This window comes from Gymnodraco acuticeps, unplaced genomic scaffold (assembly GCF_902827175.1).
Source record: "Gymnodraco acuticeps unplaced genomic scaffold, fGymAcu1.1, whole genome shotgun sequence".
Lineage (NCBI taxonomy): Eukaryota > Metazoa > Chordata > Actinopteri > Perciformes > Bathydraconidae > Gymnodraco > Gymnodraco acuticeps.
Window position 1 is genome coordinate 1,392,123 of NW_022991818.1, and position 72,089 is coordinate 1,464,211.

The 72,089-nt window shown below is 40.6% G+C and overlaps 1 protein-coding gene across 1 annotated transcript; it reads left to right on the top strand.

Annotated features, from left to right (window-relative positions):
* Positions 1-2,185: 2,185 nt before the first annotated feature.
* cacng7a (calcium channel, voltage-dependent, gamma subunit 7a) lies at positions 2,186-52,570 on the top strand. The gene is made up of 6 exons (XM_034199677.1): positions 2,186-2,382; positions 15,248-15,443; positions 30,621-30,707; positions 34,888-35,028; positions 46,465-46,610; positions 48,547-52,570. The coding sequence occupies exons 2-6, from the start codon at positions 15,248-15,250 to the stop codon at positions 49,060-49,062; spliced, it is 1,086 nt and encodes a 361-aa protein (XP_034055568.1). The 5' UTR covers positions 2,186-2,382; the 3' UTR covers positions 49,063-52,570.
* The last annotated feature ends 19,519 nt before the right edge of the window (positions 52,571-72,089 follow it).

The following is a 72,089-nucleotide window of genomic DNA, read 5'->3' on the forward strand; positions in this document are numbered from 1 at the left end:
AATGAGAAGGGATTTGAGAAGGGACTTGGAAAGGTACTTGAGAAGGGACTTGAGAAGGGACTTGAGAAGAGACTTGAGAAGGGACTAGAGTAGGGACTAGAGTAGGGACTTGAGAGGGGACTCGAGAAGAGACTCGAGAGGGAACTTGAGAGGGAACTCGAGAAGAAACTCGAGAGGGGACTTGAGAAGGTAACTCGAGAAGAGACTCGAGAGGGGACTTGAGAAGGGACTCAAGAGGGGACTCGAGAGGGGACTTGAGAGGAGACTTGAAAGGGGACTCGAGAGGGAACTTGAGAAGAGACTCGAGAGGGGACTTGAGAGGGAACTCGAGAGGTGACTTGAAAGGGGACTCGAGAGGGAACTTGAGAAGAGACTCTAGAGGGAACTTGAGAAGAGACTCGAGAGGGGACTTGAGAATGGACTCGAGAGGGGACTCGAGAGAGGACTTGAGTCAGTCGGTATGCCGACAGGACACGGGGAGCTGGAGTCGGCCGGAACGCCGACAGGACACAGGGAGCTGGCGTCGGCCGGAGAGCCAACAGGTGACGAGGAGCTGGAGTCGACCGGCACGCCGACAGGACACGGGGTGCTGGCGTCGGCCGAAGAGCCAGTACTGGAACTGAAACTGGAGTCGGGACCATGGCTGCTGTGGCCGGTACTGGAGCTAGAACCATGGCTGCTTGGACCGGAACAGAAGCCGGGACCATGGCTGTGTGGGCCGGTACTGGAGCCGGAAACATGGCTGCTGGGGCCGGAACTGGAGCTGGGACCATGGCTGTGTGAGTTGGAATCTTGGTCTTGCGTCTCTTAGAGATTTTTTGGCGGATCTGTGGACCTCCCAAGGCCTGATCATACCACAGGAAATGGTTAGAGGCTTGAGACAAGTCTTCAGGACTACTTGTGAGAAGTTGTAGCCACTCAGGCAACAAGTTCCTGAGCCAGGGCTTGCGAGCAACCTCCTGGCGTGCCTCCTTCAAGGCAGCCTCTCTACCCCGTCTATATGAGGCGTTATTCCAAGAGTAAAAAATGTACTCCAGAGAGTACCCAAGACATTCTGCCTGTAGAGCGGAATAATCTGAGTCTGCTGAGTCCAAAGTTGGTCGGTTCATTCTGTTAAGGGTCGGCAAAAGTTAGGACCCAAATGCAGATTAATAGGGAAGCGAGTTTCAAAACAAAAGCGAGCTTTATTAAAAAATCTGATGAACATAAATAACATGGCATGAAACACATAGGTAACACGAGGAAGATACAATACCAAAAACGATCGTGATCAATATGGAGGGAGACAGGAAAAACAATGAACCGACAAGGCACACAGAGGAAGACAAGACTGAATACAGAGAGGGATAATCACGGGACGAGACACAGCTGGGTAAGGGAGGCAGAAACACAAGGGCAACAGGTGAACACAGTGAGACAATCAGACACAAGAGGAAAAACACAGGAAGGAAAACAAGAGACAGGGAGAAGAGGACAGCAAAACAAAACCCATTACCAGACAGACAAAACTAAAACAGTGACATAACACCAAGATTGTGACATTGTTAGTGTGCTGCAAAACTAATTTCCTCTCAGAACACAGCAGCCTGCAAAGTCAATGCCGAATAACTGATGAGTAGAATGTTAGATTTAAACTTATTGATTGTCATGTTTACTTTTATAATTTCATCATGGCTTGTTAAGTAACTGTTTCATGACCCATACATGTTTCATAAGCAAACAGTTTAAATTAAATGTTTTTGATTCAGGCAGAGAGACCTGTTCCAATACCAGCAGTTTGGATGAAACTTGAGTTAATGTCACTGCTCTGGCTGCACTGGAAATGTATTCTCTGCTGTTAATCATTTCCCTCAGTAATTATGTAGAAAACAATGCTTGCACACTCACACCGCATATCCATGTTTGTGTGTTTTGCTCATTATTGAGTTACACAATGCTAATTGTTGCTTTATGTTCAAATCAGTCATGCTGTCAGCTTGCATGTGCCCTCAATTTAAGCCTCTTATGCCATGCTGTCTTTGCGCGTCTTCTTCTTCCTTCAGCCTACATCACTGTAACCCCCCCTCCTCTCCCCTCACACATACACACACACCAGTCCCACCTCCCTATACCCAAACTACAGTGAAGCCCATTCAACCGATTCTCCGCAGTGCTGAAAGAGCAGAGTGAAGTAAAGAAGGAGGAGGAGGAGGAGTGAGAAGAGAGGAGAGGGGAGATACAGGGAATCACGAAAGAGAAACAGAGAGAGAGAGTGTGCGGCGAGAGCAGCAAAGAGGGAGGGTGAGAGATAAGGGGGAAAACTGCAAATTTGGTGGTCAGGTCTCCCAGTGCGCACACATCTCTCGTCGGCTGCACCATCCGACCAGCTCTCCGGTCTGCAGGGTGAGTAAAGCCTTCCTTTATTTACTGCGTCTTACCAAAACCTTAATTTCTCCCTTGTCCAACCTCCACCCTTCTTTCGCATCTGTTTTAAAGCCCCTCGCACTCTTCAGGCTTGTTGAGGCGCTCTTTCGGTTGCGCATGTCAGGACTTCTGTTTCGGCTGCATTAAGAAGATGCTCATGCACGTGACTGTGTTTACAGTAAATGTTAGCCTCTCTTTAAAAAACAAGAACCCAAGGCTGTTGTACAAGAGAAGAGCCTCAAATCTTTCGGTTTGAGGAGGGAAGGGGTTTGCACGCTGTTTAGTTGACAGCCGCAGATGAGTGTGTCTGCGCGGCTGTTTGCTGGCTTGCTTAAGGAGGAATGCACTGTATGGTGAGATTAGAGTGGCGCATTTGGAGGAAGCGCGCCGGTGTTACACTGTACAGTCAGTAGAGTCTGGAGAAGAGCACAGTAAAGCCGCGCCGGAGGAGTGGAGAGGGAGGGGAGGGGAGTGTGTGTTGATGATGTGATCGTGTCACTACAGTACGTGTGCGTGTCAAGAAGGGGAAAATATGGGGAGGAGAATCTAGGAGTGAGGGTGGCAAGTGTGTGTGTGTGGGGGGGGGGGCGTGTGTGTGTCCTAAAAAGTGTTCTTGGGGAACAGATCATACAGTTCCAGTGGACTGCAGCACTTGTTATTGGGTCTATGTCTCTCGATCTCTCTCTCTGTGTATAGGCTACTGTATGCATAGTGTGTGTGTGTGCGTGTGCGTGTGTGTGTGTGTGTGTGTGTGTGTGTGTGTGTAGTGGGATGAAGAGCAGCAAGGAGCGAGAGACGATGGGAAGGTCCTTATTTCTCTTTTTAATTTCCATCTTTTTCCAGTTTGCATTCTGCTTTTCAGCCCAACTGTATAAAGTGGGACCTTATTTCTGAAAAATTATGTAGGCAAAGTCAAAGTTGAATTGTGCCATGAATTACACATATGATGTTTGTCAGTCTTAAAAAATAATTTCCATGTCAAAAAAGTCACAGTTTGTCTAACAACTGTTGAAATATAAGACTGTGAAAAATACGCAACTAGAAAGACTACAAATCCCAGAATCCCGGTCCCGCATGCTGGCTCTTACGGAACGACTAACTCCCCTTGTGTGTATACAGTTCTCAACATGGCCATGTACTGATTTTCACCTCTTTTAATACTTCATTCTGAAAGAAAGAGGTGAAATGTGCTAACGTGACGGCCGTCTTGGTGTGTCCTGCGAGACGGGAGATGTAGGTCATTGAGCGCTTCACACAAAAAAATGTGTTACTTCACAGTTTTATGACACATTTTTATTTTTTGACTTGCAAAATTATCTTTTAAATTGACAAACATCATATGTGTAATTCGTTGCACAATTCAAACGGGATCAAAAGATAATCTTTCTCTCTCCATTGACTTCAATACATGATTTTTCCGAAATAAGGTCCCCCGGAAGGGGAGGGACTTCGCCACTCTACAGTTAAATCGACCGGACTTCTTTCTGCAGATGTGAGCGTCCTTTAACAACGGTCAATAAGTCCTTGCTGCACATTATCCCTTACATGCTTCCATCTTAAGCTTTGCTAGTTAGTTAGTTTCGTAATGGACGTAATGTAACAGTTGTAACGGTTGTAGCTTTTTTCAGACGCAGAGGGATACTGACTTGTTGTGAAAAGTAACTACAATTCTACCCGTGGTATACGCTCATTATATCACGGCTAAGAACCAATCAGATTGCTTGATTTGACTTTTCCGTTTTATAATGTATAATACCCTCTTAAAAATAAGTTTAGGACTCTGGCATAGGAGGCTCGAAGGCCCAGTAGTGGGTCAGAACAGAAGGTCAGGTATCCTTTTGGCCTTTTAGTTCTCTAGAGATGTTTACAGATGTACACTCTGGTTGTATAAGATGTGAAGCATTACATCTCTCTGAGGTAATGGAAAATAAATCACACACTTCGCTTTTTCAAACGCCTGATTGACAGTATGAGTCACCAACATGGTAGGGTCAGAGCTGCAGTTTGCACCAGGGCTACTGTACAGTAAAGTCCTTGAGGTATATTTGTCCACCGGAGAGATAACAGCCCATCTCTAAGATTTTAAAGAGATTAACCTAGGCCTATAACCACATTTTAACAAGCATTGGAAAACATCGCTATCAATGTTTAGATAATAGTATTTAGTAGAAGTCAAAGATAGTGGACTTAGAGTTGTACAGCAGTTCTGAAGTGAACAATTGATTTTAACCAAGGAGATTATGAATCTGCCCTGTTTGCTATTTATTTGCATTGGAGTCATTACAATTTAGAGGTATCTTTGTTTCACAAGCGACCTCTTGTGGCTGTATTTTTAATGACTGTTGGTTCTGAGAAGCAATGGTGGAAGTAGCTTGATATAGTTGTAATGCGTCTGAATTCTACACATTGGGATAAGAGAACTCCAAATATTGGTTTTGTCTTGTTTTGTCTCTTTTGATAATACAGTACAGATCCATCAGCAGCGAAGGGCTGCGGTTTGTATTATTTCTCTTTGGTAAGAACTCAGCTTTAGTACATGGGGCATGCACTATTATGTGAAATACAGGGGCGTTGCAGTGGCAAAAACACTTTCATACAGTGTCTCTTATAATGTTGCACCCCTTAGTTCATACATCCATACAAAGCAAAGTTAGTAGTAGGGTGAGGAATGGCGAAAGATAGCTTGAGAAAAATAATAAGAAAACCTGCCTATAATCTCTCCTGTGCAGATCTGGTCAATAACTGCTTAAAGTCGGCGTGCTAATGGGATTTTTGGTTTCGGAGAATATTCAGATGTGGCCCCCTCAACTCTAATGTCATAAAGGATGGAGGTAGGGAGGTATGTGTTAGGAGTACCGTAGTAACAATCTGGCTTTATGCAACTTCGGGCCAGATTCATGTATTTGTTCGGGTCCTTTTAGGTTTAAAAGCAAAACATAGACTTAGAACTTAGGACAAATCGGTGCAATGAAACTGAAAACACAGCTGTTTATTTTCTGACGAGCAAACATTCTGTGCAAGCTGGTCTCCAAAAAATGTGCACAGTTTCCTTTTTGGCCAAAAGCGTAATATAAACTCAAACTCAAATCATACATTCAGACAGAGTGAAGGTAAATGGATGTGTGTGACCTAGAATTGCAGGTTTGGTTTTAGGAATTGGTGCATGCTGCTCTGCCCAGGCTTACAGGATGTGTCACACTTCACACTGCCTGCCTGCCAGCCCTGTGCGCATATGTGTGACGTAAAATATGTGTGTGTAGTACAAGGACTTTCCTTCGTTTATGGGCCAAGGTCTTTCCCTGTAATCTCCCTTTTCCTTTTCTTCTCCCGTCCTCTGTTATTCTCCCACTGCATCTCTGCTTATCTCTCCTTCTATCCTCTCCTCCTCCCCTCAGTACATTAACAGACAGTCTCTTGCAGGCCTTTTCTCAATGTGTGTGTGTGTGTGTGTGTGTGTGTGTGTGTGTGTGTGTGTGTGTGTGTGTGTGTGTGTGTGTGTGTGTGTGTGTGTGTGTGTGTGTGTGTGTGTGTTTTCTTACCCGCCGCATAAGCTAATTATCTTTATCAGTCCAGCAGTCGTTCTGCAGACTGCGGGAAGAGGGTTTGTTTCCCAAAGCTTTCATCGCCTTAAGCATCGCTTTGAGATGTGGACGTGGTTCATCGATGATCCGAGGAATGTCTCATCTGGAGAATTTTGATGATATTTTAAAATCTAATTGGTCTTGGGCCTTTTAGAAGCAGATATTTGTTCTATAACACCACATACCTTCTTCACTGGCCCTTTTCTCCTGTGTTTTTTCTTTTCGTTTCTCTTTCCTTCCTAACTCCATCTCTATTTTACACAATCCTTTTGACTAGTTCCTCCATCTTATCGCATTCACCTTTCCCTTTTCTTTTCTCCTGTGATTATTCCCTTAATAAATTCATTAAGTCCTTTCATTCAATAGATCTGACCTTCTAACCCTCCCTATTCCTTTTTTATCTCCCTCTTTATTTATTCCTTCTGTCCCTCCTTTCATCACCGACCTCTTACATGACTCCTCTTTTTATCTTGTCCTCCGTTCTTCCCATCTTTAAATATCCCTCTCTTTTCTTGCCAGTTGGCACAAGCCCCTCACTGCCGTCAGAGGGACATATTGCCTTCTCAACAGAAAACAAGCCCCCACTCCCCCCTAATGCTAGCAAGCTAACCTGTGAACGCCATCTGTGGAGCCACGCCCGGCACCATGGTACGTGATATGTGGTGCTCAGCAGTTGCTTTGCTTTATAATGACCTAATCTTTGCCTCATCTGATTTCCTACCTTTTTTTCTTGCAACTTCTTCTTTTTTTATATCGTAATCCTCTCAGGGCTATAAGTTCTGGATCTGGTATAGAAATACTGAGGTTATTACTCCAAATTCATAGAAAACAACCCAATATCACCAGCCAACAACCACCTTTTTAATATGTTCAATATATAATGATATGTATTAATATCATGCTAAATTATAATCTTGTAGAAATCTCAAATGTATGGACCACACTTTCCCTGCATTGCCAGCTATGAATCTTTGATGGTGTATACTTAAAGAGGCCCTATTCTACTCGCTTTTAGGTTCATATTTTATTCTTTGCCTCTACTGTGACATGTTTCGATGCTCGAACGTTCAAAAAGGTCTTTATTTTTCTCATACTGCCTGTGCTGCAGCACCTCTTTTCACCCTCTGTCTGAAACCAGAGCCCAGTCTGCTCTGATTGGTTAGCTGGCCCTTATTATTGCTAGATTTTCATCTGATTACTAGGGAGGCACGATATTGGTTTTTTGAAACCGATACCGATAACTTCCTGCTTCTCAAGACCGATACCGATAACCGATAATAAAAAAAAATGTACGCCACTAATTATTTTAACGAGATTAACGCATGTGTATTTTTTTTCCTCGGCCACCCCGTAGTTTCAGAGCGCATCGAGTTTAAAATACCATCTACAAGCTGATGCTGACAGCCCCGCTCCTGCCGCCCGCTTGTGGCAGACCACACTTCCACGCTCACCGGCAGGCACCGACTGGCCATCTGGAGGACCGGGAGGGTGTGTGTATGTGTGGCTCGAGCGAGAGAGAGACCTTACGTGCATTGTTGTTGTTAGCATCTGGTGCTAGCTAGCTGCGCTAACGGATATAAGGAGCTGTTTAAATGAAAACAGAGGAGCGACATTTCGCCACAACTGCGCCGAGCACTTGACTTTATGCAGGAAGCCAGACAGTGGGACATTGTACGAAAAGTCAGCACACTCAGCACGGATAGTGCGCAACATGATTGCAGCATCCAGGCAGCTCCGGTTCGAGCATATGCCTTGAGTTGCACATAGCTCCAACGCCCATACCACCGACGATATGTTTGTTTACTGTCCTGGCTTCACGGCCGCACACCATTTACGTCACAGCCAGGCATGAGTTAGGGAGCGCTGGATTTGTGAAGAACTCCCCTCTTCCTAAACCACTAATACCACAGTACTGGCAAAACGGGAGGAGCCGAGTGAAAAACAAGCGCCCCTCATCCCAATCCACCCACACCGCAGTATTTTTTTCTTTTTTTTTACCCAAAAAATATATTGTATATTATCGGGTTTATCGGGATGACGTCATAATTCCTAATATCGGACCGATAATTATCGGGCCGATAATTATCGTGCATCCCTACTGATTACCAATTTAGTTCACACTGTTTGTGTGTCTGAGAAAGGGCTTTCATTGTGTCTTTATTCATTAAGGGATAAGCATGACTACCAACGCAATGATTTATAATAAAGAGACATGTTGATAGTAGATAAAACCCGTCTCTCGCACTGTACTGAACAATGAGCTCTTTATTAAGTAAATGGCCTATTTCTGGAAATTAATTTATACGTACAAAGCTCCTAATTATGGGAACTTATTAGCACTCCTACACTGACAAGCCCACGTTAATGCCTTAATTAGCAACGCACAATCATTCATTAAGTTGGTCTTCATTGAGGATGCTTCTAAGCCTCCAATAAAATTAAACAGAATTAATAAATCATATAAAAATGTAAATTGTCTGGAGCAGCCCTATTGCTTTGTAATGAAGCCGCTAGATTATATTTAACTTCTGGTATTTTTCATATTTTTTCTTTTGTAATATATACTGAAGTTTATGGACTTCCATTTGTTGATAATAGTGTTATAGTTGATTATCAAAGAAAACAACATTCAGATGTGGTAATTCAACAAGATGACAGGCAGCAGCAAGAAATACATCGTAACAAAGACAATCATCCCTCCTGTTGTGGCCTTCAAAAAGGAAAAAAAGCAATTTCTTCTATAGTGAATACAGCACTGCAGCATACCCTGACCTCTGACCTCTGAAAAACAAAATTGAACATCTAGATATCCTTTTTGGATCCTGTATTGGAGGCCTATGATGTTCTGTGGTGCTGTATCAACACCATGCTACTTCCTGCGCTTTGCACAACAGTCAGGACTACAAAAGCTCCTTGTCAGGTCTTCTAACTGTTTGAACAAACAAGGACAGTCTCAACTGAGTTTAGAAACTGGGTCAAGTAAACATTGAGACCCTTTGGAAAGCTCATCTATTCCATTTCCACTTGATATCAATCAACACTTGGCCTTTCCAGTTTTTCCAAAAAGGCCTAAAGGAAAAAGCGCACATCTGGCCCTGGTAGAGAAAGAGAGAGAACATGAATGAGCATGGTGGACAGCTCCTCAGCCTGATGCTCACTGCTGCCTCTCCGGAAAATGTTTTTCCACTCATGTTTCTGCAGTGGTTTTTAAATGTGTTCATATAAAATCCGAGACAGATAAAGGGAAAATCTCACATATGCAAAAACATGTCAAGGTGGGAGACACAAAAATACAAAATATTAATAAAGAGGAAACCAGATGTATCTGGAATATTGTATACAAAAAGCAGACCTTAGTGGATCACAACATATCAATTGCAAACATACCATTTTTGTTTTTTTATAAAACATTAATGTATATAAACTCCCCAGTAAAACCAAATGTCCTTTTATCAGTTATTATGTGCTTCATGTGTCCTTTATAACCTTATGCCCTCCTTCTATCTCCCTACCGGCCTTTCCTTTATTCCTTTCCTCAATGTTCCCCATCTAATACCTTTTCATCCCACCTCACCCTTCTCCTGTTGGCCTTCGCTTCCTCCTTTCTTCCCCTGCCTAACCACTTACTCCTCCTCTATCTCCTCCACCCTTCTTCCTCCGTCCATCATCCTTTCCCCCTTTACCCTATTTTCCTTTTTTCCTTTCTCCTTTATTTCCTCCCTTCTCCTCCTATATCCTTCCTCACAAACATCCACCTTTGTTCCTCTTCTACTTTCCCTCCCCACCTTCCCTCACTCCTCCTCGGCACATCATTACTTCTGACTGTTTGTTCCAAGCTCCATTCATCTGTAATTCATTACATCGCCTCTGCTCCTGGAATCTCCCGGCACGCACACAGTTAGTTAGCGTGTGGTGCAACCTGGGAATTGTGGTTATATTCCCAGGGCTTAAACTACAAAGACAAGCTCATCCCGGCCCATTTGTCGTCAGCTATCTCAGCAAGCACACACAGGGCTGCTTCAGTGTGTGTGCGTGTGTGTGTGTGTGTGTGTACGTGTGCAAGAGCTTGCTTAAAAAATCTTGGTGCACTGACCCATCACAGCAGTTGCTGCCCTCCAAACCCACATTTTGTTCCAGCTTCCGTTTTTAAAGCCACAGAAAAAAAGAATGCACAGTATATTGACTCGAATAAAACTGAACAACTCATTTTGTTTTGTATTGTGTAGATGCAGCCGTGTGTGACTACAACCCTTCTTTTAACTCTACATTATTCTTTTTCTACCAAGTGGTCTTTCTTTTTGAGCGAATACACTACATTCAACATTTCAACAAAATTGCACTTCTTCCAAAAGAAATACAAAATAAACATACAAAGAAAATGGATATGAAACAATAATAATTAATTAATTAAAGAAACAAAGAAAGAGACTGAACAGCAAAGTTGAAATAATAATGATGAAACCCTATTGCATGCATTCTTAGTGAATTCAATGTAGTTTTCCGTTTGTAGTAATATCATATGTGACTTGTTTTTCTCCTAGTTTTAATTGGTTTGTTAGTCTTGCTTTCTAATTTCCAATTGTTCTTGTTATAATCGTAATTACTATCAGAAAAAAGTATTGCAAGGATTAATACACTATTTAGCACAATTTCATTTTTATGTTAAAAACAAACAAACCCTTCCTTTCTTAAATGTCTCTGCCTCTGTATGTTTCTTCGTTTTGCTTTTGTAGGGCAGCACAGTTTCAACTGCATCTCAAAAGATTCATTTCATTCAAACAAAACAACCCTATCAGCGAGTGTTAAACTCTTTATGATGTTTATGTTTTAGTGAGGAGATGCAATATGAAAGCCGGTGGGGTGACACAGTTATCTGAGTCCTGCAGGTACTCCTCTCCTCCGCTCTGAGTGGAGGATGGATTTGTGTGTTTTGACTCAGCAGCTCTGAGCGTCTGACTGCCTCTCATGTTGAGCCGGACATTTCCAGCACTAAGACTCGGTGCTTATTTACACGAGACAAGCGCAAATCACCTTTGTCTTCTTCAGAGGATGTGACTTTCAGAGGCGCTGACGTTTCCAAATGTCGGGCGTCTCTCAGTGACGTAGCTCGTGTTTGACTCTGCAGACAGGAGAAAGTCACAGCACCCTGTGTCACTCCTTCTATTTGCACTTTTACAGCAGGTGAGCTTTTTAAACTGTGTGCTCTTACGCAGTTTTGATATATTATGTTGAGTTGAAGGTCATGCTTTAAAATGCATGTGTTGCCTAAAAAAGCTGTCTGCCTCCCAAAATTATCCTTCTTACGACTTTTAAATATTTATAACTTCCGCAAGCACGTGTCGAGATTTTTACAAGGTCCTTTTTCAAGGTCACACCAGAAAGCTTAACTATTTCTCAGTTTGCTCAACATTAATATTCAATACGATATGCAACAGAAAGAGTGTTCATGCTACCTAAAAAGGAAGCAAGTACGAAAAATAAATCATGTATAGAGCCATTGTCAGGTAATTCTTTTTGCCCGTGCCTATTTTCCAAAAGAATATAAAAATGTCTTCAAAAGCTAGTAAAAACAATATCTTTAAAGATCTTAGGGACTATAATTGAACTGTGTGTGTGAAAATGTATGGTGTCATGAATGTAAGCACATGTGATTTTAGATATTGCCCTTTAGGAACAGAATTCTTTATAAAATCCTTATTTTCTAGGAATGATATGCTCAAACATGCAAGCCTGATAAAGACACAATTGAAGGTCATACTGACAAGTATGTATGTTAATAATGAACTACTGTACTATTTATTTGTATGAGGAATTGTTTGATTTACTCAAAGAAGGTGAATTCAAAGAGATGACACATTTTATTTACTTTTATGGCTATAGTGCATACTGTACTGTATATGCATTTGAATGATTGTGTATTGACCCCTAGAGGTATAGCATATTCTATAGTGTTAATGGGGATGCTAATAAACTAAGATAGTAGTAAAAGTCAGGGACCAGACTTCATTTGGGTCTTTAAAGTTACTTGCACATGTATGTTTTTCTTCATGTGATTTCTTTCCCTATATGGATACATTTTCACACATGAAAGATCAACTCCATACACGACTGCCTCTTTTCCTTTTTTTTAAATGTCTGGATTCACCTGGGGCGACGGGATTTTACTATAATGAATCTGCTCCGCAGCGCTGAGTGACAAGGTCACTCCTCACTCTCTTCCGCCTGACAGCCACTTTCTCTTGCTTCTTATCTGTTTCTCTTCAGATCTTGTCTTCTAAGCTCATTTTGTTCTCGGCTTTTCAGCTCTTTCTCAGCCTCATAAACAACATTCTAAAAAGTGACTCAACCTCCTTCAACATCCTGTTTTAATCACAGTTAAACTTGCGCTTTATACAAACCATGAAATACTTTAAGAGTTGAAACCATCTTCCTGTTTGTAGGCTGTATATATCTGCTTTACATATTTATATTGATGAATTTAACGGTATCCGCTCAAGTGTTACACCCTAAAACGAAACTGTCCAAATTTGCAACTGAAGTAACTTGATGTTAGACAATAATACAATCTGATAACATTAGCCACAATGTTGTTCTTTATCTTTTTTGTTCAATGTCATATTTAAGAATAAAGAAACTCTATCTGTACATAAACTCAAAATGAATAACCCAAAACAATGCATGAGGCAAAGAAAGATAACAACTTAAATATTTTTGAAAACATTTTGACACTCTGTCCTCTTTCTGGGTCCTGTGTTGCCAAATGTATAACTTATAAATTATCCGCTGAAACCCTATGTGTCAGACTCACATAACACCTGGTTACCCACAGCACTGAAGACAATAAACATGTTGTCAATTTAAATAAACCCAAGGGCATGTTTTATTGAACTTTATTAAGATTTAACTTCAGGTAACAGCTTACAGTTTAGACTGTGATAGGAGTTTCATGTGAAATAATCTTTTACAGGCTCTGCGGGTTATTTGACTTGCACTGTAAAGCATTTTACATGCACATGAAAACAGTTCGATTGGACACATATGTCCTTGTATTATGTACAAAAGGGAAGTCTGAGTCAAGGGTGTTGTGCTTAAGGGGACTGATCAGTCCACGGTTGTGTTTGGCGGCAACAGAGAGTGTGTGTGTAACTGCAGTTTTTGGTGTGACACACACACACACACACACACACACACACACACACACACACACACACACACACACACACACACACACACACACACACACACACACACACACACACACACACACACACACACACACACACACACACACACACACACACACACACACACACACACACAGGGGATGTTTTTCAGTGTGAAAAGCTTAAATGATGCATGCCAGAGGAAACATTTGTGCCACCTAGTGAGTGTTAAACTGCACTGCATGTTACCTGGAAGGGGAGGGGCTCATTACATCACCAGAGACACCAGGGCTGATCACAGCTAGGGGCAGCGTCCTTGTACTTCAAAATGAGCAAAACCTGAAGCACTCACAACATATTACGGCCTTGCCAGACTCCATTCATATTTATGCATTACTCTTCTAAACATTTATTCTTATTTATACATTTCCCATCTATTTACCTTTATTTTTGTATCATTTATTTTGTACATACTTCTGATAGTTGTTTATATAACTGACTGTTTTGCACTCTGGTTAGACACTCCTTAATTGCGTTACACTGTGCTTGCATTTTGTAATGACAATAAAGTAATCTAATCTAATTTACATTACAATTTTGCATGCATCAATTGTTTTTATTTTTACTTTTAATGTTTTTTGTTATTGTCAATTTTCCAATTTCTGTCTCTGGATAAACAATGAATCTGTATAAAGAGGCTTTTGGCAGAAGAAGTTTGGTTGTTTTCTAGTTACTATATCCAGAACTAACTGAGTGCAAGAATTAATAAACTCAAATACTTCATAAACATATACCTCTGTGTCCTAAAAGGAAATAATTGTATCCATATTTCCCATTCTTGAGCCAGCATTATTACCATCATTTAAAAGTAAATGATCTTTCCTCTTTGCCCTCTGTATAATTTGAGTTTTCTGTTTGGGTCACTGAATTAAATTGCATTCCATTCGGTTAGATTTGTATCTTGAAGGATGAACTTGTTATTGGTATTCAAAACATCACTCACCTCCTTACTTTCTGTTCTGTTCTATCGAAAGAAACTTTTCCATCCTGAAGATGGTATGAATATTTCGTGGTGTTTCTCTCCTCGCTGATGATGATATTTAGATGTTGATGAAGGTCTCTCTTTGTGTCAGGCTGATGCTTTTGTTTGCTAATAGCAACCTTCATTCCATTATATTGTAAGACTTAAGTGGTCTTCAAATGACCATGCAGACCATAGAAACACCTCAATTAGACATCTTTGTTTTCTTGCTTAACATAATGTCATCACTATGTAACACTTGTGCTTCTATTGGCTAGCTTTCCAACACATTTGACGTGATAGGCTAAGGGGCGGGATATCTCTAGGCTTTTGACCAATCAGAGCAGACAGGGCTCTGGTTTCAGGCAGAGGGTGCTGCAGTACATGTAAAGCACTTTTTGAACCTCAAACAATGTAAACATGTCACAGTATGCAAAAAATAAATAATATGAACTTCAAAATGTGCGTAATAGGGCCCCTTTAAAGGCATCACTTCTCTTGTCAGAGATATTTCTCTGCCTATGATGTTTCTTTGTATTCCACTTTTTCAATATCCATCAAAATCCATTATCCGTCTCCTAGTCCTTTAGTGTTCTTGGCACCGCATGTATTTTGAAAGAGCTTTCAATTATAGTCCCCTCTTTGGCACGTTAAGAAAAACATCTTGAAACCCCAGGATTTGTATAAGAAGCTTTTCAAATGCTTTGATATTTTCAACATGAAAATAGCTAATTTCTTCCAAGGTTGTTCTCTTCTTCTCCTCCCGGTGGATCTCCTCTCCTCTCGTCTTTCATCTCGTCTCCTGTCCAATATTGCATACATATTTAACAGCGTGAGTCAATGAAAGTCAAGACGGATTTCAATCAGAGGTTCCACGCTCTTCCTTTTCGTAGCTCTCTGATGTGCTTCTGCATATTTTAGGATTTAAAAATCAATGAGGTAAATCAATCTTTGTCTGTCCTCTCCTCACCTGTTGTTTCTCTCATCTTGGCATCTTTTTCTCCACTTTTCTTATCCTCAAAATAAAAATGCAGGCTGACATCAGTATGAATGATTGTTTCTTTCCTTTGTCTCCGCAGATGAGTTCGTTCAGTACGAGGGCTCTGACGCTGCTCTCGTCAGTTTTTGGGGCCTGTGGTCTGCTGCTGGTGGGCGTCGCCGTGTCAACAGACTACTGGCTGCTGATGGAGGAGGGGATCATCCTGCAGCAGAACCAGACCACCGAGGTGAAGATGGCGCTGCACTCTGGCCTCTGGAGGGTCTGCTTTGTGGCAGGTTGGTAACAATATTCACTATCTGCTAAAAAAGTTTAGCTGTTTGGCCTAGTCTTTTTCTATGTTGGTTGTATCTTCATTCTGTCATGCTAATGCAATGCTAGTGTTGTTGTTGCAGAAACATTTATATGTATATTTTATATGAATCTTTCACCCTCTTTGCAGGGTAAACATTTGAAAGAATCCATATTCCCAATTATCACAATATTTGACCTCACATATCATATGTCATACTTAAATATTCAATATGCTCCTCTAGTCAAAGTGTGACAGATTACCACCAAGATTGAGATCTATCTTGACACAAAAGCGCAATTAAGTTTCACAATCTGTCTGTGCGTTTCCTGTTTTATTCACCCCCTGTGTTATGTCTGTTTGTACTTCCTGTCTCTGTGTATTCCCTCCTGTTTGATTACCTGATTCTCTTCACATGGTGCCCTTGTGTTTTTCCTGCCCAGCCCAGCTGTGTCTTGTCTTGTGATTAGTTCTGCATGTAATTAAGTTCTGTTTTTTTGTTGGTGTCAGATCCTTGATTTTCATCCATGGGATGGTTGTGTTGATCGGGCGTTGGAGAGTTGTGTTACTTTATTTTGCCATGCCTGGTTCTACAAGATAACCTGCAATTACAGATTTGTTTTTGTTAAATCCTTTTACATCCTGCATTTGGGTCCCCCATGCTCTGCCTATTTAGGACACTTATAGAACAATGACTGGGCAGCGCGCATTAATTACATTAACTTATAACCTCGGACCCAACTAAACATCATTTGTATTAACCTGATTCAAAGCCAAAAAACCTAACTTTTTTAATTTTAATAGAGAGTGAATGAACAAATTATGTCGTAATTCTGGATCGTTTGTCTGGCTTTGATGTGTTCATGAGCTGAAGGTCATAATGTGAAAACATGTACTATTTTATTGCATAGTGTTTAAACAATGCTATGATTACTGTTTCCGTTGTTGATCTAACTTCAAGAGGCGTTCATACCATGGTTCATACACATTTTCCAGTTTAGAAAAAAAAAATCACATAATTTTGACACATAAATGCACCACAAATGCTTGCAATATTAGCGAAAGTGAAACATAATTAGTGATTTTTTCTTTTCCGCTGTTATTTGGATCCATTCCAAATGTTTGCGTGTTCTACCTCAATGCTACACCCTTCAACTTAGTTAGACTTAGACATACTTTATTGTCATTTCAACAAGACACAGAGTGTACTATTACAACGAAATTTCGTGTTTCATGTTCGAAGTTTGGTGTTAATTGGGCTTTTTTCACAATCCTGCTGACAGAAAAACAGATAAATAGACTAACTGAACCCAAAAATATAACCTCCTTGGTGGAGGTCATGAGACAATTAGTGAAGCAGTGTTTACCCTCTGGTTGAATTATGCCTTTCAAGATCATGGTGCCCCAAAAAAGAAAACAAAGCTTCATTCATGCATTCAAACCAGCCTGTCCTCCTACGAAAAACGACCATATAGGTCGATTGTTCAGCAGCTTATTACGACCCATAGTCACCTTTTAAAGTGTAGCACCTCTAGTGGTCGTGTAAGAAACAACATGCTCCCGTTGATTGCAAATGCTCCGGAGGGTCGTTTATTCACAAATAACCCTCTCTAGAAAATCCTAAATTGTGGAATAGTTTGGCCATTAAAATGCTTTTTGATTAGATTTCTAGCGAGAAGTGTATATTGTACTTTTAGAATCTACGTCCAGTGGATGTGTAGGATCTACAGTTTGATAGATATTACGAAAATGATTTGAGGTCTCGCCAGGAGAACGTGTATACTAGGTCTTTACGCAGCGTCCATGTAAAGTTGGCGTCAACCCTCATGGGGTGAAAACAGTATTTCCGGTCCAAAGTTTTCATAATAAAACCGGAAGTATTCCCCTCACTGTCAAATTATTACACAGTGATATCTGCATTACTCATCCACTAGAAAACATCAGTTTATCCTTGTTAATTACCAGTGACGTGCGGTGAGGTTCATGGCTGGTGAGGCACTGACTCTTTCAGAGTCAGATTTACAAATATTATATTTTGACCGTAATCGAAATATTCGGTTATTTTCAAAAGCTTTTTTAGTCTGATGCTTCAATTCATTTTAAACAGACCGTTCAACAAAAGGATACCCAAAATCTAAATATTGGATTGTTCTTTCTTAGTATGATCCCATTTTCATTACAATTGGGGTCTTACCTTGACTTGAAGATGAAGTCCATGCTATCCTTCTGGACAACAATCTCTATTACTTTTTTGTAAAAGTCCTCCTTATCTTCCTGTAGTTTCAAAAGTCTAGCTTGTTGTTTGCGTCTACCGTCCCTGCGTAGAATAACAGTAGCAACAAGAACCTGTGGGCTCACGTGCGCCCCCTTCAGTGCGGCAGAGGTTATGGCTGCCTCCCCTGGTGCTTTTTTCATTGCCGTTGTATGATGAGACCAGCGAGCCTAAATATCATATATACGTGAAATAAGTTATTTAGAGACTATGGATGGCGAGGATAAATGTAATAAAGGGATCTACAAACATTACATTGGTGACATACAGTGAGATGGTGCAGGCATGCGCTTAGGGCCCGCTTTCCAGCCAGTTTCTGTGGGGTGACGCATTCTGAGGTGAGGCAGAGCTCATCTGTGCCTCACCTTACCACACAGTAACTGGCTTGAGCGCGCTCACAAAATAAGTGCCCGCGCTAAATTAGTGCCCGCGCTCCAGCCAGTTACTGTGGGCTTATGAGAGGCAGAGCTCGTCCCTGCCTCACTTCTCATCGCTACCCGTAGTTGTAGCGGAGCTCGGCAAATTTGCTGATTTTGACTATAAAAAGCGATTGGAATCATACATAAATCACATTTACAACACAGATCAGTGGAGACATTTTATTATTATTACTATTTAGTTTTTCTTTAGTTGTTTTTCCATTACATTGGAGTATGACAGGTGAGGCTCTGCCTCCCCTGCCTCCCCTGACTGCACGTCGCTGTTAATTACACAATATTGATTGGTTTAAATTGTTTAAAATGCTTTTGTGTTTTTAACCTTCGATTCGGAGAAGCAAATCGTTTTTTCTGAGTTTAGACACTACAGAGTTTCCGAAGACACTACACTACCCAGAATCCTCAGCTATCATTTGGGACTACAACATCCGCTTTCCTTTGCAAACCCCGTGATTAGTCTTCAAGCTCTGTGATTGGATGTTGGAGTGGCAGTGCGACAAGGTTACGCCGAGCGTCAAACAGCTCTTTGAAATGGAATGAAACCACGGCAGACTATCCAAAACTGGACTCGAGCGGGTCCAGCCCAGCCCCCCAGAACTACACATGCTGGCTATTGTGTTTCGCAATATGTTCTATAGCACGTCTCTACTGGGAATTGTAGTTTTAAAAGACTTTTTCGTATTTCCCATAACTAGAAGTTGCCAGTATTAAACCTGTGCACATCCCTGGAGGTTTAGGGGATACGAAACCCATTGGTGTTATCACATTTAAAACATATAATTAAGAAATGGGTTAAAATTGCTTGGGTCCATAATGGGCAGCATTCATATATACCCACATGGCAGCTAAGGTCAGAAGAGATTTATTTAACAGCTGGTCTTATGTCTGTTGTTAATTGATAAGCCTGAAACATGCACTTGTCAAGGTTCAGAGGCACATTTTGCAAATATGGCAGTAGCCATCAATCATCTTAAAGTGGACCTATCATGCTATATTTGAAAATTATAAAACGGACAAGTCAAATCAAGCAATCTGATTGGTTCTTAGCCGTGATATACTGAGCGTATACCACGGGTAGAATTGTAAGTTACTTTTCACAACAAGTCAGTATCCCTCCGCGTCTGAGAAAAACAGTATACCGTTGTAGTTGGGCTGAAAAGCAAACTGCTTTTCATACTGGAACAAGAAAGCAGCGGAGAAGTAACGGGGCAGAAACCCTCCTTTTTACGCAGCGGTCCAGACATAGACATCAAACGGCAAAACATATTCAGTGTGCAGTTCCTTTGGCATTAGGGCAGGGATATCTAGATACTTTCCAAGGTTTGACATAATGAATTGTGCTACTTTTAAAGCAAGCAACGATGTTTTCAAATCTGTAATCAAAGAGGTCCGCAAAAACAATATCGACCAATCAGATTGCTTGATTTGACTTGTCAGTTTTATAAATATATTTACATTTCTTCCATTACGAAACAAACTTACAAAGCATAAGATGGAAACATTTAAGATTAACTTCGACCTCCGGGGGGGTCTTACTATGGAGGAGTGGATTGAGCAGTGCCTATCTCCAGAAAAAAAAGCACCTAAACGCATAGCCGCGGGAAGTCATTTTGCTCAGGGGGTGCTGCCAAAAGTGGGGAGGGGGCCGGCTGTTGATTGATTGATTGAAAAGTTTATTAACAGCTTGTATATTGGGTACAGTACAGTACAGCTCAGCTCAGCGATACGAGCCGCATAAATTGTTTGTTTAAGGCGAGACACGGCAGGCAAAAACATCGTTTTTCATGCACTGGTCAATTTTGAGATGTTGTGTTATTTTGATTCCATAACATGTTTTCTTTCAGGCTTTTGGAAGGAAAACGTACAAAATACACATTTAAGTGTTTATTTGACTATAGTTTGTCTATTTGCGTCTGTATATTTCTCCTAAATTCACCAAAAGTTAGCTTTCTAACGTAACATAAAGTACCGCGACCGCTGTGTGCACCATGTCATCAGAGATATCGTTGGAAAGCTCCGTCTCTCCTGCACAATCTCATCAGATCCAAATATGGTCATTTACTTTATATCAGCAACCAATCGTGAAAGTACAAAGGGGTCTTAACCAAGAAACTAAATCTCATTGGCTGGTGTCAACTTCTGACAACGTGATTCGTTCAGATGCGTCATGTGGTGTGCTAAAACACTTCCTGGTTAGCTTTCCGCTAGAAATTGAAATCTCAAAATGGCAAAAAAAAACGTTCACAGAGAAGACAACAACAATTGTCACTTGCACGAAGCAAGGTTATACAAAAAACAAATGACCCCAAACATGAAATACCTTCACGGAGTGCGTCGATGCGCAAGCTGTCATCCAAAGAACAGGAGGGTTTAGCTAGCGCCTCACTGCTATCTTTAAAGGTCGTTTTCTCAAAATGAGTTTTTTCTCCTACTCTGAGTCCGACATCTCCACTTCAGTTGCACTTACATACACCAAACCTTCCAGTTATGTTCCTATCAATATTATGAAGGCTTTTACAGAAGGGTTTGTTCATATGTCAGTCATAGCCTGAATTATACAAGTTGTTATACCTAGAAACATGGCGAAAATTGATATTTTAGGGCTGTTGACAGTATTTTCTGATTAATGGAGTGAGTGATACAAAGAGATATCCAATATCCCTTCTGTAAAAGCCTTAGATGCTAATATGAGTACAAAATTAAACGAGAATTTTGAACCTGGCTTTATCCAAAGTTCAGATTTCGGTTCCTGAAATGTGTTAAGATATGCGCAAATTTAATGAGATAATGGATAATTTGCATATTCAGAAAACTTGTAATACAAGAAACAATTGCCTCATTGTAGGTAATTAACTGGAGAGATTTCCAGCTGATATCTTTAAGTTTAAAAAAAATGACCCTATTCACCTGGTGTCTCGCCTCTGTTAGGCTTAATACACCATTATAGACCTCACTTAGCAACAGCTGCACATGCCCACATGCTAACTATGGGTCTTACGAACCTACATAACATTACAAATAGTCAGGAAATATTATTTACAATATTAATAAAACTATGAATTCAATTTTAACTGATTGACAAGGCAAAACACTGCACAGCGGCAGCAGCATTAAAGGACAAATATCGTCTTACCTTGTGTTGAGGCTTCACAAAACTCCAAATGTAGCCTGGGGTGGCACTAATGAAGACCCTCATTAGAGCAGATACATCCACATTGTCCAACATGTTACTATGGACATGCATCAAAGTCAGATGTGTCAGTCTCTTCTGTGTCATATTACTCTAGTTAGAGGTGGTGGGCTGAGGAGTAGCTGGTGGTCCACTCTTTTTATTGGGTTGTTTGTTGGAGAAAAAAAATCCAAAATCATTTTTTGCGCCATTCTAGAAAGTTGTCACTCTGCAGTGTGTGTGTCGCGTCAATTACGTCACTCTCCCACGACCTACGACCTAGATGACTCGGATTTTATTTATTTGGAAAATAAATTCAAGCCACCTGACTGATACAAATATATACTATGACTATTATATGCTACTGTATACAGCTAATTTTATTTTAAGTGAAATCATAACTATTTGATGTAGTTTAATCATTTTTATTTAGGGGGTCACTCAGTTTTTCAAATGTACACCACTCGCCAACAGGGGGTGCTGAAGCACCCCCAGCACCCCTACTTCCCGCGGCTATGCCTAAACGACGACATGCAGAGCTACGTGAAGAACAGGTAGACCAACTGGAAAAGTACCACCATTCAAAAGCTTTCTGATGCGGGTCTTGAAACAAAGCAAATAAATTATGACCGTTAGTGGCCACAGGTGCGAAAGCTCTCTCCAGAGCTACTGGAAGCCAAATCTCGGGGACCGGAGAAAGTGGAGCAATATTCTCACCACGCCAAGCAACAGCCTAGAACAACCTCAACCTATACAAGTAACCACGTAAGCCATGCTACTGATGCTGGACAGTTTTTCAGTGGGTGCACAATAAACGGCAACATACAAATGAATGTAAATAAATAGCCAAATAATGGATCAACGCTCTCTGTCTAATATGTTCGCTAGCTGTTAGTGTTGTTGCATAGCAACCACCTCCCACTATGTTTCGTGCAGAAGGCAACGGAGGGACTATTTTATTTTGAACATCATTATTTACTAATAAAAACTATTTAAATTAGAGTGTGTATTTTTCTTTCATATTGCCACACTTGGTAACCGTTTTATAAAAGCAATAGCTCACTTCAGGCCGTGATATATGCTTCACGTCGGGCCGAACCACGCCCCTTAGCTGTGATATAATGAGCATATACCACGGCCTGTCGTGAGCTATTACTTAAATATATTGCAGGGCCATACCTATATAAAACATGTCTGTGAAGTTTTTTTTTCAAAATACCAAACTGATCATGCATTTTAGCCATGCCTCATTTCTCTCCATTTACTCTTTCCAGCCCTGTTTTTGCAAGGGCTGATTCTGTGACGTAGCTTTAATGCAAATGAGCTGCAGCTGACCACGCCCCCCTGCAGAAGAGGGCACGGCCCCGGCACGAGCGTATGCATATTTGTAAAACGTATGCTAATATTGTTCATGAAAATCAATACTGGTGTATATGGTTTTATGCAATCTTTCATTTCATTCTGTCATTGTACATGGCATTACTATTACATTATATACTACACAGCAATGGCATAACACACCCATTTGTTGATGACAAAAAACGTCCACACACAACCTTTTGTTTTAAAATCTGCATATACTTTTCCCATCAAACATGAATAATCATGACACATTTTATATAAACTGTCGGAACTTTATTATCAAAATCAACGGTTAATTGAACCCATAAAAAATACAGTACGCAGCTTCGGTGGGTCAGTCTGACATGCAGAATCTATCATCTGTCATCACAGGTTTTCCGCTGGTAGTATTTGAGGTGCTGGCCTGTATAGAAGAAACATAGTTAGAACAAAATCATCTCAATTTACTATTCAGGATGAGAAAATACTATTTGGATAATTATAATCTAAAATCCCAAAAGATGGGGGCTAACGCTGTCTATTTAGCAAAGCTGATGTGTTGGAGAGGGGCTGAGCTCAGTAGACAGACCATGGGCGTAGGAAGCATCCTCAATGTGGGTGGGACCATTTGACAGGGGGTGTGGGCAGGTGGTGGATCTCACTTCCTCTAGGGGGGACCGGGGCATGCTCCCCCGGGAAGATTTATTTTTAAATGTTGAAGTTAAATGCATCAATCTGCTGCACTTTGAGAGCAAAGTTAGGGACTAAATCTATGGATACATCTCTCAACAATACCCATGTGAAACAGTACTGTTTAAAACAGACTTACTTTTTCTTTATGCATATTTTACAAATCACTCCCCTTTTAACCTGCATTTTTGTGTTACTGTCCTATCGTATGAGTTGGAATTATTTCATACCTGTTATTCTCTTGTTTTTTATAACTATAATGATCATATAAAGGTGTGCCTTGGAAATACTTATTTACATAAATGATTACCAAACCGTTTCGCACAGCATTTTACAATTAAATACACAGCTACACAAAAAATGTGTACGTACGGCTCTGAGAATTTGCCTTGGTACAAAGTAGCAGTGAAAACATGGTACGGAATTTCATTGATCTGGGCATTCTCACATTAAGCAAGTGGAATGGATTTGATAATGAAGCACTGACACAGCACTCTACAAAGAGTGGAGAGTGGATAGACCGATTCACGGACTTTCCACATGGTAAAAGTGGGGGTTCTAAACTAATCATTTTAAAAGGTGGGTGGGACTTGTATAATGGCTGCGACGCCCATGAGACAGACTGTAATGAGTGCTAGTCGCTAATTAGCCAAGTCCCATCAACGGAGCTGTGCAGCGTTGTGTTTCCCCCCCCTCCTTGCAACAATTGCGCACACATGTGCAAACACACACATATGTGAATTCATGTGCACAAACAAGTAATAAAGAATCACATCACGTCTCATTCGCGTAGCTTAGCTTAGCTTACAGATCTGTGATATTTGATCATTCTTATAGACTACAATCACAAAAGCTTTTACATAAAACGCTGGAAAAAACGGCACTATACCTACAGAAGATTACGTTTGTTATTATAACTTACTCAATATGATTTTAGAGGATCAAAAATACTAATAAATAGGAGAATAAATACTTGTGCTATCGGCTAGGGCGTAGCTTTACAGCCTTCACACAGATCGCCATTACAGCAGTATGTCTGAACAGGTTAGCAAATGCCTGATAGTTTAAATAGAAAATACTGCGGAGCTTACAAAATGAAATAAAATGTTACAAAAACATATAAACACCCAATCGATTACTGTTTGGGTCTGAGGCGACATTGATACGGCAAAGCTACAAGCTACATGCTACAAGCTACGTAGTAGAGATAACTTTATCAGGAAAAACACCGCTAAATAAAAAGGAATGCAAATATTAACATGGAAAAACGTACAGCTTCCAAATTGGATGTGTCCTGGTCTCGGATGGTTGGTATTGATCCAGTTGTTAGCCTTAGATTGGAAGCATATCCTCTTTTCACTTGAGGGAAGTTGATAAAGATGTCCGAGGTAAAATGTTTAGAACACACAAACAGACATTTGCCGAGGTGTTCTGGCACATTCCCCTTGAAACTGAAGTCCAGCCACAGATTCCTCTGTTTTTCCAGGGATGGCATTGCATGCAGTCCCTTGTCCTGATTTTTGCAGCCAACAACAGCACAACTTTTCACTGCCTTAGACCATGCCCGGCGCCGTGGGAGGGCCATGGATGGCCATGGATGGCCAGGCCCTCCCATTTGACATTCCTGCCCTCCCCGAATAAACACGTTTTTTTAATTATTTATACAAATTAAAAAATATATTTATTTTATTTTTTTAATTATAAATAAACTGTGAACTTTTATGCTACGATGTATGTGATGTCAGAACTAAAAAAAAAATCGCAGGCGCCAGGCTACTTCAAATAAATGCATATGTCTGTTGTGATTTGTGATTCGTCCCCAAAAAGACCAATCACAGCGTCACACTCTGCCGCCTATTCTGGATTTGTTTATTGTGCATTCTGTAGACTCCCATTTCTGTTTGAATTACAAAATGGACATAAAGAATTGGCTTAAAAGGTCTAAGAATTTATTAAAACGAAATAGCGATGAAAGAACTGCAGCCGATGGTGCTGCTGGCGACCCTAAACCTGCCGTTGCAGCAGCACGCCTTAATGTCACAAGCTTGACCTCGGCAAACCCCGGGCTGAGTTAGCGATGGCTGGGAGCAGAGGGAGGTGAGTATATGACGGATGACGGATGCGACGGAAATACACCCGAACATATCTGGTAGCCCGAACATATCTGGTACTGACACCGGGCGGAGCCCCCGAGACACAAACTGTGCCGCCGAAACATAATTTCAGCCAATCAGCGCCGTCAAATATTTTGGTCACGAGGGCGCTCACGTTGGCGCTCACGTTGCTTACGTGCGTTGACGTGAGTTGTTTTTTAGACTCGTGAGTGACCAAGGTTACGCAGTATTTGGATGAGAATGGTGTGCAGGTGGAGTCGCCGGTCCTCGGTCCGCACCCAATTCCGTGCAAGAGCTACTCTCCAATCCTTTCGAAAGGAGAAGTTTGGGAGATAAATTGATACTTAAAGACCTTGGACCGGACCAACCCGATTTGTATATATCACAGCAAGCTCGTGAAAAAGACAAAACGTATCAACGAGGCTAGCTGGATGCAAACGATGCAAACAGGTAAATGCTATCTTTTGTTTCCCATACTTGCTCTTCAAACAGCCGGGGACAGATCCGATCTGTTCAGAAACTAGACAAAAGTTAAACAAGTAGGCTACAAACCACAGACTGTCTGTGTCATGGAGAATACAGTCGCTGGTTTATTTATGTCTGTATAGGCCGTTGTTTTTCATCTGCCGTCTATCTGCAGACTTGTCAAAGCATTAATTCATGGTTTTTACTAACCGGTATCAGTATGTTGTTACGTCGGCATCATTTTGAAACGTGTATTACAATTTAATCACCGTAAAATATGTTCATTTTGTTATAGTTGTAGCTCCCGAGCCAGCGCGTCTTGTTTGAATGATGCGAGTAAACATAGCTGGCAGCCGCGGTGAAACTCGAGCGACTAGAGCGATGTGATAGGAGCGTTTAGAGCGAAGCGAATATTCGCATCGCGTCCGGTCTGAACGCAGCATTAAAGCGAGCTCCGCGCTGCACTGGAAACGCGCCATTACATCACCAGAAGTCCTAATTTAAGGGGTAATTTCTCCCCAAAAAAATGTGTTTTACTCACTATATCAACAGCCCCACCAAAAATATTTTCCACCAGCCGCCACTGCCATGAGCCTGTATAGACCTGTAACAGTCAACTGCATGAGGAGTTGGAAAGGTAGTTTCTGAAGATGTTGCAAATAACACACAGCATACAATGCCATAATAACTTTGTATTATTAGTGTATGACACTTATGTATGTATAACATCTTAAGATGTGTGGTTGTATTCATGTTTTCACATCATTGTACAGGATATTGCTATACTATTTCACATATTAGAACTACAATGTGTGAAATAGTATAGCTGATAATGTATATATATATATATACATTATATATATATATATATTATATATGATATATATAATGTAATATATCAGATATTAATGCGTATACACTTTAATATCTGATTACAGAAAGGTATATGCATAATTTAATGGTAAGCTATTGAAATTGTGATTCCATAAATGTGTCTCCCATCACCAAAAACCCCTGACTATTCTCTCAACTCAGTATTTACATTCTTTAATTCAAAGAAAATCAGTAATATCTTTAAAAACTACAAGTCCTTTTCTATCAGCTGTGAATACAGCCTATTTACCAATTGGATCAAATATAAAAGTCAGCCGAATTAGTGTTGATACTGCAAGGAGACGTACTGTATTGTGTGAAAATAAATGGAAGATGTTGTGTAATTGCTGATATATTTATGATCCACGTCACGTATTCAGTTTCGGCGGCATTTCTTCCAGTTTGTCTAGAAGTCTTCTAATCAGGGCTCTATAAATAAAGAACTACGGCAGATGTGTAATATTTAATGCAGCCGAACCGTGTATTACAATGCCGTTATGTGATGACTTCTAAAGAGAAAAGCAAGAACACTCGGAATAAAGTATTTTTTTTTTTTAAATGTGGATTTCATATCGCATAAATACCATTTCGGCATTGCGGCTAAAACATCCAATCTCCGACCTTCAAGTTCGATGTTTTAATATCAAAACCTCTGAAATAAGAAATGTGTCTCTCAGAATCTAAAGGGAAAAACCTATATCTTATTGCAAAGACTAGAGCACTTAGTTGGCATACAGGGAACTGCTTTAGACTGGTTTAGGTCCTATCTATCTGAACGCTCTCAGTTTGTACGTGGCAATGATGAATCTTCCACGCAAACCAAAGTTAGCCATGGAGTGCCACAGGGCTCAGTGCTCGGACCTATTTTGTTCACATTATATATGCTTCCGTTAGGCAATATTATAAGGAATCATTCTGTAAACTTTCATTGTTATGCGGATGATACTCAACTATATTTATCAATCAAGCCTGATGAAATTAATCATCTAAATACAATTCAAGACTGCCTTAAGGACTTAAAAAGGTGGATGACCTTAAACTTTTTGATGTTAAACACGACCAAAACTGAAGTTATTGTACTTGGCCCGAAGAATCTACGAAACAAATTATCTAAGGATATACTAACTATGGATGGCATTAATTTGGCCTCCAGTGAGACTGTAAGGAATCTTGGTGTTATATTTGATCAGGATTTATCCTTTAACGCCCACATAAAATCAATTTCAAGGACCGCCTACTTCCATCTACGTAACATTGCAAAAATCAGGCATATCTTGCCTCAAAACGATGCAGAGAAACTAGTCCATGCATTTGTTACTTCAAGGCTGGATTATTGTAACTCTTTATTATCAGGGTGTACCAAGAAGTCAGTCAAGTCGCTTCAGCTGATTCAAAATGCTGCGGCTCGTGTACTAACCAGAGTTAGGAAAAGGGACCACATTACTCCTGTTCTGGCTGCCTTACACTGGCTCCCTATAGAACACAGGATAGAATTTAAAATTCTTCTTCTCGCCTACAAAGCCCTTAATGGGCAGGCGCCATCTTACCTTAAAGAACTCATTATACCCTACTGTCCTACTAGGGCATTGCGTTCCAAGAATGCAGGGTTGTTGGTTGTTCCTAGAGTCTCTAAAAGTACAATGGGAGCCAGAGCCTTTTCTTATCAAGCTCCACATTTGTGGAATCAGCTTCCAGTTTGTGTTCGGGCGGCAGACACCCTATCCGTTTTTAAGAGTGCGCTTAAGACCTTCCTTTTTGATAAAGCTTATAGTTAGGGCTGATTAGATCCAGCCCCTAGTTTTGCTGATATAGGCTTAGTTTGTCGGGGGACATCTTACTTCTTCCTTCTCTCTGTCTATACCTGTGTACTCTCATGTTCCGATTAACCCAGCTTCCCCAAATGTCTTTCTTTTTGGTGTCTATATACGCCGGGATCCGGAGTCATGGATGATCCTGCGCTCCTCTGTCCTGGATCGCGAGCCCTGGATCTTGAGTCGTGGCTGTGGTCCTGGATCATAGGTCCTGGATGGATATCCTCGTGGATTCATTTTCCTATTATACACACATGCATTTCCAAACATTTGGACTACCTATGTTGCAAATGTATTATCTTTTCAATTTACACACGGCATCTATTGCACGTCTGTCCGTCCTGGGAGAGGGATCCCTCCTCTGTTGCTCTCCCTGAGGTTTCTCCCATTTTTCCCTTTAAACTGTGGGTTTTCTCCGGAAGTTTTTCCTTGTACGATGTGAGGGTCTAAGGACAGAGGGTGTCGTATTGTCATACTGATATTTTGTACAAACTGTAAAGTCCACTGAGACAAATGTAACATTTGTGATATTGGGCTATATAAATAAACATTGATTGATTGATTGATTGACCTATGGGAAAAACACAAAAGCATTACACAATTCAAACCAATTAATGTTGTGTAATTAACAAGGATAAACTGATGTTTTAGTGGATGAGTACTGCAGATTTAGCTTTAAAATAATTTGACAGTGAGGGGAATACGGTTTTATTATGAAAACTTCGAGACCGGAAATACTGTTTTCACCCCGTGAGGGTTGACGCTAACTTTACATGGACGCTGCCATTACACGTTCTCCTGGCGAGACCTCAAATCATCTTCGTAATATCTATCAAACTATAGATCCTACACATTGACTGGACGTGGATTCTAAAAGTACAATATACACTTCTCGCTAGAAATCTAGTCAAAAAGCATTTTAATGGCCAAACTATCCTACAATTTAGGATTTTCCAGAGAGGGTTATTTGTGAATATACAACCCAACGTAGCGTTTGCATTCAACGGGAGCACTAGAGGTCGACAACTTTAAAACGTGATTATAGGTCGTAATAAGCGATTGAACAATCGACCAATATATTTGGTCGTAATAAGGGCTTGAACAGCCGCTGAGTATAGAGCTTTTGCTGATGTTTTACAATGTTTCTTTTTAATTGCCAAAGCTGAGCACACACACACACACACACACACACACACACACACACACACACACACACACACACACACACACACACACACACACACACACACCACACACCACACACACCCACACACACACACACACACACACCCACCACACAGCAGGGTGGATACAAATAACTGTCCTCATTGCAGTAGCTGTCTGTGTTTCGGGGTCATGATGGCGTTGCTCTGGGGAGGCGGCCATGTTTGTGTTTCCCTGTTGTCTGACGCCTGGTACAAAAGGTCAGGGGAGGAAAACGCTGGTGGCATTTGGAATGGCTATGTGTGTTTGTGTATCTATGTGTGTGTGTATGTGAAAAGAGAGAGAGAGAGACAAATAATCCTGTTTGTGTTTGTGATGCTCAATTTTTTGACACATTTCCGTGTAGATTTAGTTGTTTGTGTTTGCCTACATTTTGATGTTAATTGTCGTGTCTGTATTCCGTTCTCCTCTCTCACGGCTCAGACCTTGTTTTTTCTCCTAAACCTCCTGACCTCCATCTGTCTCTGCCGCTAATTCACTATATCTCTCTCTTGCATTATCTGGCTCAGTGTTCCCATCTTTTCATGATCTCTTTGAGGGATCCTTTCTCACCTTTCTTAGTATTCATCATTTCCAAATCTCTTTGTTCGTCTGCCCTTTTTCCATCTTTCTTGACTTTTGTTTAAAATTGTTTGTTTATTCTTCTTTCTAGATACAAATATTTCCATATTGTATGTGACCTGATAAGACCAGTTCATGCTCAACCGACTTCTTCTCTCTTGCCTTTCTTCTCGTTTTTCAATCTTTCTTTTTTCTCTTTCTCTCAGGACCGGAGAAGGGCAGATGTGTGGCGGCAGAGTATTTCACGGAGCCAGAGATTGAGATCACGACAGAAAATACAGCCAACATACTCAGTGAGTCACATCTAAACGTAGTACATGTGAACCATTTCAAACCCGCTACATAATGGAGTGCCACAGTTCTAAAACCCGGAAGTAAGCTTCTTCCGGTTCCCTCGACAAAAAAGCAATGCAATTTTGTCGAGGGAACTGGAAGAAGCTTACTTCCGGGTTTTAGGATGCGTCACTGTGGTACTCTATGTTATGTGGCCCGCAAGAGCTAGCAAAACATATTATTTGCTTATCATTTCTATAGTGATTTTCACTAGTATCAATCAATCAATCAATATTTATTTATATAGCCCAATATCACAAATGTTACATTTGTCTCAGTGGTCTTCACAGTTTGTACAGAATATCAGTATGACAATACGACACCCCCTGTCCTTAGACCCTCACATCGTACAAGGAAAAACTTCCGGAGAAAACCCACAGTTTAAAGGGAAAAATGGGAGAAACCTCAGGGAGAGCAACAGAGGAGGGATCCCTCTCCCAGGACGGACAGACGTGCAATAGATGCCGTGTGTAAATTGAAAAGATAATACATTTGCAACATAGGTAGTCCAAATGTTTGGAAATGCATGTGTGTATAATAGGAAGATGAATCCACGAGGATATCCATCCAGGACCTATGATCCAGGACCACAGCCACGACTCAAGATCCAGGGCTCGCGATCCAGGACACAGGACTGCAGGATCATCCATGACTCCGGATCCCAGCGTATATAGACACCAAAAAGAAAGAAATTTGGGGAAGCTGGGTTAATTGGAACATGAGAGTACACAGGTATAGACAGAGAGAAGGAAGAAGTAAGATGTCCCCCGACAAACTAAGCCTATATCAGCAAAACTAGGGGCTGAATCTAATCAGCCCTAACTATAAGCTTTATCAAAAAGGAAGGTCTTAAGCGCACTCTTAAAAACGGATAGGGTGTCTGCCGCCCCGAACACAAACTGGAAGCTGATTCCACAAATGTGGAGCTTGATAAGAAAAGGCTCTGGCTCCCATTGTACTTTTAGAGACTCTAGGAACAACCAACAACCCTGCATTCTTGGAACGCAATGCCCTAGTAGGACAGTAGGGTATCATGAGTTATTTAAGGTAAGATGGCGCCTGCCCATTAAGGGCTTTGTAGGCGAGAAGAAGAATTTTAAATTCTATCCTGTGTTCTATAGGGAGCCAGTGTAAGGCAGCCAGAACAGGAGTAATGTGGTCCCTTTTCCTAACTCTGGTTAGTACACAAGCTGCAGCATTTTGAATCAGCTGAAGCAACTTGACTGACTTCTTGGTACACCCTGATAATAAGGAGTTACAATAATCCAGCCTTGAAGTAACAAATGCATGGACTAGTTTCTCTGCATCGTTTTGAGGCAAGATATGCCTGATTTTTGAAATGTTACGTAGATGGAAGTAGGCGGTCCTTGAAATTGATTTTATGTGGGCGTTAAAGGATACATCCTGATCAAATATAACACCAAGATTCCTTACAGTCTCACTGGAGGCCAAATTAATGCCATCCATAGTTAGTATATCTTTAGATAATTTGTTTCGTAGATTCTTCGGGCCAAGTACAATAACTTCAGTTTTGGTCGTGTTTAACATCAAAAAATGTAAGGTCATCCATGTACACTGTCCATAAACTACATGTCCCACAATTCACCTCGACCCTGTTACATGGGCAGCAAAGTGCCTCAATATCAGCAGCGGCACTTTTTTGAATCGTCTTAATTTAATAGAAAAAGGTTGTTTAATGTTATTGTATTTTGTTTTAGTCTTCATCTCACAGCTCAGTTTTGTATACATTTTTAACAGTATAAATGAAAATGTTGTTGGATGAGTGATGATGAGGGTTTCTTAATCTCTTTATGGGACTTATGTTATAATAACACAGAAAGTTATTGTGTGTGCCCACATACAGTATTTTTTAGTCTAAGTATATGCAAATATACTGATGCACAAGCATGCGTTTCTGTCACAAAACCCTTTTTTTATTTTCTAGGCCCTGCAATAGCACTTAAAGTCTGCTTGCCAGACTTCTGCTTTCAGAGCTAGTTATTATTTAAGTTAGTATTAAATGTAATAACAAACAAATGCATCAATCGAATGAGTCAAAGTAATATGATTAGGAGTCTACAGTTACAACCGGCCTTTTGAGGGCAACCATAATACTGATTTGGCCCAGGATAAAAGTAAGTTTGACACCCCTGAAAACAAACAACAATAAAATCCTATTGTTGTTACCATCATACCTTCTCTAAATACATTTTAGAGAATTGCGCTTTAAGAACATATTTCATAAAATTAAAAACATAACATTGTAACACTTATTTTAGATAACGTTACCAAACATTAACATAGGTCCATCTTCAGATATTTCAACATGCTGACACGAAAGCACTTTGTCTTTTGGATACTTGGTCTCTCAGGACACATAATACATTTATACATGTTATGCCATTTGCCAACAAGTTACATAAAGCCCCGTTCCTGGCAAAATAACCATTTAAAAGACTTTTTTTTTTATGAACCCTGTGAACATTTATCTTTTGTTTTTATGGTCAAACAGTAAATGGTTGTCAAGAGCTCTCTACATCCCAGAGGATCCATTTTGTCTCTGCGCTGCTTTAATGATTTAGGATGTTGACACTGTGAATTGGCTTCAAAGTGATCTGCCCACCACAGTTTGCTCTTTGTCTTTGAAGTAAAGCACACCATGGTGTTGTCCTCAGGTAGACACACAAGTCATAACACTGTGGGAGCAGTGTGGGCGAAGTTGCTGAATAAATCATATACTGCCTTGCTCAACATAACCCCAAGTAGGCTACATTAAAATGTATATGTATTTGGGTATTTTGAGAAAGAAATTGTATTATGTAGTTGTAGTAGTATTGTGTCATCATGCTGATTCAGGCCACCCAGGGCCTAGTGGAAAACAGGGTGGAGCCATCAATGAGTTAATTTAATTCCAGGTTTATCAATAACATAGATTACCAGGTTAACATGCTTGTGTGTGCAGCATTTTCTAATTAAGATGCTACCCTTGTTTTAGTAGTAGTAGTGTCATTTTGGTATTTGGAAGTATAGACACTCTGGGCTGAAGAGAAAGGGGGGGTCAGTAGTCCCTTCTTGTGTTTGACACTGTTGATAGCAGAAGCAATACATGTATCCTAGGTAAAGAGTGTAATAATAGTTACTAACTTTAAAATATTGTTGGCAGTCAGATGTTTGCTTAGTTGCTGTTTGACTTGGTTTAAGTCAGAATTTCCTTTTCTGGTTAAACTCACCCCCATCGATGACATCACTGTCCTAAAACGATACAAGCCTCGATACACGCTTCACCAAAAACTGTAGGGTTTAGGACCTTCACACAAACATGCTCCAAAACTCAGTAGCACACCATTTTCCACTAGATATGATTTGATGTTAGTGTTACCCAACACAATGTGTGATGTGAAAACGTTGTGATTACCCCACTTATCTCAGGGGTGTGTCAGGGTCTTTCTTTTTGTTTTTAAAGCAGGTAACGCCACAGTTTTTACCAATTTTCATGGTCTCTCTAGAATTAGTGACTTTGTAATTAACATAGTGGAACATTTAGCAACCGGACATTCTGCTCAGGAATTGGTGAACACCAAATTGGAGCTAAAAGACAATCAAACCATAGTATGTGCAATAACAAGGAGGTGTGTGTTCAAGGTTACTAAATAGGTTGCAATTCACAAATGTGGACTTCCTGTTGTATATACCAAACTATTCTACCACAAATTGAAAATAAATAAACACATTCATGTATATGCAGAAAAAAAAAAAATAATAATAATTAAAAAAAAGGTTTCCTTGGTTGACTGGCTTTAATCCACATGGATGAACAAGACTCACAATAGAAATTGAGTTAATGACATTCTTTATCGTTATTTATGATGCACTGTTAACATTTTCAAGGTTTCAAGTTTTTAATGCCTGCTGCTTCTAGACTTAAAGCAACAACGTTGACTCATTGAAGGAGGGGATTCTTTTAAATAAATTGTTCAAACAACGGCCTGACTTCAAATTTTAATGAGATTTTTTCAGCAGTATTTTATCATTCTTTATTAAGTGAATTCAGGGCTTTATTCTTTAACAATGCACATGTCTGAAAGGTCTTGTTTTTTAATCTTGTTCATCCTTCTCATGTCCTCTCTCACAATCTTCCAGAAATGGTCCGGACTGCCACTCCTTTCCCTATGGTCTCCTTACTCTTCGTCTTCACCGCCTTCATCATCAGCAACATCGGACACATCCGGCCTCAGCGCACCATCCTCGCCTTTGTTTCCGGAATATTCTTCATACTGTCAGGTACTGTGCACACCGAAGGAAAACGTACAAACAAAATGTAAAGTGTAAAAGAACATACTCCAGTCGTGTTCACACAGACCTCATATTAGAGCAGATTGTATACTCTGGTGGAACAACAGGCTCCAAGCTTTTCTTGTCACGGTTTGTTTCCATATTTTCCAATTATTCTGCTGTGTCTTGTAGTCTTTGCAAAGCAGCCTGGGAGATAAAGCTCAGTACATAGCGGCTGGAGACTCTGTGGAGAACAAACACATTTTCTAGGAATACAAAATGCTACTTGCTCAGTGAATTCATGCCAAAAGTAAAATTGTGTGGGCTCCATCCAACTAATGGGACAGATGCCCCTCCTGTGAGGAATATATATTCCTGTTTTATGGCCAATCCTCCACCAACCTCCCTGAGGTTTATGATCAAGTGATTACACTCCTTTTCTTACCTCACTTTAAATTGCAGGCTTTACAGCTTGGCATGATGATGGGAAAGACTTAAATCTGGTCTTGTTAAGATAATAAGGCACAAGGTATAGCATTGTATAATATTTTAAAAGGGCTGAGGTAGCAGTTTATGGTATTACTTTTGACTGCCCTGACCCCTTAATGTTGGTTGACTTGTTAAATGTATATTATTTTATGTTCTGCAGCATTTTTTTTTTGTCTTTGTCGGTCCCTGAAGTACAGGCCAATTTGTTTTCGTAGTTTAATCCATATTCATATTTTAAACATGTTTCCTAAATGTTGTGTGTCCAAATCTAAATGTATAAAGTCACTAGTAAATACATATGTAAAACAAATGTGGATTACAATTTGTACATTTCCAAAATGTAATAGAGTAGAACTATAAAGAATAAAAAGCACTGTGTACTTATGTACAGTACTTAAGTAAATGTACTTACTTTCCCCCACTGGTTTTGTGGAATTAACACTGACCATTCAGTTTCTTTAGATTAGTAAAAAAGAACGTTTAAAGGTCTTTCAGAGAAGTAATTTGATAGTTTGTAGATCAAATCTCATTGAAAACATGTATGCTGCACAATATGCATATTGCTGCATATCGTCTGGAAAGCCACAGGACGGTAGAAACAGGACAAAAGGTCAAGGTATGTTAAAACACGTTTGAGAAAGTAAATATGGAGTTAAAAAGCAGCAGAGCAGAAGAGAAGCTAGCTTGTTAAAAGTCAGAATTCTTCAAGGTTAATGAAAATTAAAGATGGAAGATTTAGACTGCACTTTTCATTTCATTTTCCCAGCTGACAGCTTGTCAGACCTCACCTTGTTCTTGCTGCTGGCTGAACAGTGAATGGGATTTAATTCCAAATAATTGCTATCTCCCGAGGAAGCTGCAGGGCAGTAATCATTTGATGTTTCCCTAACCCTAACCCTAAAAAGTTACACTTAAAACAAGTAGTCTTGAATGCGACTTTGTAGTAAAGTTAATAATTAGGTGGTAAAAAGATTTTCAAGGTGACACCTTTTTACCACTGCAGTTAATTGACTGGACCCCACCGCTTTAGTGCAGTCAAATTCTATTACAACCACGTAGCTGAAAGTGCTGAGTGGAAAGTCACTGGAGGAAATGTTTGATCACACAATTCTTTTTATAGACCCTCATGGTAGTCTATATAAAAACAGACTTCCCTTCCATGTGTTGGATTGATCAATGCTTCACAACATCTCTCACCCCCTGCCACACTAAGCTTATAGAATATATGTTTCTTTTTGCCAATATGTTAAAATCCGCCTCAGAAATCCTTTACAAGTCATGCAGCAGGGAAATGTGTGACATTACAGGAACAAAGTTGCAGTGCAGACCAAAGTCAAAAGGAAAACAGAATGGACTTGCATATTAAATAAAAAGAAAAACACCTAATAAAAAAGTAAGCAGTAAAGCACAGTAACTTGAAAAGTAAGTGAATAAATGAAAGTGTTGAAGAAGCCGGTAACAAAGTACATTTGAATCTCAAGTGTAATTGTGAATTAAATTGACTGCACAGAGACTTAATCTCAACCCTGTTCAAAACCCTTAGTATGAGCTGGAATTTGTATGTATGGCCTAGAATCAGCGATGGATGCTGTTAATGCTGAAAGGGAGCAAATCTCAGCAGCTGGTTCGAAAATCTCAGCAGCTGGTTCGAAAATCTGATAGACAGCATGAGACAGAAGAGTGGAAGAAGACATGTTTAACAGGGTATAGTGTTTACGTGTCTACTTATATTCAGCCACAGGGTGTATTTCATTCCCAGCTCCCAGGAGAGCTTGCTGGAAAGAGGACTTCATTTTGAGTTTCAATTAATTTGACAGGAAAGAAGTCAGAAGTAATTTGGACTAAAAAGAGAATTTACCAAACTCTGTTGTATAAATATCAATAAGCAGTGCTGTGAATAAAAATTCCTGTGAGCATGTCCCACATGCACAAGGAAGCATACTGTATGAACATGGCTGAGTGGCACAATATATTCAGGCCCGGCGCCAGAACAAATCTACAGAGAGGGCATATGATTCTCATGGGAGGGCACACAAAACCGTCATGTGCCGCGGCCAGTGGCGGCACCAGAGATTTTCTTTTGGGGGTGCTGTGGGATAGCTTGACGTTTCATAAAGGGTGCTCAAACATGTAGGGTTTCCCATTAAGGTACCGGCGCTACAGTTGAATTTTCTACTGCAACAATCCCCACACATACACAGTGTACCCGCGACTGTTACAATGAAGTCTCGATAATCAGCTCACGGCATATAGGTGTAAGCAAGGGTAAAGTGCTAATTTTTTTGTGGGGGGGAGACCTAACTTCCTCTAGGGGGGTCCGGGGGCATGCTCCCCCGGGAAGATTTGTTTTTTTATATTGAAGTTGAAAGCATCAATCTGGTGCACTTTGAGAGCAAAATGAAGAGATCTATGGATACATCTCTCAACACCCATATGAAATAGAACTGTAAACAGATTTACTATTTCTTTATGGATATTTTACTAATCACTCCCCTTTTAAAACTGTATTCTTGTTTTACTGTCATATAGTATTTCATACCTACGACGGAGTATTAGGGCCACACTTAGAAAAAAAAATATTTAGAGAATAAAGTCGTAATAATACGAGAATAAAGTCATAGTTACGAGAATAAAGACGTAATATTACGAGAATAAAGTCGTAATGTTACGAGATGAAAGTCGCAGTTTCATGATTGACTTGAGAAGGAGACAACAGCAGCGTCCTGCAATACAATGAGGAATGTGGAGCATCTTGTGAAGCAATACTTTAGTTTAGGTTTCTCAAATAACTAAATACTTAATCTTTTGGCACATCAGCATCAGATTATCATAAGTATTAGAACTTTGAAAAGGTTGTTCAAGAAACTATGTCTATTATTTCGAAGAAAGAACCAAACGGACTTGGAGGAGATTGTCAACTTTCTGCAGGAGGAAATGGCTGGTTCTGGCCGACTACAAGGCTATCGTTGGTTACATCTACGAGCTGTTCAAAGGGGGTTTGTTGTTTCACAAGAAACGATGAGACTTGTAATCAAGGCTTTGGATCCGGAAGGAGTCGAACGATAGCCTTGTAGTGGAATCGGAATGAGCTCCCCATAGAAATCAGGACAGCAGAAAGCTTGCACATCTTCCGGCGCAGACTGAAAACTCATCTCTTTCGACTCCACTTCGAGCGATATAATTACTAACAAATAATTGCTAACAAAGCACTTATATACTAATAAAGGACTGGCTTATCTAAAACCAGTTGAGTAGCACTTGAAATGTTTTAGCTCTATGAAACCTGATGTAGCCTACTTATATGATTCTGTTTTCTTCAAGTTTGTATCTTCTTGGTCGAATGCACTTATTGTAAGTCGCTTTGGATAAAAGCGTCAGCTGAATGCAATGTAATGTAATGTAGTCGGCCAGAACCAGCCATTTCCTCCTGCAGAAAGGAGACAATCTCCTCCAAGTCCGCTTCTCAAGTCACTTATGAAATTACGACTTTAATCTCGTAATTATTACTTTATTCTCGTAACATTACGACTTTATTCTCGTAATATTACGACTTTATTCTCGTAATTATTACTTTATTCTCGTAACATTACGACTTTATTCTCGAAATATTACGACTTTATTCTCGTAATTATGACTTTATTCTCGAAATATTACGACTTTATTCTCGTAACTATGACTTTATTCTCGTAATGGACGACTTTATTCTCGAAATCTCTCTGTTTTTTTTCTTCTAAGTGTGGCCCTAATACTCCGTTGTACATACCTGTTTTTCATGTATTACTCTTATATTACTATCTGAAATCACATACATCGTAGCATTAAAGTTCACAGTTTATAATAAAAACTTTTTTTTTTAATAAAAAACGTGTTTATTGGGGGAGGGCAGAAATGTCAAATGGGCCTGGTCCTCCCACGGCGCCGGGTCTGAATATATTCCTGCCAATGGTTTTAATTAAACGACAGTCTGCGGTGTTAGAGTGCCAAGAAACATAGCGATGGGTCAACAAAAGGGAAGAAGAAGACTGTTACTTAGTGAACACTGATGTAAACAGTGCCGGTTGTTTTCTTAAATGTGCTAGCATGTTTTTAAAGAACCACATTTGCTATGCCTCAACACAACAAAGAAAACATTTTTTAGGGACAAACAACAACTTTTTAAATGATTGGGTAACATAGTTGGCACACCAAACATGGTTGGAACATTTCTGACAGTATATAAAGGCCAGAAAATGCCACATAGAGCAAAATTCCATCTTCCTGTTTCACTAAGGATTGGCATTTAACCAAACTAAAGTCCTATCTGTCACGACAGCAGTGGAAGCTTTCACTGAGCTTCCTGTTTAATTTCCATCCTTTTGTGAAGGGGAGTCAGTGAAGCCAACATTGTGACATCACTTCGTCGTGTCGCTGCAGGCAACTGGGTGACGTTGCTGTCCCTTTTCCTCGAGTGCAAGGTCGAGCGTTAAGCAGATGAGGCGGTTGTTGGGATTTTTTGGATCTCTGTAGTCTCTGAGCAGACAGGATGACATCGTCTTCCTGTTTTAGCCCCTTTTTTTCTCCATGAGTGAGCTTTACCTCACAGATGCTAGCTTAGCATGGTGCTGACTTCACACCATGATGTCATGGGAATGTCCTTGAGCCAAGAGGGAGAAACACACATGCATACAAAAATACACAAGAAGATTTAAAATGCATATCTAGACTAACATTAGATCAATAGTTGTACACTAAAAACAGCTAAAAAGGCACTTTGTTCCGTAAAGTAGAAAGACACTATAGAATATTGGTTCATATTTGATTGGTATTTCTTTTCCCATATCATTTGGATTTATTTAATGTAACAAATTATACATACACAGTCAACTATTCACCTATAGACGCAAGTTTTCAGTAATTTTATACATGAAATCATTAATTTTCAAATGTAATATAAAATGTTTAAATACCTTTTTAATACGATAAGTACACATAGATATTTATTTCATTGTATTTTATTTCATTGTCTCAATATGATCAAAATGTTTTTAGTTTAAGAAAAGTTACAGAATTGACAATGCAAAAACAACTTTGGCAACAGCATGATGTTAGAACATATTCTTATTTTTAGAAAAAGGGGAAAATGTTAATTGTCTAAAAAACATTAACCATCAATTTCAACATCTATCAATTGCTAAGCACTTTCAGTTAGAAACATTTTGTTATCAGAAATATTTCAGTTATGGCACAAAGAAAAAATTTAGCTCAGAAATCGATGATTTTAACCTCTAAGAAAGCAAAAGTACAATGCTCCAAAACGTGTTGTTTTTGCCATAAAAGACAATGTTTTTTAAGGCAGCAATTCAGTTATTTCACACCCAGCAGGGGAGTTATGGAAAACAACTGAAATTACTGCTATTTCTGAATGAATTTGCATGAACAATTGTTTTTCTCAGTAGGCATGTGTGTTTTTTTTGTAATGAGGAACACTGCCCATCAGTCACAGCGCACCCCGAGGTTAACACATGGTTGCTGTGGACCAGCTGTTTTATTCCCTATTCTCGTCTCTCATGTCCTCCAGAAACTTCGCTCTTCCAATTCTGTCTCTGTTATTTTCCTCTCTCTCCATTTGTGCATGTGTGTGTGAGCAGTTCAAACACATGAGGGACCCACAGATGAGGGCTGAGATGAGCATTGAGTCACAACACTGCCATCTGATGGCCAAAGAGGAAAGTTGCAACTCTCAAATGTTTACAACGAATCTCCTGCATGTCTCCTTATGGTTTATGCGTCCCCTGCTTTGATATGCCCTATTTGACACAGCTGTATCTCAGCAGGTTATTCTTATGAAAACCAAATGGTTCTCTGGTAATCTTTTTTTCCTGTTTGTTATAACAGTCCATTTTGTTATATATGATGCTCCACTTCAGGTACATCCTGAAACGTTTGTACAAGTACAATGCACACAGTCTCCTTATGAATTTGTTTTTCCTAAAGCCACACTAATAAGATAGGTCTCCTAAGCTGAAATATACATTGTAGCATATTTTAAGAATCAGAAACAGAATACCAACATGTAAAGGTTTCTCAAGGTTGTAATGGTTTATTAAAGGTTGTAATGGTTTATTAAAGGTTTTACTGGTTTATTAATGGTTTAAGGGTTCATAAGCAGTTTTATACAACATGTAAATGTGTCTCAAGATTGTAATGGTTTATTAAAGGTTTGAATGGTTTATACAAGATTTCAAAATACCTTTGTTCGTCCCACAGAGGGGAAATTAAAAAATGTTTACAGTAGTAAAGCACCAAAGATAGCTTAGTATTAATTAAGAAACATGCATAGAAATATTAAAGATAAGAAGAAATTACACTAAGTCATTAATTTGTGTTAATTTAATTAAAGAAACATATATAAAGGCACATATTTCAGTCTAGATATGTGCCACTTTATGAGGAAAGGGCCCTTAGATTAGATATGTTAAGATGTCTAGGCCTTAAACTGGTTTTAGATGGTCAGGTTAAATAAGGTCTGACTAAGCCTGTCTATAAATATTAAATAATAAAACTGATATTGAAACAGATAGCCTTCTCCCCTTACAGTACGTAAGGGAAGGACGTTAGACATTTCTACCATTATTTTAAAGAAAATATATATATATATATGTGTTAGTCTGGCATTGCGACTTGTTGTTGCACAAAACATTTTTGTGCAGGTGAAATAAAGAAGAGATTAATCTTTTTCCTACAGCCACTTATACCGACATTCAATATTGTATCATACTGTATCGTAGGACATGTATTTTAAAATACATCAACAAACGTGCAGTCAATCCCAGGTCAAATATACACTGAACAAAAATATAAATGCAACACTTTTGTTTTTGCTCCCATTTTTCATGAGATGAACTCAAAAACATTTTCTATATACACAAAATAACCATTTCTCTCAAATATTGTTCACAAATCTGAAAAAATCTGTGATAGTGAGCACTTCTCCTTTGCCGAGATAATCCATCCCACCTCACAGGTGTGGCATATCAAGATGCTGATTAGACAGCATGATTATTGCACAGGTGTGCCTTAGGCTGGCCACAATAAAAGGCCACTCTGAAACGTGCAGTTCTGCCACCACCATGGGCCACTCGATTCACAACATTGACATCAGAAAACCGCTCACCCACACGAGGCCACACACGCTGTCTGCCATCTGCCCTGAACAGTGAAAACCGGGATTCATCCGTGAAGAGAACACCTCTCCAACGTGCCAGACGCCATCGAATGTGAGCATTTGCCCACTCAAGTCGGTTACGACGACGAACCGGAGTCAGGTCGAGACCCCGATGAGGACGACGAGCATGCAGATGAGCTTCCCTGAGACGGTTTCTGACAGTTTGTGCAGAAATTATTTGGTTATGCAAACCGATTGTTGCAGCAGCTGTGTGAGTGGCTGGTCTCAGACGATCTTGGAGGTGAACATGCTGGATGTGGAGGTCCTGGGCTGGTGTGGCTACCACGTGGTCTGCGGCTGTGAGGCCGGTTGGATGTACTGCCAAATTCTCTGAAACGCCTTTGGAGACGGCTTATGGTAGAGAAATGAACATTCAATTCACGGGCAACAGCTCTGGTGGACATTCCTGCTGTCAGCATGCCAATTGCACGCTCCCTCAAAACTTGCGACATCTGTGGCATTGTGCTGTGTGATAAAACTGAACATTTCAGAGTGGCCTTTTATTGTGGCCAGCCTAAGGCACACCTGTGCAATAATCATGCTGTCTAATCAGCATCTTGATATGCCACACCTGTGAGGTGGGATGGATTATCTCGGCAAAGGAGAAGTGCTCACTATCACAGATTTTTTCAGATTTGTGAACAATATTTGAGAGAAATGGTTATTTTGTGTATATAGAAAATGTTTTAGATCTTTGAGTTCATCTCATGAAAAATGGGAGCAAAAACAAAAGTGTTGCATTTATATTTGTGTTCAGTGTACAAAAAAGAGTATACTGTTTCAAGAAAGAATCTGTCAGTAAAGTATTATTATCATGAAAGATGGTAACAAAAAATGTAGTTGAGGTACCTGCAAATTATTAGACGTTAGGTAACACCTGAATACCGAATCGAATATTAAAAGATACCAATTGCCATGCTGTCATTGTGTTGCCTTAATAATTGCTTGGTGGCTAACATGTTGGATCTGCAGCGCTGCCATTATTATTTTTGGAGCACATCAGCTCTGCAGAGCCTCAGAGCCTGAGAGAAACCCTGACGCAGAGGCCTAAACTGACTTAACATATTTTCAAATGAAAGTCTGCGTTGGCTTGGGTTTATTTACTTCATCCCTGTTTATAGTGTTGTCAGATTATCTATCAGTGATATGTTTTTAGAGAGAAAGAGCTGTAAGGTCATTTTTTAAATGGTAGCATTTTGCGGTGTTTAGTTTCACTGCTGGAGGATTTTGGAGGTCAGCTGCTGTGGTTAGTCTCTCGACAGGCACGCTGTTAATGAGGGTGTGTGTGTGACTGTCTTTGTTTATCTCTGTACCACAGCACAGCCTGTTGTTGGGGTTTTCTCAGCCTATTTACAGCACAACAAGGACATGTTATCATTCGTTTTTCCAGCTACAGAGCACACACACACAAGAACAAAGAGACTGAAGGCCCATTGAAATGGGATTAGTAGAACCGGGTAACAACGGTAATGTAACATTAGCCTTGCACCGCCTGCTTTGATTTATAGTCTTTAGGGCAGTTGTAAGGGATTGAACATTAAAAAGATGTGTTATCGTAATTCCTTGTCCTCTTCCTGCTCACTCAGTTGACCACTGGCATCTCCAGTGCTCTTATAAGGTTTGTCTTTAGCATTCAATAATTTTTACTCATAAAAATGCACATGTAGCACACATTCAAAAAAGAGGCTTTGAGTGTTCCTGCAGTGATTTTTAATCTTCTCTTTGACCTCCAGGAGGTAGCTTTTTGAAAAAGACAAAATCAATAGGAAACTGAATCATCAATTCATATAATTTAAGTCGAAAAGACAACCAAGTCTATTGAATTCAGTTGAAATGGCCCTATTATCTCTCGTACACTGGGAGTTAACTTGTTAAATTAGGAAAAGCACATGGGGTAAATAAAACAAATTAGCCATGGCTCATTAAGTGTCCCAGTGAGCCATGTCAGGGAGTTAGCATACACACTGCCAGAGCCCTGGATGCAGTCAGCATTAATGTTATTGATCCAGCTCTGCTTTACCTGCTTTGACAAGTTGCCGCTGTTAAATGGGTTGATGGTCCAGGTATATGGAGAACTACTTCCTTATCCAACTGCATGCTAAGGGGTTTGCCAAAGTAGAGATCAATATACCTCTTCTGTCTCTGATGTTTTGTTTGATTGGAACACTGTTGTGTCTCGTCAAATGTGTTGGTTATGTTTATGTATTATGTCACGTCTGGTCGTGTCTGTTTATTTAGGTTCTTCATCTCTAGTCAGTCTCTGTGTTTATTGTCATGTCTCGTTTTCCATTTCCTGTTTTATTTTGTACTTACCTCTTGTCTTTCATTTCAGGCCCTGTTTCTTCCTCCCCTTGTGTGTTGTTCCCACCATCATCAGCGTCTGCCCCACCCCTGATTGTTTCCACCTGTCCCCACTCACCTCATGTTTAAATAGTCCTGTCTCTCCCCTGTCCTGTGTCAGTTCGTCTTGTTTGTTTCCCCGAATGGTCGTGCCAAGCCTCAGCTCAGAAAGGATCGCTTTCACTCATGTCAGGTTTTGTAGTTTTGTTAATTTTGTAGGCTTAAGTTTTTCTTAAGTTCTCTTTTTGTTATGCCTAGTTTTTTCCTCCTCGTGAGCGCCTTTTGTTATTTCCAGTACCTACTCTGTTAAGAGGGATTACCTGATCTGTGAAATTAAAATTAAAAAAATGTACATTCAAGACTTTATCTCTGGGTCATGCATTTGGGTTTATCAGTTTGTGTCAAGATCCTGACCAACACCATCTCTCTTGAGCTCTTAAGATTCAGTAAGTGCAGATAGAGTATGTAAGGTGAATTGAAGATATGGTTATTACATGTATTAGGCAAGACAAGGCAAGGCAGGCAAGGCAAGGCAAGGCAAGTTTATTTATATAGCACTTTTCAACACAAGGCAATTCAAAGTGCTTTACAAAAAATGAAAGAGATTAAGAAAATTGTCAGGTGGTTGGTAGGTATGACAGTTAGTCACCTGCCAGGGGATAATCAGGTGAATCCCAGTGGCAATCGGCAACATCTGGGTCTGAAGCAAGCCAACGTCGGAAGAGACTTGAACCTACATTATTTGTAATGGTCAGCAGGAGGCGATTCTCATGGTTGCAAAAAGAAGTTGGATTGTGTAGAAGTCAACAAGAAAATTACCCTACTTCCAACCTGATTTATTCACCTCAGTAAACATTTTGCTGTTTTTTTATAATCTCCATCACTTGTTTTAATTATTCTTCAGCAGAGCATGATGTTCATTTTGTAAATCATAGTCATATACTGTAAAGAGGAAAAATAGACGATAAAGCGATAATGCTTTAGGGCTTCTCTACCTTATTACTGACCAGTCACTAACACAGGGTTGTCCTGTCTGGTTGCTCTCTGTCTTTAATGCTTTCATCTTGCTCATCTTGTATTTGTACCTAACAGGAAATATTCTGTTACATTTCGGTGGCCTAAAATGGTTTTGTTCAGTTGTACTTTGTTCCTACCTCCTGTATCACTGCTGGTTCAGACAACCAATATTATTCCAAAGCGAGGTTTCAGAGCTATTGTCCACAAACCAATGTGTGATGTCAGTGTACAATTATTGTATACAGTCTATCGTCAGTAAAATCAGCACCATGTAAGAGCTTGTGTTAAAGCCTTTTACAAGAGATTATGGTTTCATCCTCAAATGGGTTGGTGCGGTATCTGTAAACTCTGTATTTGTAGTAATAACAGTATCAATAATGAATGTGTGTGTGCAGGTCTCAGTCTGGTGGTTGGCCTGGTGTTATATATCTCCAGTATTAATGACGAGGTGATGAACCGACCCAGAGAGCCGGAGCAGTTCTTCCACTACCGCTACGGCTGGTCCTTCGCCTTCGCTGCCTCCTCCTTCCTGCTGAAAGAGGTAATCAGACAACCACACACACTCAAACACACACACACACTCAGATTTTCAAGTAAACACTCAATGAGCAGTTCACGGTGACACTAATATATACTGATGCTTCACATTCACTGACGCTATGTAACTGACAAAAGAGATAATATGCACACCACAGACACACACGCAGATTGTTTGGAATTCAGCGTGGATGTGGACCAACCACTGCTTAGCAACACAGACTCAAGCATGTGCACAAACACAGACTTACAAATTGCTTGTAGCTTGCTGTGATGCAGACTATTTCAGCTAAACACACACGCACACACACACACACACAAACTCGTGTGCCTGCGTAGGAGCCCATCGCCCTGCCTGCATCAATATTCATAAATGTTAATAGCTTGAATACTTGAGGGCAGCAGCTCTGTCGAGCACAGCTCCATTTGCATCAGAATATTCCTCGCTGGGGGGGCTCTGCAACTCCTTCTTCTCCGTCCTTCATCCTCATCTCCTAGCTCCTCACTTATATCTTCCTTTTTTCCCACCATCTCTCTCTAAGTCCTCTACTTTTATCTTGTCTCTTTAATCTTCAGTTATGTAATCCTCTGTTGTCCCTTACCCTCTCTTTTCTTCTTCTCTTATCGCGTCCCCCCCTCTTTGTTTTTTGGTTTAGTTCCCCTGTTACCTTATTTCTCTCCCACTTCATTTGCAGCCTCTCTCGCCCATCTCCCCTTATCCGATTTACCGTTTTTCTCTTTTATCTGATCTCTCCTGTCACTGTTCTTTCTCCTTTCACATATGCATTCCCTTATTTTGATTATTTCCCCACTCCCCATTTTCTTTCCTACATGTCCTCCATTTGCATTTTATTTTGTCCCCTCTTCTCTTCTATGTTGTCCCTTTCCATTCTCTCCTCTTCCTTGCCCCTTTGTATTTGTCATCTATCTTTTCTCTTTCTCTTATTTTCAGTTCTTTCACTATTCCAATCATCTCCTCTCCCTGTTTTTATTCTTGTATCGCCTCCATCTCTTTATTCTCTTACTGTACCTTCGGCGTCTCATCTCATTTGCACACACATCATGCGCCTTGGTGACTGGACATCTCCTTCATAAAACTAATAAAAGGGGGAGTAATCGGGCAGTTCGATGTGTGTGTAGAGGTGTGTGTAGAGGTGTGTGTGGTTTACACGTAGCAGCCTGCAGTCACTCGCTGTTCTGATTAAGGTAAACACAGCGAAGGCGGTGCGTAAAAAGGCACAGCTCTCGGTGCGCTGGTGCTGCACTTCTCAGAGGCGGAGTTACACGTCCCGCTGCCTCCTGATGCTGCAGCCATTTCATGAAGTGAAGGAGGTGTTCCTTCTATAAAACAGCTGCGGGCAGCAGATACCGTGAGAGTCCCGGACATGAATTCATAGATCAAGGCAGACTGGTTTACTCTCCTGTTTTGCCAATCCGGTGACCATAGCTCTACACCCCTGGCCGACATGTCCTTAAAATGAAGTCTGAGTTTGAAATATATCTCAAATAATGTATGCACTGCCATTTCCCCACATAAACATAACAGTCTGCAATTAAACGGTTGTCTCCTGTGCGCTCCTCTTCCTACTTGGCGCACCGGTAACTTTCTCGTGCGCACAAGAGGCTGAGACCAGGCTGAGCCGCCGAATCCCTCGGAACATCATAAAAGCCATTTTCAACGGTTTTCTGGTGGAAGATTAACTAGGCTACTGGATGAAATAATATGAATATAAAAAAAATATTATGATAATTGTTTTTAATATATTTATAATTCTGCAAATATTATGATAAACTCACAGCTATTTTGCGGCCCGGCAGTAACACCTCCGCGTCCCGGTACCGGTCTGCGGACTGGGGGTTGGGAACCCCTGTACTACAAGACACGGAGGATATGATATTGCAATAACCCTAGTATCTTTGTGTTTCTCTATGTGTCGCAGGGGGCAGGAGTCATGTCAGTCTATCTCTTCATGAAGCGTTACGCTGAGGAGGAGCTGTACCGGCCTCACCCCGCCCTCTACCGACCCCGCATGTCTGAATGCAGCGACTACAGTGGCCAGTTCCTCCACCCAGACTCCTGGCCCCCCCCCCAGCGGGGCCGCAGCGCTTCCGAGGTCTCCTCCGACATCTCCATCCAGCTCAACCAGACTCCACCTTCAAAGTCGCAACCCAAGGGGGGCAGCAGCTCCCAGCAGACGCCCTCTTCCTCTGGGCCTTCATCAGCTGCCAGCTACCAGCACCAGCCGGCCTCCTCCTCCTCCACTTCCTCCTCCTACCCACACCCCCTCCATCTGGCCGCCACCTCCACCCTACCCAGAGCATCCCATGGCCACCCTCAGTCCCATCCCCACCCCAGTGGACCCCCACCCCAGTCCCTGCCGATGGGGGTGCCACCATCAGCCGTGCCTCCTCCGCGCTATCACGCGCACATGCGAATGAGTGCCTCGCCATGCTAGGCTACTTAAACAAAACACAACTGGGGGGGGGGGGGGTAGATTGGTTATAGCTCTTACACACCACACACACACAATTCCTGTATCTACAAAATGTGTGGGAGGAAAGATGCAGCAGAGTGGATGAAGGAGGGAGGTTTAGGGAGATCAAATAGAGGAAAGAAAAAAGAGGGGAGGAGGGGAGGAGAAGCAGGTGGGCGGAGGGATGACTCACTGCTGCTGCTCAGCCCGAGACGAAGACAGAACTTTAAACATGCTGGGAGGGAAAACGGGAGGGGATACGATGATTAGTAGCAACAAGACATTTGTGAGGTTTCTGACGGGTACATACTGTACATCATCAGGGCCGTGATACCCAGGGTGAAGCAGCACAGGAAACAGGAAGCTGAATCATTTCCACAACTCTGGCCATTCACTAAAAGAACCAACCTTTGAAATAAGGTATCTGGCTAAAAATGTATTATCCTTTCATCAAACAAGGAATAAGGATGCCTGCTTTAAAAAGATTTTAAGAAAATCAATCAAATATCTTTTTGGAATGTCATCGATATGGTTGGGAAGGTTACTATGTTACATCTTCATTACCTTTGACCACTTTCTTAACAAATAATGAAACCATAAGAGCAACCCCTGTAAAACACAAGACTACAGTGATATGGATTTTGATTATGATAAGGAGTACAGGTGATGGATGAAAGACAATTCAGAGTGATATTGGTTCAGTTTACTGTGAATGTAAAAATAAAGGAACCCCATAATATTTTCAAATTAGGGCTATCAGTGATGAAATGCCTAATTGTTCATTATGCATGTTAATTAATAACATATTACCCATTTACAATAAACCTTAAATAAAGAAATCAATATATAATATTCATGTCAACATTGAATTGGACATATATGCTAAAAGAGAAAGATAACTTTTCTTTCTAACAACCATATTTCAAGATGGCATTTGAACACATAAGAACCACATTGTGATTGACCTTTACCCAATTTTAAACTGTTTGATCTTGATCACACCATAATGTTACTTAATGTCACCTTGCTGCCGTCTGTTGACATTAGCTGTAGCTGTTAGCCAAGCAGTAGTGTAGCATTACGACTCCATTATTATGTGTCATCGGCTAGTTAACTGCTAGCAGCTAACGTGAATTAGCTCTCCTCCTGCCAATAACAACACAGATGTGTTGTTTATGATGTAGCATTATCAGGTATTCTTTCCCAGTATTGCTTCCCAACCGTGTTCATGAAGAACTGACTGATATGATAAATAATGTCTATATTATAATAATCCGTAGTTTATACAGTATCACAAATATTATATACACAATCGGAGTTAAACTGTATATGCATAGAGATTTACACTTTAACTGTATAGAAAGTATTCTTCCCCCTCATGCTGCAACAAAAACGTAATCCCGTACCATGAGGTGTATATATTATAGTATGTTTTAGGTGTTTTAGCTATTACATTTTATAAGCTGTTTGTATTTTAAGAGAGAAGCTTTGGGAGTGAATGTTTAAATGTTGATGGATGAAACTGAGAGACTTTTTAAAGTGCCGATTGAGGTTGGAAATGTTCTGCGGTCGCGTCAGCAGGATTCTGCAAAGTTAGCATTGACTGAACAAGAGGCTGTCCGTGATCATCCTGGTTACAATCAAAATGGCTGCCTTGGAGATGCTGTTGCCATGGAAGTGATTTCTTAGGTATGTACATATTGGTATTTGAAACCAGAACTCTTAAAGCCAGGTTCAGAAATGGAAACCGACTCTTCCTCAATTCAATTCAATTCAATTCAAAACCTTTATTTATACAGATAAAACCCATTGAGATCATAGACCTCTTTTACAATGGTGACCTGCTTCAATTAGTTCCAAACATTAATACAAACATGACAGAAAACAAAGGACATTATATGATACTACAGTTTGTATACTAGTAGCATTTACAGACACCAATATTTTCTGATTGTATAGCGTCTATCCTAGCTTTAAAAACATGAAATGGAATCAAACTGCTTAGCTTCCATTCCTTTTTCCTGGTTTTATTTATGATAATATAAGGTTTATATTAAGAACTAGATACTACAGATATGGCACTTTGATGAACACATGCGTACATGGGAGGCAAACTGAAAACCTGAGACAGATGGCTTTGCATTTCAATGTACCTCCTGGTTTAATCTATTATTCATATAAGTAGCTCAGTCTCAATTTATTGGAGTCTACATCTTTTCACTAATATCTGTTGGGTCCAGACAATTCCTTATCAAGTGTATTTCAGAGATGAAGGTTTCATCTGTCTTGTGATAGAGGACAGACTATTGTACCATTTGATTGGAAATACCTGGGAATTGTCTCAGCCACTGTAAACTACCCAACATCTTAGCCAAATTGATATTCCAAAAAGCCCCAGGTAAAATAATACTTCGCCTTTTTTTTCATCGGCTTTCAATAACCCATATTTAAGTTTTATGCTATGGCATGTCATCATTAAAAATTGAAGGGAGGAGGTTGGAAATATCAAAATCCAGTTTTTGACAGATTGTGACAGAATGATTTACTTAACTGAATACTGAATTACTACTGTTTCAACTCAAGATCCACTTGCTTGCCTGTTCTGAAGTTTTGACCCAATCTCAAGGCCCTCATCAGCAAATCAATATGAAATTTGCATATGTTGAGTGGAATTTTTTTGGGGACATTCAGGATTTTCAGTTTGACTCCCATTGAAGTTCTCATGGTGCACAGTGAATTAAAGTGAAACACTTAAGAAGTTCTTGTTTTTGTAGCATATTAACAATCGTGCCCAACATAGGGCATTATTTGTAGCCATTTTTAGACCTACACTGGAAAATGTTATGCTTACATCCTGTGGTACTGTTAAGAGAAGAACAATGTATCAAATGAATTGCTGTGTTAGCATCTGTTATGAATATTTGCTTTGTGGAAAATAAATAGGAACTAATTTAGCCGCTGAGTATGAGAGCTTTTGCTGATGTTTTGCGATGTTTCCTTTTAATTGCCAAAAGCTGAGCATTCATGCTGTGTAGTGAGCACACACACACACACATATATTTATGTAGCTGACTTCTGAGGAGTTGTTTTCTGAGACATAAACATCAGAACCAACAGTGTTTCTGAGGACATCACAGCAGAGACGTACAGTTTTGATGCTGTGAGCCGATTTCTCAAATGTTTACTTCCTTTACTTCCAGATCCCTAACTTTGATCATGGTGTAAATATTCATACTGAACACACATTACACAGTCTACCTAAGACATGTTGACATTATCAAGGTAAAGAAATGTTTAAAGTTTACATGTTGAGTCCAATGACATTTGACTGACTCAATACTGGTCAAAAACTGACCTTAAGATTAATGTGACTTTAATTGTTTATTTTTCATAATGTTTGCAAACATGCTATATGCAGGAGTGTGATTTTTATCTGCCAGCAGTGTTTTGTTAAGTTGAAACCAATAAAGCTTGCCTGGTTCCAGACTCATATGTATTGTTTATTATAGTTCATTTAACACACTTGAGAAATATGCATGTTACAGCCGCTGGTACCTTGTGAGCTTAAGTCTGTTTGTGTATGTAAATGAGCTGTGCAGTTCCTCTGCTGTCATTGGCCGTCCGGACCGCTCAACATCCGCGGGGATTGGACAGACGTCGCCCAACCCCTGCTCGCTTCTGCCACGTCATCCGGGGGAGGAGTATAAAGGCTGAGCACGGACAACAGTCGGGAGGCTCTGTATTTTGTGTCAGATGCCTCAACCCTATCCTTGTGATAAGCCTTCATTCTGTGAATTCTGAGATTTAGCGTGTGTCTTTTGTATTAGCTCCACCTCGAGTTTAAAGGGCTTCGCAAGATCGGGAGCAGCGAGCACAGGAGCGTGACTCAAAAGTGTCTTTACACACTCAAATGCATGCTGGCACTCAGGGGTCCAAACATATTCCACCTTGGGACTTATCAACCTAGTTAGGGGTTGAGCTACAGTGGAGAAGTTACGGCAGAAACTGCGGTAGTAGCCTGCCATACCGAGGAAACGGCGGAGATCACTCCTGGTGCCGGGCACCGCACATTCAGCCACCGCAGTAACCTTAGCCTCCACTGGTCTAACTTGGCCTTGCCCAACCTGCTTTCCTAAATAGGTGACCGTAGCTTTACCAAACTCACATTTGGCCAGATTCAAAGTAAGAGACGCCTGTGCGAGCCGGGTGAATACCTGCCCCAGAATCTTCATGTGCATCTCCCATGTGGGCGTGTACACAATGAAATCATCCACCAACTGGGTTACGTCATTCTGCTGGCTCTCCTGCAGATGACCTAACATGGTTGGTGGATGACCAGGAGTGATCTCCGCCGTTTCCTCGGTATGGCAGGCTACTACCGCAGTTTCTGCCGTAACTTCTCCACTGTAGCTCAACCCCTAACTAGGTTGATAAGTCCCAAGGTGGAATATGTTTGGACCCCTCAGTGCCAGCATGCATTTGAGTGTGTAAAGACACTTTTGAGTCACGCTCCTGTGCCCGCTGCTCCCGATCTTGCGAAGCCCTTTAAACTCGAGGTGGAACTAATACAAAAGACACACGCTAAATCTCAGAATTCACAGAATGAAGGCTTATCACAAGGATAGGGTTGAGGCATCTGGCACAAAATACAGAGCCTCCCGACTGTTGTCCGTGCTCAGCCTTTATACTCCTCCCCCGGATGACGTGGCAGAAGCGAGCAGGGGTTGGGCGACGTCTGTCCAATCCCCGCGGATGTTGAGCGGTCCGGACGGCCAATGACAGCAGAGGAACTGCACAGCTCATTTACATACACAAACAGACTTAAGCTCACAAGGTAGCAGCGGCTGTAACACCCCCCCCCCCCCCTTAAAACACAAACCCCACAGGGTTTTTGTGAACCATAATACATCACACACCATGACCACAGAACACATCACTCCAGTCTGGACAGAGCATCTGCGAACACGTTCTCTGAGCCTTTCTTGTGTCGGATTTGCAGGTTGTAGTCCTGAACGATCAGAGCCCACCGCATGAGACGCTGATTGTGGTTGTACATGCGGGACACAAAGACAATGGGGTTATGATCGGTAAACACTGCAACCGGCAAAGAACCAGACCCGATATAAACCTCAAAGTGCTGGAGAGCTAACAACAAAGCAAGGGTCTCCTTTTCAATGGTAGGCCAGCGTTCCTGTGAGTGGATATTGCGTAGAGCCAGGTGATTAGCACCTGTAGACCCGCACCAGCTGTGTGTTTCCACAGTCCCGTTTTGTTTATTGTTTGTTTCCACTTTAGTAGTGAGATTTGTTTTTCTTTGTGTAGCGGTGCAACTCCCTTTTGGAGACCCTTTGTGTTGTGTTATAGTCAGGGCTGCACATAACTGGTGCGCAGGTGCGCATGCGCACCTCCGCCAAAAAAAGAGCACCGGGTCATTTGAAACAAAGCGCATTTGCGTACCAACATTGAGAGGGAGAGAGAAAAGAGAAAATAGAGGAGAGATGAGAGAGAGAGAAGAGAGAGAGAGAAAGATATTTGCGAGTTGCATATGAACCATGATATGAACTCAGGGCCGGCCCGTAGCACTGGCTAGATGTTCGCCTAGGGCGCCAGATCTGGGGAGGTGCTGCGCTGGCAGTTCTGGGAGGGAAAAAAACATTTTGACCGTTGGGGCTCATCCTAATTTTCGGCCTTGATGTAACAATATTCATAATTAAGTAAATGTAACACCCTTTTCACCCCGGTTACACGTTTCATTTGCCCTGTACGATGGGCGCTGTAAGTGATGAAAATGGGGGATGTTGGCTTATCTGGCGCCCGCAGCTCACAGACAAAATGCGAGTGAGAGAGGGAGGGTGCACCGGTACCAGCGCTGTTGTTATTATAATCTGGTGCCGTGCTAGCTGCTCTAACGGAGATAAGAAGAAGATGTTTCTACAATAATGTGGAGGGAGAGTCCTCTCCAGTCAGACTGAGAGGCTGATAAGTTAACTACAGCTCAGTGAGGTAAAGGACTCTTAGTCTAAATTCAAACGGTTTGGTCACAATTTATGTAAACACATATTTCCAAGGCACTCCTTTGTAATTATTGGGATAAACAGGTTTTAAATCATTCCAATGTATACTATAGGACAGTAACCAAAATTATCCTTTAAAACTGGAGAGATAAACAAAAAATGCATAAATAAATAAATGTTAAGGTAAAATAAGATATGAATGAACAACACAAATAAAATAAGTTACATTAATTTGTTATTGGCTATGGTAGGCTATTGGTTATGTTCACATACTTATTTGATTACATCCACTTGTCTGAGATGACAACAGAGACTTTCGACCCAAAACCAGCTGTTGACTTGTGGATGCAAGCAGCTAATCGCAGACTCAACCAGAGAGAAAGTAGTAGGCCTACATCATCAGCTACCATGTCTGACAGTCAGGAGGGTAGTGATGCTTGTAGGATTACTGGTCGTGCTAATGTTGTCTTGTGTTCACCTCTGCACGTGTGTTCTGTGTTCACCTCTGCATGTGTGTTCAGTGCCGTGTGTCTGGCAAATAAAGTCAAGACCCCCTCGAAAGTTAGGGTTTATTTCATTTTAAGGATGAGCACCAAGAAACATCTCCAGGTGCTCCTTTGAGAACCAGGGCAAAAAAGTTATGTGCACCCCTAGTTATAGTGACAGATTGACCCGTGTTGTGGGGCCAATCTGTGTGACCATCATTTTTACTTAGTTTCAGTGACAATAAAACCACCGGTAACAAATATACCAAATCCAATCTGGTCGTGTCGTTTCCCGTTTGTAACCTAGCCAAGTGGGAACGTAACAATGCATTTGTTACAAGTGCTGAATTCTGTTCTATGTGAAATAGCAGCGTTTAGTGGTAATTCAAAATGTTTATCTGAATTCATCTTGGAGAAAGCAACAGAGAAAAAAAACATTACATTTCTAGTTTAATTTCATATTTCCTCCAAGTGATTTATTTGTATTTTAAAGAATTTTGCATACTTTCTTTGACAAGTTTTACAAAATTGATTGTGGGGGACATACAGTACTTTGTATCTGTTTAATTGTCTTTAATTAGGACTCATTTGATTAACATTGGTGATTTAAATTCATTTCTTGGTTAAGAGACCACTTAGATAAATGTATCAGTGTCACAGTATATTATTAATGAATATTAAGTGATACTGAATCATTATTGTTCATTTTATATGACAAAAAAAACCAATAGCACTCATAGCCATAGGCCCTTTCACATTTCACTAATTCCCCTCCTTGACTCCTATCCTCGTGTCTTTGTCCCGCCCACAGGAGATGCGAGCGGAGGAGTCGAGGAGGGAAACCGAGGAGAGAGGAGGGGAAGCAGCAGGCGGTTAGAGAAATGAGAAATCCTCTCCTCTGAGCGGTCATTTTAAAGAGACGTCCATCAATGATGACAGGAGGCACAGCCCTCTGTCTGATGGGCAGAACTGTGTTCATGATGACTTATATATTTACTTTTAATTCATTCACAGTGCGGTATAATGAGACAATATACGCACATATAAAATATATACATATTTGGCTGTGCCCGGCGGTGGTCCAACAGTTCCCCCAAGGGCCCCAACCGATAGGGGACTCTATGGCGCTATTGAGACCCCCGACGCGCACAGCCAAATCCAGCCTCTCCTCCTGGCTGGCTGGAGAAGAAGGTTGCACAGCCACGGCCACGGATACAGCGTCACTTGTGGAGCTAGATAGCAATGATGGTGGTGAGGCAGGTGAGCTATCATTAGCCTCCGGCTCCCGTTGCACGTCAACATTGCTAACGTTAGCGCTCGATTTCGAGGACGATGTATGACAAAGAAAACTGTCTAATTTCGTCAGTTTAGCTGTTACATCTCCTTGTTCTCTCTTGTCCTTTCTCTTTTGAGCACCGCTCTTGTGCTTTGGTTTGCTGTACATTATATATACAGAGATGGGGTCGTTACTAAAAAAAAGTAATATATTACATATTACATAGCCTATTACTTTAAAAAAAAAAGTAATATATTACACTACTTCGTTACTCTCTACATAAAGTAACTCGTTACTTTACTCATTACTTTACTTGCAGGGCCGGCCCGCCCCTCCCTACAGGCAGATCAAGCAGACTGCTAAAGTTTCAATTGTTCTCTTTATAGTGGGGCAGATAACAGCAATGTTTCAGAAGAATCGTGCAAATGATGATACAAACATCAAATTTGGCACACTTGTTCTCCAAGTGGTACTAATCAAATCTGCCTGATTGGCCAATTGAAAATCCAAGATGGCGGCCATTTTCCAAGATGGCCGCCAGATTAGCCACCCGAAAACCGTAATAAATCGGCACATAAAGGGTTAATCACATTTTAAAGGTCATAAATGGATGCGATAATTTAATACCTTTAATTTGATACCTATTTTATGGGTCTACGACCACAGGAAATACTTTAACCCATTGGGAACCATTGTCGACTTTTGTCACCATGAGTATTAGTCTCTAGGGGATTGCAGAAAAATATATAACTAACAGTTCCACAGTTACTTGAATGTCACTGTAGCTACTCAACTGTAGTTACTTAAGTATATTATAGTATATTGAAACGCCCTGGTGGCGAAATTCGGTACTGCACCTTTAAGGCACCATTTTGCGCGACATGTGTGTTTTGAGTAGACACAAAATGCAGAGAGCACATGGTGGCAGCCAGTTCTATCAGCCACACATCGTTTTGGTTTAATCCGGAGTAGATATCTGTGACTGTGAGTACTTACAAACTGACTTGTGTGTGCCAAGTGATGTGTTTCAAAATTGTGGTTAATTGTGTGTTATTTCAATGTGTAAGCTAAGCTAAGCTAACTATGCTATCGGAAATTAGCTAATTCATTCAATTACTTTTTACACTATCATACAGGAAAGTGTCTATTATACACGTACAGGGTGGTAAAAGGATAAACCCTCAACCCTGCACGTCATACTGACCATGGACACAAGTGCTACTGTAAAATCGTGGAACACTGACTGGACCAAGTGTTGCCTATGTCAGGAGGTTAAGAAAGAAGATCTAAAGTCCCCCCAGGGCAATCCTGCCAGAAGAGGCGATGATGGATATATGAACTTGGCAACGAATATTCCTCTGTTTCACTCACTCAATGCACTACCAATCAAGCTAGACCCTGCAAGACTTGACGAAGGTGGTGGGATAAATGAAACCTTAAGACAAAAGAAGGCAAAATATCATGAGAGTTGTAGGCTTCTATTTAACAACACAAAGTTACACAGAGCTGAAAAAAGATCAACCCCTACAGGTACTAGTGATGAGGGCGGTAGAAGTAAGATCCCACGAAAGGTCCAAGAAGCTAAAACACAAGAATGTTTCTTTTGCGAAAAAGGAGGGGAGCTTAGAGAAGCAATGACAATGCAAGTGAATAACAGAATAAACGAATGTGCAAAAACACTCAGTGATAGAAAACTCCTTGCCAAACTAAGTGTAGGAGATGTCATAGCACAAGAACTGAAATATCACCCTGCTTGTTTGGTGGCGTTGTATAACCGAGAACGAGCCTACCTAAAGGTGCAGGAGCAAGAGAAAGCACAGGAGCACTGGAAGGAAGCATATCCAATTGCTTTCTCCGAACTAGTCACCTACATTAGTGAGATGAAAAATGCCAGTGATAGTAGTGATCCACTCATATTGAAGCTTGCTAATTTGACCATGCTTTACAAGCAGAGGCTGGAGCAGCTTGGTGTTGAATCGCCTGATGTTCATCCTACTTGACTCAAGGACCAGCTGCTTTTTCACATTCCCAAGCTGCAAGCTCATCACCAAGGACGAGATGTTATGCTGGCTTTTGAAAATGATGTGGGCTCAATCCTCTCACAAGCATCCAAGTACGGTGAAGCGATCCACCAAGCAAAAGCTGCTGGGATAATAAGACGAGATATGCTACATCAAAAGTCAAATTTCAGCAGCACCTTTAACGACACAGACCTAGAACAGGCTGTACCACCATCACTGCTGCAATTTGTATGTATGATCGAACATGGTGCTGACATCAAGTCCCAACTTGTGCATGGAGCATCGAAATCTGACCTTTCTATATCGCAACTCCTACAGTACAACTGCTTTGCGAAATATAAGGAAGGAACGGATGTCCACAGGCATTCCAAGGACCGTGAGCCACCTTTTGCAGTCTACATGGGCCTGTATGTGTTTGCCAAGACGAGGAAGAGACAAATCATTGAAATGCTCCATGAGAATGGGCTCAGCATATCATACGACAGAGTCCTAGAAATCTCAGCACAGTTAGGAGAAGCAGTTGTTGCACAGTATGTGCAAGATGGAGTAATCTGTCCCCCAGTCTTGAGAAAGCAGTTGTTCACAACTGCAGCAGTGGACAACATAGATCATAATCCGACTGCGACCACAGCTCAAACATCATTCCATGGTACAAGTGTGTCCATTTTCCAACATCCAAGCACTGAAAATGCTGGCGATGAACGTGAGCCGCTCAAACTAGAGTCAGAAATGAAGGTTAAGAAAGTACCAGAGCTTCCAGAAGCATACACCAATATTCGACCAGCATACATCACGAAAAAACCCAATCCTCCTCCAGTAGCAAACCAATCTTTACCAGCACCCGAGTCGATCTGGTTACACTTGAAGAAAGAATATTCTTGGTTGGAGGAAGTCTTCCTCACTGAGGATGTGGCTGATGCAGTAAGCATCACATGGTCAGCCCACCATGCAACGCAGAAAAGGAGCCATCCATTTGAAGTGAGTATTTCAGCGATGATGCCTCTGTGGCGAGATCAGGCTCACTCTGTTGCAACGATCAAGCATGCCATGGCGAAGGTCCGTGATACAGTGGCTTTTCTGAACCCAGGGCAGACACCTGTCATTGCTGCTGATCAACCGTTATATGCTCTGGCAAAACAAATACAATGGAAGTGGCCCGAATATGGAGAGGACAAGTTTGTGATCATGTTCGGTGGACTTCATATAGAAATGGCTGCACTGAGATCGATAGGAACATTACTACGGGAGAGTGGCTGGACCAGTGCCATTGTGGAAGCAGAGGTGGCCTCATCTGGTACAGCAGAGTCTTACCTGTCTGCATCCAGTGTCACCAGGACAAGACAAGCACACCAGATCACTGCATGCAGCTTGTACAAACTGATGAAGAAGGCATACCATGATTACCGCTCTGAAGAGTCTTGCATATCAGATATAACCTTTGAGGATTGGTGTGAACAACGGAGGAAAGAGAGTCCGCAGTTCCAGTTCTGGAGTCTGGTGCTGAACATGGAGCTCACCATATTCACCCTGATCCGCTCATTCAGAGAAGGAGACTTCAACTTGTACCGTGAAGCACTTTCAGAACTGGTGCCTTATTTCTTTGCAAATAACAATGTCAACTATGCGCGGTGGATCCCAATTCACCTCCGAGATATGATGTCACTTGATGCCATCCACAAGTCAAGAAGAGAATACTCTGGCCTGGCGATCGACCAAGCACACGAGCAAAATAATGCAGTGATCAAAGGTGACGGAGGAGCAATTGGGTTGACAGAAGACGCGTCAGCACTTCGTAGGTGGATGGTCGCTGGACCCGAAGTTAGTCGTCTAGTAGCTGGATACGAGGCCATGTCTGGTATGAAAGATGCCACATATAGCAGCAGACACCACGAGCAGACAAGGAGTGCCCAGAAATCTTTCTTTGCAAAGGTGAAATCACTCTCTGCAGTGATGCAGGAGATGGGCAACCCATTCCAAGAAGAATCAGCCGACCTGCTGGTGCTAGACACGAAGAACATTGCAGACCCAACTCTAGCTGAAATGGTAGCAACACATCACCGACGGGGCAAAGAGCAGTTCCAATCATTCATGGAGGGGCTAGAGGATGAAGGTGAAAGTGCTTTTTATAATCCGATCAAGAAAAACCTTGCTTCTTTCTTCAAACAAGAGCAGGCTAAGGACATTTCTAAGGAGAAAGTCCTGAAAGACGACTGTCAGTTATTCTCGCGACTGTTCATCTCGTGCCAGAACAGGCAGTGTAACTTGCAAGAATTCTTCAAGCACGAAAATCAGTCGCACCCTGCATCTCTCAGTGATAGCGGCAAGCTTCATACGTGTCAGAAGTCACAGCTGGTTGAAATTCTTGAAGCGCAAGTGAACATCCCAGACACAGAACCAAATGGAGATGCAATCATCATTGATGGCTCAGCACTTATCAATGCCTTACCTCCACGTACTTCAAAGACATTTGATGACTATGCTAAAGAAGACATAATCCCAAAGGTTGAATCCTATGGTGCCAGGTACAAGCGGGTGGACGTAGTCTTTGATGTGTACAAGAAGTCAAGTCTGAAATCCGAGACAAGGTCGAAAAGAGGGCAAGGAATCAGAAGAAGAGTGACAGGGACGAGTAAGACACCAGGTAACTGGCAAAGCTTCCTTCGTGACGCCAGCAACAAGACTGAGCTGTTTCACTTCCTTGCGGAAAAGATGTGTGAAGCAGAGACGACAAGCACAGTAATTGTCACAAAAGGAGAAGAAGCCATTAGCAACACAGGGAAGTTGCTGGATGCTGTGTCCCCATGTTCTCATGAAGAAGCTGACAGTCGAATATTTGTGCACGCCAGGGATGCAACGACTGATGGGAGCAAGTCTATTATCATTAAGGCTAATGACACGGACGTGCTAGTCATAGCAATATCTGTACTGCCATCCTTACAGGAACTAGGTCTTGAGAAAATGTGGATTGCCTTTGGCCAAGGAGCCAAGATGCGATGGATTCCAGTCCATGAGGTAGTTTCTGCAATAGGGCTTGAGAAAGCTAGAGGGATCCCATACTTTCATGCGTTCACTGGATGTGATGTCGTGTCTGCCTTCCGTGGGAAAGGGAAGAAATCTGCATGGCAGACTTGGAACGTATTCGATGATGTTTCTGAAACATTCACTAATCTCAGCCAGCATCCAACATTGATTTGTGATCTTGACCTGCAGAAGCTGGAGAGATTCGTTGTCCTCATGTACGACAGATCAAGCGCAACCACTGGTGTGGATGAAGCAAGACTAGATCTCTTTGCCCGCAAGCAGAGGCCGTACAACTCAATTCCACCAACACAGGCAGCGCTCAGAGAACATGCAAAGCGTGCGGCTTATCAGGCTGGGATCATCTGGGGCCAGGCAACCATCTCCAATCCAGACACGAGCAGTCCCGCTGAATGGGGATGGACACAGAAAGGAGAGACATGGCAGATATGTTGGACAACACTACCCCCTATTGCAGCGAGCTGTCGGGAACTGACGAAGTGTTCCTGTAAGAAAGGTTGCACAGGAAGATGCAAATGCTTTCAGTCAGAGCTCCCCTGCACATCACTCTGCAGCTGCATATGTGAACAGTAGCAGCTGGAGGACCAGTGGCATGGTATAAATAACTTTGAACATTTGCTAGCCGGGGTAAAGCTTACGTAATAAAAAACAGGCAATCTGGTGGCCATCTTGAAAAATGTGTCAGTGTGCTTTATTAAAACCCTTTGAGACCCAAAGTGCAAATAGTACTCATGGTGACAAAAGTCGACAATGGTTCCCAATGGGTTAAAGTATTTCCTGTGGTCGTAGACCCATAAATTAGGTATCAAATTAAAGGTCTTAAATTATCGCGTCCATTTATGACCTTTAAAATTTGATTAACCCTTTCTGTGCCGAATTATTACGGTTTTCGGGCGGCTAATCTGGCGGCCATCTTGGAAAATGGCCGCCATCTTGGATTTTCAATTGGCCAATCAGGCAGATTTGATTAGTACCACTTGGAGAACAAGTGTGCCAAATGTGATTCTTGTATCATCATTTGCACGATTTTTCTGCAATCCCCTAGACTAAAGAGGGATCTTACAATAAAGAAAATATGCAAACACTGGTTTAGAGGGAAAGTTTATACAAATGCAATGTTGACCCCTTGTCCCACACTGCAGGACAGTGTCATAGACTGGACTGAATACATGTCGGTCATCTGGCTCTTCCAATTCACCTTATCCAATAAACGTCATAAATCCAAGAAAGCGAACCCATTTTAGGCTTGAGTAATTATAGACAATTATAAGCAAATAGCTGTATGGAACAGTGTTGAGCTGATAGTACAGTTATATTTAAAAAGTAAGTAGGTCGTTATTAAAAAGAATAATGATAAATTAAATAATAAGTAGGGGAAAAGACTACATGGCAGATCCAGATATAGCTAATTATTGTTCTTGAGATCCTTAGTCCAGCGGAGGTCTTATGGAATGAACAGAGCTCTGTGCCCATTTCTAGAGAAACTGCGTAGGCTACACCACGAAAGAAGGCATCTGGATCTGTGGGTGGAGATTATTATTATATTGTATGTTGCATTATTGGAGAAGCTTAGGACCCAGGGTTAGGTTTAGGGTTTTCATTGCCTAAACAACGCTGTTGTGCATACAGTATGTCAATACAACTTGGTATGTTGAATTGAAACTTGTGTATATGTTGTCCAACAGTATAATCAACCAGTGCTGCTATACAGCTTATAGCAGCACTGGTTGATTATACTGTTGGACAACATATACACAAGTTTCAATTCAACATACCTTATAGCAGCACTGGTTGATTATACTGTTGGACAACACACAAGTTTCAATTCAACATACCAAGTTGTATTGACATACTGTATGCACAACAGCGTTGTTTAGGCAATGAAAACCCTAAACCTAACCCTGGGTCCTAAGCTTCTCCAATAATGCAACATACAATATACTCAAGACATAAAAAAGATAAGTGAAAACACTTCACAGAGCTCAGGAGTTTTACAGCCTTATTGCCTGTACATCCTTCGTGCACTCAGTTTGCCCCGGGGCAAACGAGAGTGTTGCTGAAGCCCAACCCTGCCTTTATACCTAAGGTGGTTGGCTCATGTACTCCAATTGACATTGTGGCATTTTCCTCCGCCGCTGTGTTCCTTCCTCAAGCCACACCTGCAGGAACAAAGTGCATAATAAATAAATCACTAAAAGTCAATATCACTCTGTTATTGCCACTTCTGTTAACAAGGTTACCATTGAATGTCTTAACTTTTAAAAAATGGTTTAAAGGAGTATGTATGAGGAATTATCAGAATACCCTTATTCGTCCCACAGAGAGGAAATGCATATTTGTTACAGCAAGTGAAGAGTCAAATATAGTGGAGGAAATAAGTATTTGATCCCTTGCATATTTTGTAAGTGTACCCACTTACAAATAAATTACTGCACATCTCAGGTCCTTATGGTCAAGAAAATGACTCCATTTGTGGTGGAGCAAAAATCAAATATGGTGCCTCAGTAAAACCAACTATTTTTAGACGCCTAATGGTGGTTAGAAAACCGAAAAAGCCGTAATCTTTGCCCATTCCTTAGTGCCCATACTGAGGGTCGGGGTGACGGACTGCAGGCTGTGTGGCAGCCTGTCGAAGATGTATTATAAATGTTTCGTTTACAATACTATTACTATATATGAGAGAAAAAATAAAACACATTTTCATTTTGTAATGGTTGTTTAATTGAAAACACAACATTCAACACACTCTCATAAAAACACATTACATTTTACCAAGTTAATGCCTTAGTGCATACAAGGTAATAGACTTAACGATTTGCACTGCTGCTTCTCTCCGCGTTTCATTGACAGTGATCGGTTTATCGTTCAATTCACATTGCCCAAGTAGATGTTTAGGGGTCTCTTGGAAGTAAACAAATGCATTTTTTATATCAGATAAATGCATTAACATCACATGCAAATTCTCTATCCTTTCACCCGCAACGATTATAATCTGCTTTGCTTCTTCTTCGGTTTCACCGTTATTAGCTCTGAATGTAATCCTTTCTGGGGCTTCTTGTGCTTCTTGTGGTCTGTTGAATACCTGGCGTAGGATTTGTTTAGCTGTAAGGACAGGTACCATATAATTGTCTTCAAAAGCTTTGTCTATGTCGTCACACGTTTTGGCATATCCTTCGATGTAATGACAACCGACACTAGAATAGAAATCCTCCAACAGTCTTTTAATGTATGTTCTGGCACTGTCACCAATTTGGGCAATTCCACAGTATCGTGCTTTTTCTCTCATTATATTGAAGCAAAGCTCTGCCATTGCTTTTGGTATTTGTTCAACACATTCGCAGCAGTCGGTTAGCGGTAGATGATCTATAAGATTATTATGATCCGGTAATGACTCAACAACACCATTACATTTCTTCACTTTGTTCCTTTTTCTTTTCACCTTCCTTCGTTTTGTCTTTTTGGTTTTCCGTCCTTTTCTTTTCATTCGCATTCTGCGTTTGCTTTTCATTTTTCTTCTCCTTTTCATTTTTCTTCGTTTTTCTTTACTTTTTCTTTTCTTTTCTGCTAATTGTCGTTTGCGATCTTGGCGAGTGGTATGAGATATACTGTTTCTATAAAGGTTATCTATAATACCATCTTTTAAAGAAAGATATTCTTCATATGTCATGTTATCGTGGTCCTCTTTTGTCCTAAAGACCTTACATGGATATGATATAGAGGAGGGCTCTTCTTCGGGAACATCCTCTCCCTTACTTTGTAACATCCAGTCATTAAGCCCATATCCGTTATCCTGGTGATAATAAGGGGGGGCTACATCAGACTTGGTTTTTCTCAGATTCATGGCTACTTTCAACGGTGGTCTTAGTGGGGGTCCTTAGTTTTATATGATTTGCTGAGTGGGATGGGACTTATTGCGTTGAGTGGGAGGAGTCATCTGTAGAAAATACTCTGTTTTATTAGATTCCGTAAAAGCATCTGACTCTTAATGGCAGTTTGTGATTTTGAGGCTATTTCAGTGAAACAAGGCTGTTTTTGAAACATTTGGCAGATTTATGCTTAAATTCTCTGATAAAGTTACTGAAGGATACACTTTTGTGTATAAAAGCTGAAAAGTAGATAATGAAGTACTTTGTGTCCGTAGATTTTGTTAAGAATCTGACTCTTAATGGTCCTCTCTAAATTTGATTCAGGGTTTGTTTGAAATGATTTGTGCTTTGTGTGTACAGACACACAGAAAAACACTGAAAAACACAAAAAGAAGGACTGTAATACACATGTATGAGACACGCTCCCCCTTGCTATAATGAAGACAACAGTTTTTAAATGTAAAAAACACTTTTTTATTTTTTCACACACACAAAAATCAAATAGTTATACTGATTGCAACATCCGCAGGACCGTCTCCAGCTTAGAATTCCCCATATTACTGGAGATATCGTGATGGAGTTTTTTCACTTCAGTCAGAATATTCATGTATATGCTGCTTTCTACACAGAGATGCATTACATCTACAAACAGAGCATACACTGATAGCACATGATACACTTTTGATGTTTGTTTCATTTCTGAGATAATGTTACAGAATGTTTCGGAAATGAAGATTCCAGGACCACTTTAAATGTTTCGTTTACAATCGTTTCCCAATGACCAGGAATAGTACTGCCAGAACGAACGATATCTAAAATGTCTTCTAGTTTACAAACTTCAGCCATTCTGTTTACACAGGGGTCACTACTCGTTCTGTTTTCAATCGTCCTCATCACCACACTTATTAAAAGGGTATTGACTACATTCTGATCAATATATACAGAGCGTTTTGCATAGTAGTTTCCCATTTTTATTTTACTTTAAAGAAAAAAGTCCCTGGCTTCAGTCAACTGCTGGTTATTAGTCTTCTTCTTCTCCCCCCACTCGGCATGGATCTTTTCAAGTCTCTCCTTGAGGCGTCTGCAGTTTGTGATTTTGAGACTTTTTACAGACACTCTGCAGATTTATGTGTAATTCTCTCACAAAGGAAACAGTAAGTCTCTTACTTTTTTTATATGTATGACAATTTACAACTGGTAGAAAGTTAAGTACTTTTTCTGACCAGATTTTTCTTTAAGACTGTGACTCTTAACACACCAGAGAGCCAAACATACTCACCCCCTTTTCAACGCCCTCCCCCCAGCAGCTCAGGTGTGAAACCCTCATACTGAATGTCAGTCCCTGTGTAAAACTTTTTAGTGACACTCTGCAGATTTGTGTGTAATTCTCTCACAAAAGGAACTGTAAGATACACTTTTTATGTATGCAAAAACTGATAGAGGAGTCGGTATGTTAATGTGGCGACAAATGTTCCCCTTTCTGCTCTGTACACTGTTTCGATGAAACACAGCAGTCTTGATAACTTGACATGACTAACATTACTTTTCTAAAATATATGTTTTTTAGAAGCGTTACTTTGATTTCAAGGCTGTGATGGCGAGAGTTTAACAGTCAATGGCATCAAGCTGGTGCTCAAGAAGGACATTGTCATCCACCTTATTGATCAAGTGCTCATGCCAGACTCAGGTTAGACGTGCACATTTTCCCCTTATTAATGATTACCCGATTTACTACATTAATACATATATTGTTTTTCTGTAATCCATATTTTTAATGGTGTTTAAATTCCCTTTGTGCCTCAAGCTAAACAGGTGATGGAACTGGTTGGATGTTCCCAGTCAACCTTTGGAGACATGGTGTCTGAGCTAGGCCTTTCTGCTTCCATGCAATCTGCCGCTGAGTACACTTTGCTTGCCCCCCTCGACACTGTCTTCAATGGTGAGTAACATACTGGTGATTAAAAAAAAAGCACGCCCCTATTTAGTTGATGGCTGAAAACAAAGCCTGGGTCCATTCTCTAGACTCTATTCTAGTCACATTCTGGAATAATTGGTGATATTTAGATTTGTTTTGTATTTACCCCTCATGTGCTGAGTCATTAGTCAATATGTGTAAATGTATGGAGCTTTAGGGAAACTATACATTTATTGGCACACTGCAGAAGCTTTATGCCATGTAACAGCAAGTGTCCACTCCCCCCCGAGAACATTCCTGGACTTCACCCCAAAGGGAGTAGAGATGATTTGTTTTTGCATTAAGAACGACAGAGAACATTTCTCTTTTAAATGGTTTTAAATGGGTCCCAAAAAGTTTCCCAATGACCGGAATAGTACTGCCAGAACGCACGATATCCAAAATGTCTAACTACTAATTATTGTCGTCTTTCTTGAAACTGACATGCTTAAATTCTCTGAGAAAGTTACTGAAGGATACACTTTTGTGTATAAAAGCTGAAAAGTAGATAATGAAGTACTTTGTGTCCGTAGATTTCGTTAAGAAGCTTTGACAGATGTATGCTTAAATTCTCTGAGAAAGTTACTGAAAGATACACTTTTGTGTATAAAAGCTGAAAAAGTAGATAATGAAGTAGACTTTGTGTCTGTGTGAAACCCCATACAGAATGTCAGTCCCTGTGTTACAACTTTTTAGTGACACTCTGCAGATTTGTGTGTAATTCTCTCACAAAAGGAACTGTAAGATACACTTTTTTATGTATGAAAACGTCTTTCTTGAAACTGACGTGCTGACCGTTTTACAAAACAAGTTATGTTTTCTACTTCTTCATCCTCTGAATTTTCCTCCCCCGTCCCTCTTCCTTCACCCCTCACAACAACAAATCAAGGTGGATCTGTGAAATGAAACACCTCTTCCCAAAGCGTGACTTCCCTATTGAGGGCAGTAGGGTCTAAATCGATTGACCAGATATACTAACATGCAGAACGTACGGTATGTTTTGAAAAAAAGACTAACCATTTATCCAGTTCAAGCTGTCTTTAAGATGTGACATTGCGCACTGACTATTTCCCATAAAATCGTGACAAACTATTACTTATTCTTAAATTTGATCTCTTGCTGCATGGTTGAACATTATAGATGAAAAATAACTTTTTTAAAAAGAGTCAAGTTTTTCAAGATCAGATACAGGTCAAGAAAATGCATAGAGGAGGTATGGTGCTGGCTCATTAGCCCTCTCACTCTTCTTAGAATGATCCTGTGCAATTATAGTTAATAAAAGTAATTACACATTAGTTCGCAAATCCATACAACTAAAAGAGAATACCCTTAGGTATCACTATTAAAACCTAAATAAGATCTTTTGAAAATAACCTCTTTTTGCAAAACAGATACTTCTTTAGCAGTTTCACAAAAAACTTGAAAAGAAACATCCTGAACGGGAGAGGGGTGAGGGGCGGGGGAAGTGTGTGTGTGTGTGTGTGTGTGTTCCCCCCCTCCCTCCCCTCGCCCGCCATTTGCCTGCAGAGGATGTCGGGGGTTTTATGGTGCCCCACACTTGTCTTGACTTGTCTCAGATTGTTCACCAAACTTTTCACGGCAGAGAAAAGCAGAGAGAGAGAGTTAGTGAGATTGACAGTACTTTTAAAAAATATATGGCTGCTATATTTCATGTTATTTGCAAGTATTTGTAAGTTGCAGTCAATACTGCTGTATACAGGCGCACAGGAAGTGACTAGGTGGCGGTACCTTGCTCTTTAGAGCTGAGACATTACTTTTAAAATATATGGTTGTATATTTCATGTTATTTGCAAGTATTTGTAAGTTGCAGTCAATACTGCTGTATACAGGCGCACAGGAAGTGACTAGGTGGCAGGGACATTGATCCTATGCATATGTGATTCATTATAAAATTATTATTTTGTAAAACCGTAGGGGCAGCATTTTATTTTCTCCTGGTTGTTACATTTCATGTTATTTTGCCGGAAGCGGGGGCGACCGGTAGGGGCAGCATTTTTTATTTGATCATTTTAAAATTATTTTCAAATTTTATTTTGAAACCCGGCAGGGGGCAGCATTTTATTTTTCTCATGGTTGTTAATGTCATGTTATTTTATTTTGAAAACCGGAAGCGGGGGCGACCGGTAGGGGCAGCATTTTTATTTTTTATCATTTTTAAAATATTTGTAAATTTTATTTTGAAAACCGGAAGTGGGGGCGGGACTTCCACCGGAAGGGGCGGGACTTATGGGGCGGGGCTTAGCCGGAAGTGGGCATGGCTTAGCCGGAAGTGGGCGGGGCTTAATCAGTAGCGAGAGGTGTGACCTGTCACACCACCTGTCACTTTTTTGACGAAAGTGGTATGTGTATAACTACTCTCATTCCACCATTTTGGAGCCAGGATAGCAAACCCATGTGTTTTTGCTGATGGGAACTTGGGTCCCCCTCGCAGTGAGGGTGCAGCGAGTCGTTTGGCTGATGCAGAGCGTAGTGCACGCGCTGGGGTGTACAGTTTAACCATGTCCTGGATGTAGGAAGGGCCAGATCCATTTGCAGCATGGTATGCAAGTACCAGTGTCTTGAAGTGGATTCTAGCAGTTACCGGAAGCCAGTGAAGGGAGCGGAGGAGTGGAGTGGTGTGGGAAAATTACATTAGATAATAATAAAACAAAAACTCTCCAGTATCAAAGACTTATTTGGCCTTAAGATTAATAGCTTTGTAAAGATGTTTTGTTTTGGTTTTGTTTGTTTGTTTTTCAGCAGTAGGCCTACTGAACAAACTCAATTTTCATGAAACTTGGGTGAAGCATGGGCCAAAGAAGAAGCAATTGAAAAAAAAAATGTTTAAGATTGAAATATAAAACATTTGGCTTTTGTGGAATGTGGATTTCTTCACTCTCTGTGTTTTTTAATCAATGTATTTATAATACTAATGTAATGGCAAACAAACTGATTGTGTGTATACACTACAGTATGTGTATACTTGTATGTATAAATAAAAAAAGTACAGGTGCTACCCTTCTGGGGAAGCTTGGCAGCATTGTTTCAGTTTCAGCTGGTCTGAGCCAATAATGATGACCTCACCCAGCATTTAAGTTTCATTTCATTTCTGTGAAACTAAACCAAACAGGAGTCTGTTTAATTCACACTATAATTTTGACAAATATCTATGTAATAATAAAATGTTTAATGAATGCCTTGTTTATATCTCTGTTTCTGTATTTAAAAGGTCCACATTTTAGTTTTTGTAAGAATTTCTGCCATTTATGTCAGACAAAAAACAACACAAGAACCTAATCAATTTGGTCGGAACACCCTAAACATAAAAAATCCACTTATTCCTTTTGCAGATATACCTAGTTATATTTTGCTTCATTATGTTTCAGCATTTCGGTCAACATGACTTTTAAAAGATAAGAGATCTCTTCTGGTAACTGGTGTCTCTCATGCTACCTTCCTGTCTTATTGGCAGGCTCGTAAATTAGATAACTTACAATATTGTTTCTATTAAATTGTCTTTTGCTTGCTTTGTTGGAAAAATAAATGACACATTTAAGCTAGTTACAAACTTAGTTAACGTGCTAGACTTTTTAAGCAAGCCTACTTAATTAACCCGCAGAAAGAGAAGCAAAAATGCATATTTACTATTGTCATACTGATACCTCCGACAGCAGGAGAACAACAGGTAGGCTGCAGAATCTCGACATAACAAGAAATAGCCATGTATTAGCCCATCAAATAATAAAAACTTAGACAGTTAGTACTTAAGTAAAAACGTGTTTTTGATAAGTGTTTTTCATCATGACATTTTTTATCTAAATTGAATATATTTTGAGGAGATGAGGAATATCTGATGGTTCTTCGTCTTTCAAGACAATTACATTGACTTTATCTTGTGTTTAATCATTATCTTATGAGCCTGCATCGAAATCCATAAATGAACTTCTTGTGCAACTCAATCAGCTGTGCTACGTTTCAGTTTCGTTTACCCCTTGTCAGTGAAGACAATGAAAGTTATGCGTGATGTTCAAGTGCAGATGGGAAATTGGAACATTCATTACAGTGATGTATTCGGGTTTGTGGGAATTAGTGGCAGTACAATAATTAAGATACTTTAAAGTAAAAAAAAAATACAGTGTAATATAGTCCTGCATTCAAGATGATCTAAATTGTAAAAGAATAACATTGCATTAAATGAAACCAGTAAGTAAATTACATGGTCGTAGGAAGCATCCTGAATGTGGGGGGGACATTTTTAACGGGGGTTGTGGGGGTCCCTCACCACGAAAAAAAAAATAGATTTCCTGTATTCTGGTGCATTTTAACAGGTGGTTTGATACTTTTATGTGGCTAT

Excerpts from the sequence above, each read along its gene's own strand:
- cacng7a (XM_034199677.1), top strand. The coding sequence starts at position 15,248 with ATGAGTTCGTTCAGTACGAGGGCTCTGACGCTGCTCTCGTCAGTTTTT. Across the intron at positions 30,708-34,887 it reads AAATACAGCCAACATACTCA|AAATGGTCCGGACTGCCACT; the intron begins GTGAGTCACATC and ends ACAATCTTCCAG. Across the intron at positions 46,611-48,546 it reads CCTCCTTCCTGCTGAAAGAG|GGGGCAGGAGTCATGTCAGT; the intron begins GTAATCAGACAA and ends TATGTGTCGCAG.